Source organism: Rutidosis leptorrhynchoides, chromosome 1 (genome assembly GCF_046630445.1).
Source record: "Rutidosis leptorrhynchoides isolate AG116_Rl617_1_P2 chromosome 1, CSIRO_AGI_Rlap_v1, whole genome shotgun sequence".
NCBI lineage: Eukaryota > Viridiplantae > Streptophyta > Magnoliopsida > Asterales > Asteraceae > Rutidosis > Rutidosis leptorrhynchoides.
Genome location: NC_092333.1, coordinates 968,058 through 1,040,146, shown reverse-complemented (window position 1 = coordinate 1,040,146; position 72,089 = coordinate 968,058). Strand labels below are relative to the sequence as shown.

The following is a 72,089-nucleotide window of genomic DNA, read 5'->3' as shown; positions in this document are numbered from 1 at the left end:
GATTATTCAAAATACCAAAGGGGTTTGCATACTCTTCATTCTAAAGTTGTTGAGGTACCTAGGGTCATAGAATGGGGACCATTAGAAGCTGTAGAATTGACCGGGCCAATTAGGGAATTACTTGCACAGAGGTATGGTAATTCTACTTTTAACGACTGGGTACGTTTATTCACCATGCGTAGACCTGTATATAAAGTATGGTGTGAAGAATTGTTTTTTAGTATAGAATTAAATGATCGGGTAGCTAGTTTAACCGATCGATCTTTTATTAGATTTTTGTTAGGAGGTTCGATGCGCCACATGTCTTTACTAGACATGGCTCAGGCTTTACGTATATATATGCCTGAGGAGTTAGCATCTGCTGATTGTAGAGGGTTGATACTAAATGGTAGAAAGATAGATGAAAATTTTGATACACATGGTGTATGGAGTCAAATTACAAGCCATCACCGATTCAAAGGGGGAAATTACTCTTATTTGGATATAGATAGAGCTGAATTAAGAGTGATTCATAGGTTTTTAGCTAATTCGATTACACAAAGAGGTAAGAACAAGGAAAAGGTAAATGAACAGGATTTGTTTTACCATATGTGTATTCGAGACTCACAAAGCGCTGTAAGTATACCTTATTGTGTGGGTTATTATTTATCAGCTATGGTTAGGGGGATGAGACCGCATAGCATAATAGGAGGTGTTATTTTTATTACTTTGATTGCTGAATATCTCGGTGTGGATATAAGTCGGGGGGGATTATTAGTCGAAGAACCAGAACCCCGCGATACTATAGATTTAAATGTATACCATGGTGCGAAAGTTTTGAAGAGGCGAAATAACGCCGCAGTACAATACCATGGTAGACATCCACAGGTTGAGAGAAACCAACAGCAAGGTAATGTAGGAGGGGGAAATGAAATGCAAGAAATGCAAAGGTTTATAGCTTCACAGGAGTACGAAAATGCTAGACAGAGAGCATTTGAAGATTGGCAAGTTCATCAAAACCAAATCATAGCTCATTGCCAACATATAGGTAGAAACTATATTCCTACTCCAAAACCCATATTCCCTCCCTGGTCTATAGAGATGCAACCACCGTATCCTACGTATAACCCTGCCGAAGCATTCTATAGCACCTATGGTTATGCATGGAACCCCTATTGGTATCAGTATCATCCCTAGTCTACTTAGTTTTATTTATTTTGTAATTTGTAATGTTGATACGTTTAATACTTATGTTAATATTGTAATAGTTTTTATAATTTTCTAACTTTTATTCTTAGATTTTAATAATTTTTGAATGTGGGGTAATATACCAAACTTCAAAAATATGTATATATGTTTGCAGTTTATCTTATGTACACAACAGGGTAAAACAACGCATTTTCAAAGACTGGCATTAAGTTCAGCAAAAGCAACTAATTTTGACGACAAGATGCAAAATATATGTGAAATAACAACAAGACGGAAAGAACAAATGATGTGCACCATTTATCATTCAGCAAACAAACGCCAATATATTTGGAAACTTTGGTAAAAATTTAATCATTTTCACACAAATCACCCTCAATAATTTAAATTGTTACTGATTTCTTGCAAATGAGGGCATTGCAAGATCTTAAGTGTGGGAAGGGGTTAAATTCTTCCGGATTTTAAAATTTTTATCTTAAACACTGGGTTACCATTAAAAATACTAGTAAAGCAGTAGTTGTATTAGAATCTAGTGCTCTCTGATAATAAAGAACAGCCCTAGTCTTATATACTGACTACCCAATTCTAGTAAAAATTTTCAAAATTTTCAACTAAATGAACTCAAAATCATGTTTATACATATTTATGAACGATAAAACTAGGTTTAACACCGAAATTATTGTTACCTCGGAAAGGACATAAATTGAGAAGCAAACCAAAATGTTAAAATTCATTTAAAATGGAATAGAGGACAATAAAAAGGAAAATAAAAGCCAAGTGTGAGAAAATTTACCAAGTTATCTTAAACATATGTCACATATATCTGTAACAAATAACTGAAAATACTTTTGCTTTGGACTAAACTAAACTGTTTTACCCGATGAAAGAAAAGAAGAGATGGATCTACACGATGAATCAATTCCATCATTAAAAGTAAGTAAAGTCTTCTGAAAAAGACACGCGCTTCTTGATTTAGGTCAAGAAGTTGTCGTCCAGACCAGCTGTAGGTTGACGAAAAATCTAGAAAAGTCATCACTAAAATCAGCAGGAAATCCACGGACCTCAGCATTAAACAGGGTCGCCAAGTGGTCAGATTTATCCTAACCATGAGAAGGATTTATCTCGTACAATGGGGGGCACCATGCGAATTAGCTTGATAAGACTAATGAATCAGATCCCCAGAAAGGATAATCTCCTTAAAGATTAAAAATCAGCTTTTAAAGCCTGATATTACTCAATCCTAGAGATTGACCTTAAAGATTGAGAATTCAAACTCATGGAATTCAATGATATCTAAACTCGAGCTTGAACGAGAAAATATTTTGATCAAAAATAAAACCGATTTTTTTTCTGAAAACCCTATTTTCAATGCGTTCATTACCATTGAACGTAAAATCCTAGGAATTCACCTGGAATTCATTAGGTCACCTGAACCAAATCGGGTGTCAACCGTAAGAACGGTGGTTGCATAGCATGGTCAAAGACAGGACCTTGTGCCAGACCGAAAAATTATAAGGATGAGCTTTACTATTGCTCCTACCAAGGATAGTAATTGCGTCCGACACGTTATAGACCATAATTAAAAGCATGTCAGGGGACATTGCCTTAACAGTTGCTTGTTCAACGCTTTCCTTTACAACCGGACGGTAGTTTACCGAAAGGTAATATACGGGACAAGTAAACTGGACGTGTTGCTTTCCAAATACAAGGTTAGCAAGTGGGTGACACAAAACCGCAAGTTTTGAGCTAAAATTTTCAAATCTGAAACCCACCAAACCCACATAAATATTTTGCAAACACCGGTAAAGGGTTATTCCGGAAAACTTATCTAGAGTAAAAACTAGATTTAATTTTCAAAAGATCAAATGTTTTCATAAAGATCCAATTTCCTTAATGGATCTAAATTTTGATAGTCATGTGAGACTGTAAACCATATCGTTACTACCATTGTTTATACCGCCGTATAGAAATCACTGATGTACAAAGTGTGAAGAATAAAGAAGTGATTCTAGTATTTCAAGACGATATTGCTTGAGGACAAGCAACGCTTAAGTGTGGGAATATTTGATAATGCTAAAAACGAACATATATTTCATAGCATTATTCCTCAAGAAAGACAAGCTTTTAGTTACAATTGTTCTATTTACAAGTGATATTCGTTTAAATAATAAAAGGTGAAGACAAAAGACAGATTCGACGAATTGAAGACGCAAACGACCAAAAAGCTCAAAAGTACAAAAGACAATCAAAGAGGTTCCAATTATTGATAAGAAACGTCTCGAAATTACAAGAGTACAAGATTCAAAACGCAAAGTACAAAATATAAAATTGTACGCAAAGACGTTCGAAAATCCGGAACCGGGACATGAGTCAAATCTCAACGCTCGACGCAACGGACTAAAAATTACAAGTCAACTATGCACATAAATATAATATAATATTTAAATAATTCTTATAATTATTTATATATTATATAATATATTATAAACCGTCGGCAAGAAAGGCTCCAAACTTGTGTGAGCTGTAAAAGCAAACTCCGCGAGTTGCGGAGTTTGAAGTGCAAAAACTACGCGAGTCGCGGAGCCCCTAATTTTGAAACTGCCTATAAAGCTTGCGCATTCTGATCGTAAAAATCATCCAATATATCCATCCATCTATCTAAACGTATATATTTATATTTATATTTTAATTTTAATTTTAATTTTAATTCTAATAATAAGGGTATGTTAGCGAATGTTGTAAGGGTGTAAGTCGAAATTCTGTCCGTGTAACGCTACGCTATTTTTAATCATTGTAAGTTATGTTCAACCTTTTTAATTTAATGTCTCGTAGCTAAGTTATTATTATGCTTATTTAATCCGAAGTAATCATGATGTTGGGCTAATTACTAAAATTGGGTAATTGGGCTTTGTACCATAATTGGGGTTTGGACAAAAGAACGACACTTGTGGAAATTAGACTATGGGCTATTAATGGGCTTTATATTTGTTTAACTAAATGATAGTTTGTTAATGTTAATATAAAGATTTACAATTGGGCGTCCCTATAAATTACCATATACACTCGATCGGACACGATGGGCTGGGTATTTATATGTACGAATAATCGTTCATTTAACCGGACACGGGAATGGATTAATAGCCACTAGAATAATTAAAACAGGGGTGAAATTATGTACAAGGACACTTGGTATAATTGATAACAAAATATTAAAACCTTGGGTTACACTCAGTCGACATCCTGGTGTAATTATTAAACAAAGTATTAAAATCTTGTTACAGTTTAAGTCCCCAATTAGTTGGAATATTTAACTTCGGGTATAAGGATAATTTGACTAGGATACTCGCACTTTATATTTATGACTGATGAACTGTTATGGACAAAAACCAGACGGACATATTAAATAATCCAGGACAAAGGACAATTAACCCATGGGCATAAAACTAAAATCAACACGTCAAACATCATGGTTACGGAAGTTTAAATAAGCATAATTCTTTTATTTCATATTTAATTTCCTTTATTTTATATTTAATTGCACTTCTAATTATCGCATTTTTATTGTTATTGTATTTAATTGCACTTTTAATTATCGTACTTTTTAATTATCGCAAGTTTATTTTATCGCACTTTTATTATTCGCAATTTCATTATCGTTATTTACTTTACGCTTTAATTTAAGTCTTGTATTTATTTTTAATATTTTACATTTGGTTTTAACTGCGACTAAAGTTTTAAAATCGACAAACCGGTCATTAAACGGTAAAAAACCCCCTTTATAATAATAATATTACTTATATATATATTTGTATTTTTATAAAAGTAAACTAATATAGCGTTAAGCTTTGTTTAAAGATTTTCCCTGTGGAACGAACCGGACTTACTAAAAACTACACTACTGTACGATTAGGTACACTGCCTATAAGTGTTGTAGCAAGGTTTAAGTATATCCATTCTCTAAATAAATAAATATCTTGTGTAAAATTGTATCGTATTTAATAGTATTTTCTTGTAAAATTTAATAATATTTCGTACACCCCGCTGCAAACATCAAACATACTTTGATATATATATGTACATATTTGTTATAGGTTCGTGAATCGATCAGTGGCCAAGTCTTACTTCCCGACGAAGTAAAAATCTGTGAAAGTGAGTTATAGTCCCACTTTTAAAATCTAATATTTTGGGATGAGAATACATGCAATTTTATAAATGTTTTACGAAATAGATACAAGTAAATGAAACTACATTATATGGGTGAATGATCTAAGCCGAATATGCCCCTTTTTAGCTTGGTAGCCTAAGAATTTGGGAACAGACCCTCAAATTGACGCGAATCCTAAAGATAGATCTATCGGGCCCAACAAGCCCCATTCTGGAATTTGGAATGCTTTAGTACTTCGAAATTATCATGTCCGATGGGTGTCCCGGAAGGATGGGGATATTCTATATGCATCTTGTTAATGTCGGTTACCAGGTGTTCACCATATGAATGAATTTTATCTCTATTTATGGGATGTATATTGAAATATGAAATCTTGTGGTCTATTATAACGATTTGATAAATATATAGGTTAAACCTATAACTAACCAACATTTTTGTTGACGTTTTAAGCATGTTTATTCTCAGGTGATTATTAAGAGCTTCCGCCGTTGCATACTAAAATAAGGACAAGATTTGGAGTCTATGCTTGTATGATATTTTGTAAAAACTGCATTCAAGAAACTTATTTTTGATGTAATATATTCTTATTGTAAACCTTTATGTAATGGTCGTGTGTAAACGGTATATTTTAGATTATCATTATTTGATAATCTACGTAATGTTTTTTTTAAACCTTTATCGATAAAATAAAGGTTATGGTTGTTTTAAAAATGAATGCAGTCTTTGAAAAACGTCTCATATAGAGGTCAAAACCTCGCGACGAAATCAATTAATATGGAACATTTATAATCAATATGAACGGGACATTTCAAAATTCGATTCAAAGGGAGCAGTAACTCAACAGAACCAGCAGACAACTCTCTAAATTAGTATATAGAGACACTTTAACACAATCTTACTGTGGGATATGAAAGGATTAGGGCTCATGCATGTATATGAATTAAGCAACATATGATGAGTCGCCATGGCTGCAACTTATGTTACCCGCCAAGTTATGAACTCATTTATTATGATTGCATCGTTTAGCTCCTACACGTTCATCATCATAGTCCATTTAGGTAATACAATTAATATTTCCAATCTTTAGAAAATGGATCATCATGGCTATAACTTATGTTACCCCGCCAAGTTATGAACTCATTTATTATGATTGCATCGTTTAGCTCCTACACGTTCATCATCATAGTCCATTTAGGTAATACAATTAATATTTCCAATCTTTAGAAAATGGATCATCATGGCTGCAACTATTATGTTGCCACGCCAAGTTATGACCAAACCCTATTCTATTGTGAGGTTAAAGTAATAAGCGTTTGTTATCATAATCTCACATTCAGAATGCTTCCTAACATATCATTGTACCAAACACATGTTTGTAATCTAAATGAAGGCCAATCCGTATCAATAACTATAGTTACAGCAAATACATTGTGTAACACCCTGATTTTTTTTTTTTTTTTTAAAACACAGCGGACAAGACGTTTTTTTTTAGAAAATCGGGCATGACCCGTTCGTAAGTCGGACAACCGGATAAACACATTACCTGTTTAATATTACAATTACAGCTTATTAAATATAAATATTCCATATATATACAAAACAGGTTTTTAACCCGACTCGACTGATGTAATAAAAAGACACGACATCAGAGGCCCGACTCGTCAAACATATCTTCCGACATCCCATCTTCACCCTGGTATCTAACATGCAATCATACTGAACCTGCAAGAGTGGAAATGAGGGGGAATTAGCATAACTGCTAAGTGAATGGAATCTATCTAACGGATCAAGTATAAGCATCAATCCAGCAACCACATAAAAGTATGCTAACGTCCTAACAGCATACAAACAAAGACAATGACAATATGAGGATCGGCGGCTTGTACGAGCACACGACTCCTAGTTGATCGGGCTAGAGTCTACCGATAGTCCTCGCTACTCGATTCACAGTATAGTCATTCGGACGCAGGAGATGCGTCATTCAAACTATACTCCACAATCAGTAGCCTTTGGACCCAACCTCCCCAGGCACGGTTGACCTCATACGGACTCTAACCTCCCTAGGCTCGGTTATGAGTCCCCAGCCTCCCCAGGCCCGGCTGGCGTCAAACACGGTGCACATAATATCACACAATATCATCAACATGTAATAATTCACTAACATGTTAACCATTATCTAAACATGGCAATCAAATATCTAATCATGGCAATCGGATATAACCACAGTCTAATAAAATAGAGTAAACGACAGTAGCGCGGCTTGCTACTCAAACTCTATCCTTTGATAGACCCACTCACCGATAGCCAGCTGAACTCGGTAGTCTAATATCACCGAGTCTTCTCCTCGTCCGTATCACCTGAGGATAACACTGAACAAGTTAGTAATCTATACCACAATACTAACTATACTATACGTATATATAAATCATATATAAGATAAACACCATACATCAACCATGTTAACGGACAGTTACTCTAACGGTCAGTCCGATGTTCTCAGTTAACGCCCACTTTCATGCAATCTAACTAAGTGGAAGTCATAACAAGTCAAACTAAAACCAATCTAGTCAACCGAGTCATACTACACCCAAATTAAGTCCACTTAGGTCGACTAAGTCCACATAAGTCAAACCAAGTCCAATTGGGTCAAATTAACACCAATTAGGTCAAACTAGGTCAAAACGGGTCAATCTAACCCATTTGAGTCAAACTAGGTCAATTATGACCAAAATAAGTCACATTAGGTCAAACTAACCTAATTGAGTCAAACTAGGTCAATTATGACCAAACTAAGTCACATTAGGTCAAACTAACCTAATTGAGTCAAACTAGGTCAATTATGACCAAACTAAGTCACATTAGGTCAAACTAACCTAATTGAGTCAAACTAGGTCAATTATGACCAATTAAGTCATACTAGGTCCAATTAGGTCAAATTAATCACCAATTAACCTAAACCGACCCAACATTCACTTTTCTACATATATACATGCATATACACTTAAATCGACATCGTGGACGTATCAAAACCAACAAATACCCATTTTGACACAATATAGTCCAAGCGGGTCAAACGGGGTCAAACGGGCGAATAAATCAACACATAAACCATAGAACATGTGTACGGGTCATCGGGGTGCAACCACGCCAAACCGATGCGCGCTACGGTGGGCGAAGCGCAGCAGAGCAGCAGTATAAAGGCTGCAATCAGCAGCTAACAGCAGCTCCAGCTGCAAAAATGCTGCAGAAACAGCCCGCGCGCAGCAGGAAAAACAGTAGCAGCAACTACGCTGCTGTCCCTACCGGATTCACCCACAAAAATCGAGTTTCGAGCAGTTTTTATGGTCAAGAAACAAGTCCACGATCATACACACATATATATACAAGAATATATATACACACACTTATATATGCACTTATATATACATATATATACACACTTATATATATACATATATATACACACTTATATATACATATATATATATATATACACGCACACTTATATACATATATATATACACTTATACATACATATATATATACACACTTAAATATAAATATATAATACATACACTAAACATGTCCAAAAAAATGGGTTATGAGCCACACAGGCGACCAAACAACGCACATGAACCACAAAACAAAGGTACGGGCAAACGGGTGCACACCACGTGGGCGAATATCATCATGACAGGGCTGCTACAGCAGCAATCAGCTGCTATAACAGCAGAAAACAGCAGCAGCAAGGCTGCACAGCAGCAAAAAATAACGCAGCAGCAGCTACGCTGCTGAACCCTTCGATTTCACCCACTATTTTCATGTTTCGAGCAGTATTTTGACCAAGTTAAGGGTTCTCAAAGATGAACAAACATACAACAACAATAATCTAGCATTCCACAAGCAAAAGAACACATCAATTCAAGATTTAAGCACAAAATACAATATTTATCATTTTTGTCAAGAACACCAAATCATCAAGAACAAAACAAGAAATCAGAGATACAAACATGTAATTATTATTAATCTAACATTTATCTAACAAATAACAATACAAGAATGAAGATTCAAGCATCAATTGCATTTTCTAACTTTTTATCAAAAACCCTAAATTAACAAGAATCAAATACAAGATTAGTAGAAGACAAACCTGTTATGGATGTTAAAGAAGCAAGAAATCCGAATATGAGCTTGCAATTAATCATCATCTTCAACAAAAATCAAAGAACTAGGGTTTATGGTGTTGGGGTTCGATGGGAACGAAGAGAGAGAAGAGGAAGACCAAGTTCTGGAACTAAAATAAAAACAAGGGGCGGTTTTAGTCTTTAAATGGGTATTAAATCCCATTCCTTATAAAACACGGGTATTTACCTGATTACTGAAACGCAACACACTTCGTTCGGTAGCCCAAACGAAGTTCAAAATTGATAAATAAAATATTTATGTGACCCTTGTCACAAAACGCACCCACTAGACTAATAATTAATTAAAAACACTTATTAATTAATTATTTCACTAAAACACACTTTTAAAATACTAAACGGACAAAAAGGGCAAAATAGGTAATTTCACCTAGGCCCGACATCAGGATGTTACAAATCTACCCCCCTTAAAGAGATTCCGTCCTCGGAATCTGGTCAATCAAAGTCAACAGAGGTCATGGGTACAACAATCCACCTCAACGGGTCACAACTAGACCTAAATCAAAACCGGTCTTACGGTCATATACCTACAAAGCTCTGTCCATTTCTCGTGGATTAAGAGTTAACTAACCCAAGTCTAGGTTCTACATACAAACCTCTCGAGTTACTACTAACGCACCCACTACATAGTACATATCACTCATGATTTGAGGTTATCCCCGAGTCACGTTCATCGAATTTTCCCGAATCAACTCAGTCTGAAACACGAACAATATGCCATTGATCACTTTGAAACACTCAAACTTAGCTAATCCGACGCTAAAATCCTGCTAAGTCAAACCAGGTTACTCTAAATTACCCAAGTTTCGTAACCTAATACCTGTATCCAACCGCGAAATTTGAGAATTTCGTCAAAATTCACTCATCTCAGTCCAACTCACTTCTCGAAGGACCACTAAACCACACGGTTCTGAGTCAAATCTAACCACTAAATCATAGTTTCCAAGTATAGAATTACCGTCATCCTATACCAGAAGTGATTATCTGCGGGTTGAGTCTGCTAGTTAACCTTAATTTACCTGTCTGGTATCATTAAAGTTACATCTCAGAGGCTATCACTAGGTTAAGATCCCGTCAGAATCCTCAATCCAAACCTATCTAATCAACAACTATACCAAGTCTAGGTACATTACCTCCGTCAGTACCAATTCACCATAGTCAAATTTCGGTCTAAACCTTCCGAAATCCCAAACAGACTACCAATCACTATGTCTTCTCCGACTCCCGAAACTACTGTATGATTCGCCATGATGTATTCCGTTGGCCAGGCGCAATACATTATCCCAAATCATACCTTCATTTCGGGTATTTCGGAGCAAGACCCTAAGTGAATCCACTAATCCATCACGAAGTATAGCTATTAATCCCTTACAAAATACCAGGCTCGGTCAACCCTCTTGAAGACCTTATCATGACTTCTCTGCTCGCTATCGAATGGACCATCTCTTGGTCACATACGTTCCGTACAGTCCCATCATAACAAGTCATGATACCTTCTAAACATGGTACTACTTACTATCACCGTTTCGTCCCTAGGTGACACTACCAGTAACTTAGGTTATAGCCGAACACAATCTCAACCTTAGGGTCAACTTACTCTCAACCCTCGGTCCGGTCAACGTACGTCTCTACCTACTCTAGAGACTCAAGTCACGAGAACTACCTGTACTTACTTTCTAAGCGTCACACAAAGTCAAGTCAGGTCAAAGAAGGAAGACAACCCCTTAGGACAACCCTACTGGTCCTACTCGACAAATCCACTCATACTAGGCCACTGTCGGGTCCAATTACATCTACCGGGTCTGTCACTGTCTATCAAGCATACAATCTACGCGTCACTCGACCATGAACTATGGTTCAAGTCTCTGATCGCGTCATAAAGGAATTACAGCCCTAGAACAGTCTCTATGGGTCACTACGTGTGTCCCAACGGTCAACAGTCAACAGTAAGAACGTAGACCATCCTTAGGTCTTGATTCCTACCAAACTCTCTAGCATAGCAGCATAACTAGGTCTGAGCTAACAAGCCAATGGGTTGCATGCACTACAAATACGGTCTCATCTAGCATGACAACTTATTCCACTATCTAAGCTACTATGCGCTACAAGCAGGAAACTAGTCTAAGGCCAACTACACAGTTTCCACTATAATACACAACAGATATTTAGCATACAGATCCACATTGACGACACATACAAAGCAACTACAAACTACCAACGGTAATAATAGAAATACTGAATGTAGCACACGTACCGTTAGTCGAGCCGTTAATGCATTACCAATCTCTGACAACCTCTGGTATGCTCCACTGTATTCACTATAGGGTTCCTTCTCTCATGTCCGATCACAAGAGCAGAAGATCACCCGACTGATGAAATCTGTGCCCCTGACCCCGCCCCAGACTCCACCTCTGAACTGTCAATCGCTGCAATGCTCTGTGTCCCGAGCACTGTCTGATCCAACTGAAGTTGTCCCTGCAGGGTAACTACAGAACTCCTAGTCTATCTTACCCTAACCCACTTACATGGCCGCCAAAGGTCTGTATCTCAAAGTGAGACGACCCGTACCTTGTCACATCATAAACTTTACCCAGCCCGTATCACTCCGTCTTAGTCCTTTTTACTGAGTTAAGTTTACTAACCTCTCTTTTTTTTTTTTTATAAAATAATTTTATTCCGTGATACCAAAGGGTCAACTATCCACCGACCGTCCAACTGAACCCTTATTCAGTATCATTATTAATATTTTATTATTTTCTTTATTGTTTATTTTACCCAACACTGTTTCACCTAAGTGAAACCGAACACCCGTCTGACACTGGCTAACCGTTTAGTTCCAGGGTAATACATGTGTCAACCGATACTAACGATTCTTACTCAGGGTACCCGACCAGAATCCCTCGGTAACAGCCCTTACCACCCGGTCATCGGTCCGTATGACCCTGACATCTGACTCTTGTCTTCCTTACCTGGGACGCATCTGTAATCTGAAGCTTATCTGAAGCGCTGCCTGTTTTCGGGGCGTGGGGTCACAGTGTCACCGTCACTATCAGCCGTACCTGTACTGCACAACATCTCACACCAAAGCTTAGTATAACACTGGTTAGCTTCCTACAACTAACACCGATATACCTATCACATTCACTTGAACCGTCCCCCAAGATATGTTTGACTAAACTCACGGTTCGGGAACGTGTCACTTCCGCGAACACGCTGCCGAACCTATGCTCTGATACCAAGTTGTAACACCCTGATTTTTTTTTTTTTTTTTTAAAACACAGCGGACAAGACGTTTTTTTTTAGAAAATCGGGCATGACCCGTTCGTAAGTCGGACAACCGGATAAACACATTACCTGTTTAATATTACAATTACAGCTTATTAAATATAAATATTCCATATATATACAAAACAGGTTTTTAACCCGACTCGACTGATGTAATAAAAAGACACGACATCAGAGGCCCGACTCGTCAAACATATCTTCCGACATCCCATCTTCACCCTGGTATCTAACATGCAATCATACTGAACCTGCAAGGGTGGAAATGAGGGGGAATTAGCATAACTGCTAAGTGAATGGAATCTATCTAACGGATCAAGTATAAGCATCAATCCAGCAACCACATAAAAGTATGCTAACGTCCTAACAGCATACAAACAAAGACAATGACAATATGAGGATCGGCGGCTTGTACGAGCACACGACTCCTAGTTGATCGGGCTAGAGTCTACCGATAGTCCTCGCTACTCGATTCACAGTATAGTCATTCGGACGCAGGAGATGCGTCATTCAAACTATACTCCACAATCAGTAGCCTTTGGACCCAACCTCCCCAGGCACGGTTGACCTCATACGGACTCTAACCTCCCTAGGCTCGGTTATGAGTCCCCAGCCTCCCCAGGCCCGGCTGGCGTCAAACACGGTGCACATAATATCACACAATATCATCAACATGTAATAATTCACTAACATGTTAACCATTATCTAAACATGGCAATCAAATATCTAATCATGGCAATCGGATATAACCACAGTCTAATAAAATAGAGTAAACGACAGTAGCGCGGCTTGCTACTCAAACTCTATCCTTTGATAGACCCACTCACCGATAGCCAGCTGAACTCGGTAGTCTAATATCACCGAGTCTTCTCCTCGTCCGTATCACCTGAGGATAACACTGAACAAGTTAGTAATCTATACCACAATACTAACTATACTATACGTATATATAAATCATATATAAGATAAACACCATACATCAACCATGTTAACGGACAGTTACTCTAACGGTCAGTCCGATGTTCTCAGTTAACGCCCACTTTCATGCAATCTAACTAAGTGGAAGTCATAACAAGTCAAACTAAAACCAATCTAGTCAACCGAGTCATACTACACCCAAATTAAGTCCACTTAGGTCGACTAAGTCCACATAAGTCAAACCAAGTCCAATTGGGTCAAATTAACACCAATTAGGTCAAACTAGGTCAAAACGGGTCAATCTAACCCATTTGAGTCAAACTAGGTCAATTATGACCAAAATAAGTCACATTAGGTCAAACTAACCTAATTGAGTCAAACTAGGTCAATTATGACCAAACTAAGTCACATTAGGTCAAACTAACCTAATTGAGTCAAACTAGGTCAATTATGACCAAACTAAGTCACATTAGGTCAAACTAACCTAATTGAGTCAAACTAGGTCAATTATGACCAATTAAGTCATACTAGGTCCAATTAGGTCAAATTAATCACCAATTAACCTAAACCGACCCAACATTCACTTTTCTACATATATACATGCATATACACTTAAATCGACATCGTGGACGTATCAAAACCAACAAATACCCATTTTGACACAATATAGTCCAAGCGGGTCAAACGGGGTCAAACGGGCGAATAAATCAACACATAAACCATAGAACATGTGTACGGGTCATCGGGGTGCAACCACGCCAAACCGATGCGCGCTACGGTGGGCGAAGCGCAGCAGAGCAGCAGTATAAAGGCTGCAATCAGCAGCTAACAGCAGCTCCAGCTGCAAAAATGCTGCAGAAACAGCCCGCGCGCAGCAGGAAAAACAGTAGCAGCAACTACGCTGCTGTCCCTACCGGATTCACCCACAAAAATCGAGTTTCGAGCAGTTTTTATGGTCAAGAAACAAGTCCACGATCATACACACATATATATACAAGAATATATATACACACACACTTATATATGCACTTATATATACATATATATACACACTTATATATATACATATATATACACACTTATATATACATATATATATATATACACGCACACTTATATACATATATATACACACTTATACATACATATATATATACACACTTAAATATAAATATATAATACATACACTAAACATGTCCAAAAAAATGGGTTATGAGCCACACAGGCGACCAAACAACGCACATGAACCACAAAACAAAGGTACGGGCAAACGGGTGCACACCACGTGGGCGAATATCATCATGACAGGGCTGCTACAGCAGCAATCAGCTGCTATAACAGCAGAAAACAGCAGCAGCAAGGCTGCACAGCAGCAAAAAATAACGCAGCAGCAGCTACGCTGCTGAACCCTTCGATTTCACCCACTATTTTCATGTTTCGAGCAGTATTTTGACCAAGTTAAGGGTTCTCAAAGATGAACAAACATACAACAACAATAATCTAGCATTCCACAAGCAAAAGAACACATCAATTCAAGATTTAAGCACAAAATACAATATTTATCATTTTTGTCAAGAACACCAAATCATCAAGAACAAAACAAGAAATCAGAGATACAAACATGTAATTATTATTAATCTAACATTTATCTAACAAATAACAATACAAGAATGAAGATTCAAGCATCAATTGCATTTTCTAACTTTTTATCAAAAACCCTAAATTAACAAGAATCAAATACAAGATTAGTAGAAGACAAACCTGTTATGGATGTTAAAGAAGCAAGAAATCCGAATATGAGCTTGCAATTAATCATCATCTTCAACAAAAATCAAAGAACTAGGGTTTATGGTGTTGGGGTTCGATGGGAACGAAGAGAGAGAAGAGGAAGACCAAGTTCTGGAACTAAAATAAAAACAAGGGGCGGTTTTAGTCTTTAAATGGGTATTAAATCCCATTCCTTATAAAACACGAGTATTTACCTGATTACTGAAACGCAACACACTTCGTTCGGTAGCCCAAACGAAGTTCAAAATTGATAAATAAAATATTTATGTGACCCTTGTCACAAAACGCACCCACTAGACTAATAATTAATTAAAAACACTTATTAATTAATTATTTCACTAAAACACACTTTTAAAATACTAAACGGACAAAAAGGGCAAAATAGGTAATTTCACCTAGGCCCGACATCAGGATGTTACACACTGGATCACCATGACTGCAACTCGTGTGGTGCCATGCCAAGATGTAACCCAGTTATATCCAGTTTAGATAAATTCTGGAAGGTTGCACCACAAACATGGTCCAGCTAGCAAACAATATACATATACATCATTTTAATAAGATACATATAACAGACAATTACTAAAACAACTTTGAAAACACCCATCATAAGAAATGAAGGAACATATGCTAACACCTTACAATTTCAGTATACTTACAACAACAAAGGCATATACAATTCTCAGTCGATGGACTATGACAGCATAGCAACAATAGCACATATGAAAACTGAAAGGCGTTAACCAATGACAGACAAAGAGAGGAAACAATAGTAGCACTAAATGGTTCTTTTAATCCTTATACCATACCAAATAGGCAACAAAGAAATCTTTGAAATTCTTTGCAGTATAATCCAAATCTGCAATTTAATCTGGCAACAGTATCGTGCAAGTTCGCACTTTTAACCAACAATTCGAATCAAATATAACAAATAAGATTACAACACTAAATTATGTTTTAGATATGTTTAAGGCAGATAATTATGGAAATGAAACCGTAAAAACTATCAAACATCAAACACAAACTTACCGTCGTCAATAACGATGAAGGGAATAAACCCTAAAGAAATCTGACGACATAAACCCAATGCAACAACCATTAGTTAAAACGAACAAACCCTCAATAAATGGCCATCGAAGGTAATAAACCATCAGAGAAGCAAACACAAATGACCATATTCAACTACAACTACAACCATCGATGAACATGAAATGTAACAGCCCTATTTCAGCATAAGTGCGCGCTGTGAAGATATTAGCTCGCCGTGCAGACCTTCTGGAAACTCTAGGGATTGTTTTTGTTAAAAGTTCAAAGTTTGGGGATCAATTTGAAAATTCGTGGTTTAAGTGGGAGTTCAGATCTGGTGGAACCATTTCAGACTCACCACATTTTGAGAGAAAATAAGAAGAAGAAGTTAGAGAAAAGAGTTGTTAAATCTTAGTTTAAGAATTACTTTGCTTTCAATCAAAGATGATACACTAGAAGAAGGCTTAATCTCTGCTAGCTTTTCCATCATGTCATCCTCATTAATTTTGGTAAGAAACCCTAACTTGGAGTGTTCATAAATTTTAGGGATTCTGTAAGATTTCTTTTATTGTCGATGGGTTATGGCTAGTATTGGGTGTTTTAAAGCTATTCATGAAGATTTAATCATATCTAGGGTTTTGCGCTTAATTTAAATTATATTCTTTTTGTAGTGTCAAAAGATCTCATGTTAATGAGTGGTTTTATGAAATGAATAGTTACTTATGTATATACATTATTAATAAAGTTCTAATTAATTTAAAGGTGTCAAATTGGGTAAGAGATGAAAGTGTTATGATAGCTCACCAATTATTGTGAATATGTCTAGTAGGTGAAGTTTAGGTTGTAATGGGTATGTGCATGTTTTATATGTAATAGGTTGCTAAGGAGCTTGTCTTGTTTTGCACTCATTGTGGAAGCCTATTTGTCAAGGTGAGTATATAAATGGTAAATGAGTAATGTGTTATATATTTGCAAATTTGCAAGCGATAACATATGATTTTGGATGGGGATTAAATCTCAATGTATGTTTAGTTAACTATCTAAAGCTAGCATGATTAGGTGGCAATAAGCTTTGAGTGGTTGTCACAAATTATTTTAGACTTTGGATCCGATGACCTACTTTGTAGTAAGTGTTACTACTTGACCAAGTATGTATGTATGTAAGTATGATTAGTGTTATAACTATTTACACATTTGTATATCTCACTAAGCTTTATGCTTACTATGTTTAGTTGTATAGGTTTTTAGGGGAAATTGGAGCTAGTAATAAAGGAAAGGAAAAGAATTGAAGTATTGACTAGAAGATTCGTCTTTTGGTAAGTGGTAGCTCTAAGCCCCGTCCCTGCAATGAACGATCCTCTTGATGTTTAAACGCTCCTCGAAAGTTAAATGACTTTCTTTTGTATACATGAAAGTGTTGTTTAACTCATGTTGTCACTTTGTTAAAATTTTCTAGTGTTTCGTGGTACTATGTTAAATTATGATTCACAAATCTCAAAATCTTGTATGCTGGTCATATTTGAAGTAAATGGTGGGTTTAGGACAGTTTTAAGTTGGTTTTGTAATGAAAACACCTTAGAAATAGTGCAGGTGGATTTCCAGGGGAAACGCGCGTCGCGCGGTATAATGTAAAACAAGGTCAGAAGTTGTATAACGATTTGGAAGTCTGGATCCTGTGGTAGCGCGTGCCTCTGGTATATCTGCGCGCCGCGTGGTATAGTGTGGATCTGGTTTAGCTAAAAAAATAAAATAAAAAAATTTATCGAGTCAAGGGCGTTTCATGGAATCGTTTATTAACCATGGGATGGAAGCAATCTCTCTATCCGTCGAACATAGAGAGGGAAGACTTTCTCTAGCCTTGGAGTGTTTCACTCGGGAGGAGAAATGACTTCTCTTTATTCTAGGGTAGAGGAAGGATTGCATACGTCTCACCTCCCCCATACCCTACACATGTGGGATTGGGTTTTGTTGTTGCTGTTGTTTATTAACCATGGGAGATGTTAGGCAATTGGGATGAAAAACCATCGCCAATAACATCTGGTGGCAATCGAGATGAAAATCATCGTCAAATCACACAGAACGCCAAAATAGGGTAAAAATTGCTAGCACGTTTAAGTATGAGGTTGAGAAAGGGTATAAAAAGACCAAAATGTCCTTGAAAATTATGTGAAAGGTCAACTCAATCCAAAAGGAACAGTAAATCCAAAAACATCAGTAGGCAACTTTATAAAATACTAATAGGGAAAATTATTTGGAGTTCGAGAATATAAACTTAAATTATTTCATTAACTGATTAAATTTTATTAAATTTAAAAGTGATCATGTCTTACGAATATTCGTAGGTTGCATATATGAGTTTTTTAATAAAGGAGATGAGCTCTTAGAGTAAGAGTTACGTTTAAGCATACCATATCTAAATTTACAAACTTAGTCTGATATTATATAGCATAGATAGTCCTTTTCTAATATCGACCTTCATTGTATAATTTTGATATTAAATTATTTATGCCCGATTTAAATACTAAAATATGAATTAAATAATTTTTGTTATGTTTAAATGTAATCCTCATATTTCATAAGTAAATTGTCAATTAAGATTGTGAGTTTGCTTTTAAAAATAGAACAAAATACATGAGATGTCCCCGTTTTTACCTCACATTTCATTTGGGATCCCTAAATCTTTTGTTTTTTTGGAAGCGGCGTCCACATACATTATACTCATTTCACAAGAGGTCCATGTAACTAACAACCATCACTTTTGCCCGTTGACCCATGTCATGTGCCTAGCATGTGAGGGGTATCCTAGGTTTTTTTTACCAATTTTTTATTCATTTAACTTAGCTAATTTCTCCATCTATATCTTCTCTACCGAATCTTTCTTAATGAAGAAAAGAGATTGTAATCTTGGGGTTTCATGATCTGATATGGGTTTGTTTGATTTTTTCAAATTGTGGTGAATTTGATTGGGTTTTATGGGTTTTAAATACGGATATGTTCAAGACCGATATGTTTGAGAGCTTATAGAGTTATATGGGTTTTAATATTGTCTACAAATCTAACAGTTAGGATAGTAACATTTTGAGATACGAGTATTGTAGTTCAATTTAATTGTATATTGCATATGATTACGGTCTTGAGAATGTCAAAGATGCACATATTTTTTTATCTACCCAACCGCTTCAAAAGATCAAACAATAAGATGTGTAGGATAATGACATAGTGTCTTGCAGTTCAGTGCTGAATACTGAATCATTAAGCATTCAGTTTGTTTGTTTTGCAATATAAATCACCTCTGAATGGAACCAAGTCCTCTGAATCAGTCAGCACTCAGCATCTCTACCCTCTCTGAATGATGCACCCTTTCGTTCATCGTGAGATTTCCAAAGCTGCCATCCCACTTTTTATCCCTTTTATTTATTCTCTCACTTCTCTATCTTATTTCTAAACCTTTTAACCACAACCCCAACGACACAATAATCTTCATCCCCTTGAATAAGGGTTTCTTCTTCTTCCTTTTGAACTTCTAGTTGATAAAATTGATTTCGTAATTACCAGACACAACCAACGCCAAACACAATTCAAGCTTACCGGACTTTTGGAGCTCAACTTGGATAACACTATTTCAATTTAATTTGTGATAACACTATTTCAATTTAATTTGTGTAAACTACTGTAATTGTTTGTGTTTTTATTGGGATAGTAAAAGTAAACTGTAAAAGCAAGTAAAGAAGATAACCATTTTTTGTTGTGATGGAAGTCAAGGGTGGGTCAGATAACGTGAGTTTTTTGTTGCGATGGAAGTCAAGTGTGGGTCAAATAACGTGAGTCTTTATGATTTTATATTAAATATATTATTACGTAGTACTAGTAACATTGTTAAAGTTTGTTTTTTTTATTTTTTTTATTAAAGTATTGTTGTACTTGATTCACTATTAAATAAATGATTCGTTTATATATAGGTACATATATTATTTTTCATGTTAACACGTAAATTATAATTAAATTATAATTACAAAAAAGTTGATATAATTAATTTGAATGTATTCTTTCATATACTACCTCCGTCTCATTCCAATAGGGCAGTATTCCATTTTGGGCTGTCCCATTCTGATAGTCCACTTCCATAAATAGAAAGGAAAGAAGATATTTCATTGGTGGATATGGAGAGAGAAGCTATTTCATTGGTGGAGAAATGAAGTTAGTGGGATTTCCTAAAACTGCGTGTTTTTTGTCTGTGGACTATTGGAATGAGACGGAGGGAGTAATATTATAACTAGCTTAGTGCCCGCGAATTCGCGGGGCTACTTTAGTGGATTAAACAGGTATTAGTTTTACGTGAATAAATGTAAATAATTTTTTTATTTTGCATGTGTTGTAGTAACCTCGACATTCAGATAACATTTCTATATAGTTATTGAGCAAAGTCGAACTAAAAAACGCATATCTACAGGTACAAAAGATTCGTGGGGTTTAATTGTAACACCGGCCATTTTTTTTTTTTTTTTAAATACACAGCGGAAGACTTTATTAACAAACACAATATAAGTCACGTCATTACGTTTAAGTTTACACAACGGTGTTACGTTATCACAAAACATTATTTATACAAAAGTCCACATCAGAGTTGGGTTGTCAAGCATGTCTTCTGCAATAGCACCCTTCCCGACTAGCAGTACCTAAACCTGCAAGGGGAGAATATGTGGGGGATTAGCGCACCGCTAAGTGAATGGAATCTATCTAACAGATATAGCTTAAGTCACACACAAGCTATATACTAACAACAACACATGCTAACTATCAACTAGCATACAATAAGACAATACGAGGATCGGCGGCTTGTACGAGCACACGACTCCCAGCTGATCGGGCCTGAGTCTACCGATAGTCCCTGCTACTCAATTAACAGTATAGTTATCCAGATGCAGGGGATGCATCATTCACACTATACTCCACAATTAGTAGCCTATGGACCCAACCTCCCCTAGGCACGGTTGACCTCATACGGACTCTAACCTCTCCCAGGCACGGTCTCGAGTCCCCAGTCTCCCTAGGCCCGACTGGTGCCATTCACACAGTGTACACATAATTCACATACAACATCAGGCAAACGGTATTATTCTATCATGGCAATTCCTACACTATGCATGGTAAAAGAGTCAACCACAGTAGCATGATATGCTACTTAAACTCTATCCGTAGATAGACCCACTCACCAATTACCAGCAACTGCTCAGTTATTATTTCTGAGCTTCCTCCTTGTCCTTTTCTCCTGAGAACAGTAAAAACCAAGTTAGAATAGTGTTCCCATCAAGATTAGACACACTGACAGCGAATTATAGCAAATTTGTAAAAAAATGCGTCCGCTAAAATTTTCATGCTTAACACTTGTGCACTTTCAAAATTTACATCCTGAAAATCTTAAAAATACACGGACAGCATAACGGCTATAAATCAACACTTAGTAAAATTTTCACTGTCTAAGACCATCGGTCGATGGTCCCATCCATCGGCCGATCGTCAACACACCATCGGTCGATGGTCTCCCCCAATCGGTCGATCGTCAAAATTACATCCGCTGGTCAGAAATCATACACCATCGGTCGATGGTCTCGTCCATCGGCCGATCGTCCTCACCATCGGTCGATGGTCAACGACCATCGGCCGAAGGTAGTTCATCAGCTGCAACAGCAGCAAAGTAACGGGTTTCAACCCAAAATCACCAAATCTCAACTTTGGACACGTTTTTGACCTCAAAACTGGTTACATCTTTTACACTAAATATTTAGAAACATAAACCCACAACTTTTATGAACAAACAACAACAAATTGAACCAATTTGGACATCAAAACCCACTTTCATAAAACTTGACTAAAACACCCACTTTGACACTGATTTGATCACGAAATCAGATAAACTTTACCTTGTTAGAATCACAACAACATAAGGAACGATTTGACACCAAAATCAAGCTTTAATTCGAGATCAAATGATTTAGGGTTGTTTGAAGGAGGTGAAGTTAGGTGAGAGTGAGTGAGAGGAAGGTTCAGGAGCAATTGAGAGGAAATTAGCTGGTCTCACACTTAATTTGGGGTTAAAACCTCATACCCCACAACACACGGGTATTTACCAGTTATCTGATATCTTTCGCACAAGATTAGGTAACCCAAACGAGGTCCAAATAAAATAAACAAACCTGTTCTGGGACCCTTGTCACAAACTGGTCACAACACAATTATATTAAAATACTAATAAAATAATTAAAATAAAAAGCACTTAAGACTAAGCACAAACCCTAAAGGCAAAAATAGACAACTTACAACTAGCCCGGGTTTCAGTCTGTTACAAATCCACCCCCCTTAAGGAGATTCCGTCCTCGGAATCTGGTCTTGGTCAAACAAATAAGGATAGCGGTTTCTCATCAACTCTTCCGTTTCCCACGTAAGATTAGAACCCAAACTGTGTTTCCACTCGATCAATACCATCGGTATCTCTTTATTTCTCAACTTAGTCACCTTTCGGTCAACTACACGGACCGGCTCTTCCACCAATTTCTTATTCAAATCGACCCTTAAATCTTCTAAAGGAAGAAGTTGTGTTTCATCATCGACTTTACACTTTCGAAGATAACACACGTTAAATGTATTATGAATACCGGCTAACTCTGGCGGAAGATCTAGCACCACAGTCTGATCATTCAACACTTCACTGATCAGAAATGGACCAATAAATCTCGGTGCTAACTTACCACGTTTACCGAATCTGATAACCCCTTTCCACGGCGAAACTTTCAGATACACTCGTTCACCCACACTAAAAGTTACCGGACGTCTACGCGGATCAGCATACATTTTCTGCCTATCTCTAGCGGCTTTCAACTTTTCTCTCGCAATTGCAACTTTTTCAGCTGTCATTTGAACAATTTCGGGACCTGCAAACTGCTTCTCCCCGGCTTCTAACCAACAAGTCGGAGTTCTGCAACAACGACCGTACAACATTTCATAGGGCGGCATTCCTATACTCGAATGATATGAATTGTTATACGCGAATTCGACCAACGGTAAATGTGTATCCCACGAACCACCGTATTCTAACACACAAGCCCTTAACATATCCTCCAAAGTCTGTATCGTTCTTTCACTCTGACCATCTGTCTGAGGATGATAAGCTGTACTTAAATTCACACGTGTACCCAAATTTTGTTGAAGACTGTTCCAAAAATTCGACACAAATCTGGAATCTCTGTCTGAAACGATCGATAACGGCACACCATGTCGACTAACTATTTCTTTCACATACAAATCGGCTAACTCACTTAACGAAGCTGTCTCACGAGTAGCAAGAAAATGAGCACTTTTAGTTAGACGATCCACTATTACCCAAATCATATCATGTCGTTTCTGAGTTCGAGGTAATTTGGTCACAAAATCCATCGTTATATGTTCCCATTTCCACTCTGGAATCTGTAACTGACGTAGCGAACCATAAGGTTTCTGATGTTCTGCCTTCACTTGAGCACAAATATGACACTTTTCGACATATCGAGCGATATCTGTTTTCATTGTCGGCCACCAATACACTGTTTTCAAATCATGATACATCTTATTACTACCCGGATGTACTGTCAGTCTGGATTTGTGAGCTTCCGTCATGATTAAATCCCTCAAATCTCCAAGCTTAGGCACCCAAACACGATTGTTTAAGGTCTTTAGTCCACGTGAGTCATCAATTAAGTCCACTTTTCGTTTGGTCATTTGTTCAGATTTAATATGTTCGTCCTCTAAAGCACAGGCCTGAACGGTTCTTAAACTGTTAATCAAATCTGAAGTTATATTCAAACGAAGGAATTTCACATTTTCACTTGACTTTTTACGACTTAGCGCATCTGCAACCACATTTGCCTTACCCGGATGATATTTAATTTCACAATCATAATCTTTGATCAACTCTTGCCACCGTCTCTGACGCATATTCAATTCTTTCTGTGAGAAGATATATTGCAAACTCTTATGATCTGTACAAATAACACAATGAGTTCCATACAAATAATGTCTCCACAGTTTCAAAGCAAACACTACTGCAGCCATTTCAAGATCATGCACTGGATAATTCTTCTCATGAACTTTCAACTGTCGCGAGGCGTATGCGATTACTTTATCTCTTTGCATTAATACACAACCCAACCCAGCATATGATGCATCACAGTATACCACGAAGTTGTCTGAACCTTCTGGTAAAGCTAACACTGGTGCCTGACACAGTAGCTGTTTCAAAATCTGAAAAGCCTTTTCCTGTTCATCAGTCCATCGAAAGGCTATATCTTTACGAGTCAACTTAGTCAATGGACCCTCTATTTTAGAGAAATCTTTGATAAACCTGCGATAATAACCAGCCAATCCCAGAAAACTCTTAATCTCAGTCGGAGTCCTCGGAGAATTCCAATTCATTACCGCTTCTATCTTTGTCGGATCAACTTTTATACCCTCGGTACAAATCACATGACCCAAAAACTGCACTTCACGTAACCAAAATTCACACTTTGAAAATTTTGCAAATAGTTGTTCACGTTTTAACAAGTTCAAAACCAATCTCAGATGTTCAGCATGTTCACTCTCTGTTTTCGAATACACCAATATATCATCAATAAACACAATCACAAACTTATCTAAGAATGGACGACACACTCTATTCATTAGATCCATGAAGACTGCTGGCGCATTCGTCAACCCAAACGGCATGACAAGAAATTCATAATGACCATACCTTGTTCTGAACGCTGTTTTCGATATATCTGATTCAGCAACACGAACCTGATGATATCCGGATCGTAAGTCTATCTTAGAAAAGAATGAAGCACCCTGTAACTGGTCGAACAAATCATCTATTCGAGGTAACGGATACTTATTCTTCACTGTTCTTTTGTTCAGTTCACGATAATCAATACACATACGCATTGACCCATCTTTCTTTTTAATAAACAATACCGGAGCACCCCACGGTGAAAAACTCGGTCGGATAAACCCACGATCTAATAACTCTTGAATCTGTGACATCATTTCACGGATTTCAGAAGGCGCTAATCGGTATGGAGCTTTTGCAACTGGAGTTGTTCCAGGAACCAACTCAATCTTATATTCGACTTCCCTTGCCGGCGGCAGACCTGGTAACTCATCTGGGAACACTTCGGGAAATTCTGATATTACTGGAATATCGGCCACTGTTCTCTTTTCTTTCTTCGCATCAATCACATACGCAAGAAACGAATCACAACCCTTTTCCATCGACTTTTTCGCTTTCATCATGGTTATCAACGGAAAATTATACCCGCCCCGCTCCCCTCGGGCCACAACACGGGTTCCATCGGTCAAACGAAAGGTAATCATTTTCCTATCACACTTAATATTAGCCCTAAGCGAGCTCAACCAATCCATTCCTAATACTACATCAAAGCTAGGAATAGGTAACACTAAACAAGTCACCGGGAAAGACTTCCCTTCAATCTCTATACAAACCCCAGACACATATGTTGTGACTGGTGTGATCTTACCATCGGCTACTTCTACACTAACCGGCTTGGGTAACACCTTAGCTGGTAAATTCAACTTAGCATAGAAATCTAGGGACATAAAACACCTATTGGCACCACAATCAAACAATACACGAGCAGGTATTGAGTTGATTAGAAACATACCGGTGATCACTTCGTCGGTTGCCACAGCATTCTCAACTGACATCTGAAAAGCTCTAGCCTCTGCTGTTGGAGGGTTCTTCCTCTTCTGCCCACTCGAGGCAGTTGACCCTACGGCTGATGCTGAACGCGCCCCTGACCCTGCCCCGGAACTACCACTCTTCGATGGACAACTAACTGCACGATGCCCTGGTTTATGACAACTCCAACACACACTATTCGGATACGGACATGCTGAAGACTCATGCCCAACCACACCACACTTTAAGCACCTTCTTGTAGCCTCAGAACACTGACCACTGTGAGAAGATCGGCACGTGTGACACCAATTCCCTTTACCTGATCCAGATCCAGTACTACTCTGACCACTTTTACCCTTCGATTTAAACCCACTAGACTTCTTAAATTTAGATCCTGATTGACCAGATACTTGTCCACCTTGTTGTAGCACATTACCAAACATTCTGTTTCTGGCAGCCTGAACATCACTTTCTACCATCTTAGCCATCACAACAGCTTGAGACAATGATGTAGCTGTTCTAACAAAAGTTCTGTACTCAGGCAGAATGATATTAACAAAATGCTGGATACGAGACGCTTCGTCTGGCACCCATTGTTGTATAAACCTCAGTTTATCCATAAACTTCTCTACTACCTCATCGATCGTCATTTGAGGTGTCATCTTCATTTCAAGAAACTCAGTCTTGATTCGGTTCATATCAAATGGATTACAATATTGTTCACACACCTTCCCATGAAACTTCTCCCATGTGATCATACTCACTTGCTCTTTTGGTATACTAGAAATCAAAGAATCCCACCAAATCATAGCCCTACCTTTCAACAGTCTACTAGCATATGTTACCTTCAGCTCGGGTTCACACTGACACGCTTCAAATACCCTTTCAACTTCTCGCAACCAATTGAGAGTTACAGTCGGATCAGTACTTCCAGAGAACTCAGAGGGTTTGCAATCACGGAAGTTCTTATAAGTACACTTTTTGGGTGGTTGCATGTAAGGTTGTTGAAACATTTGCATTTGGTACGGGTTCATCATCATGGGATTTTGGTAAGTAAAAGTGTTTTGCGGTGGCATATAATATTGGTTAGGTATTTGATTCTGAAACTGGTTCTGGTGCACATTAGGTATCGTTTGGGATTGCGCGGTTGGGAATCCAGGTGGTGTATCTTCATTTCCAGAATGCCTTGCCAATTCAAGCTCATTAATTTTGTCCTCAGCCTCTTTTAGCTTACTTTCTAATTGAAGGATGTAACTACTCTGATCATCATCAGACTCAACACCCTCTTCTGGTGCTCTGAATGTTCCGGGGTTAGATGGGCCAGTTGCGTTTCTATCAGCCATACCTGTGCTACAAAACAGCTTACACAAAAGCTTAGTGGATAACAGTTAGTTCAATCACAACTAACACACGTATATCCTATTTTCACTTAGCCCCCACTCCCACAGACATGTTTGACTTGCCTCAGGGTTTGGGAACAAAATACGCGCACGTATTTGCCGCCAAACCATGCTCTGATACCAACTTGTAACACCGGCCATTTTTTTTTTTTAAATACACAGCGGAAGACTTTATTAACAAACACAATATAAGTCACGTCATTTGAAAGGACCCGTTCATAGACATTATAAACGATTCACAATAATTGATTACATTGCGAGGTATTTGACCTCTATATTATACATTTTACAAACATTGCATTCGTTTTTAAAAGACAATCTTTATTTACATCGAAAATTGACAGGCATGCATACCATTTCATAATATCCACTATCCAACTATAAATTGATTTAATAATAATCTTTGATGAACTCAATGACTCGAATGCAACGTTCTTCAAAATATGCTATGAAAGACTCCAAGTAATATCTTTAAAATGAGCAAATGCACAGCGGAAGATTTCTTTAACACCTGAGAATAAACATGCTTTAAAGTGTTAACCAAAAGGTTGGTGAGTTCATTAGTTTATCATAATCATTTATTTCCATCATTTTAATAGACCACAAGAATTTCATTTCCAGTTCTCATAAATATACGTCCCATGCATAGAGACAAAAATAATCATTCATATGGTGAACACCTGGTAACCGACATTAACAATATGCATATAAGAATATCCCCTATCATTCCGGGATCCTCCTTCGGACATGATATAAATTTCGAAGTACTAAAGCATCCGGTACTTTGGATGGGGTTTGTTAGGCCCAATAGATCTATCTTTAGGATTCGCGTCAATTAGGGTGTCTGTTCCCTAATTCTTAGATTACCAGACTTTAATAAAAAGGGACATATTCGATTTCGATAATTCAACCATAGAATGTAGTTTCAATTACTTGTGTCTATTTCGTCAAACATTTATAAAAGCGCATGTATTCTCAGTCCCAAAAATATAAAGGGTAAAAAGGCAAATGAAACTCACCATACTGTATTTCGTAGTAAAAATACATATAACGTCATTGAACAAGTGCAAGGTTGGCCTCGGATTCACGAACCTAAATTAATTATATATATTTATGTGTTGGTCAATATTTGTCTAACAAATTAGGTCAAGTCATAGTGTACCACAATCCTAATGCTCGAGACTAATATGCAAAAGTCAACAAAAGTAAATTTGACTCAAAATAATTTCCAAAAATCTATACATGATTAATATATAGTTTAAATATCGTCGTTTTATATTTTTAAATATTTTTAAAAGATTTATTAGAGTAAATAATATAATTTATTTATTAATAAATAAAATTTTATATTAAATTTATATAATAAAATATACTTTTATATATATTTAAGTAATAAAATTTATAGGGTTCATTTAATATCATAAAGATAATATGATAGGTATTATTAAAGTAAGTTATTACACGTAGTAAAATATGTTTGTATCACATATTTATTTGATAAAATAATATCTATAATGATAGTAAGTAAAAGTTGTATTATTTTGTAATAATAATTATTATTATAAAAATATCAATATTTATAATTACTAAGATGATATTATTTTAAAACGATAATTCTAATTATGATAACTTTAATATTTACGATAATTTTTAATATTATCTTTAAAATAATAATTCTATTTAAAATAATAATAATAATAATGATATTTTATAGTAACAATGACATTTCTATTAAAATGATAATTTTTGTTAAAATGATAGTTTTAATACTAACGATACTTTTAATAATAATAGTAATGATAAAAATAATAAGAACGATAATTTTATCTAAATCAATATCTTATAATATTTTAATTTCATCATGAAACTCTTACCCATTATTTCCTAATCGTTTCGTTTAATAGCTTTTAATCGTCTTTTATATCGTGTTCATAATAATGATAATAATAGTAATCAAAATAATTAGGTGTTACAAATATTTGTTTTAATTACACTAATATTAATAATGATAGTTACTATAACATTATTAACGATAATACTAATAATTATCTTAATGATAATATAGTAATAGTAATAATAATAATAACAATAACAATAACTATTTTTAAATAATGATATATATATTAATAATGATAATGATAATAATAATAATAATAATACCAATAATAATAATAATAATTGGATAATAATAATAATACTAATTATAACTTTAACGATAATAACGATAGTAATAAAAAAAATAACAATTTTTAATGATAAATCCCTTTTATTGATAAAGATAATAATAATGATAATAATAAGATAAAACTAGAATGACGATAAAAACGACGATAATAATAATCACTTTTAATAAATATATCGAAAATTCAATTGATTATAACTTCTAATCCGTTCATCGAAACCATTCGATATCTAAAGGAAAAGTTCTTAATTTTTCGCTAGCTTTCTAAGGACATGCATATCTTATACCTTATCTCAACCGCAAGTGTAACTAATTCAAGATTCAACCTAACCTATCTAAGGGCAATATCAAAAGTACAAGTATGCATAATCCTAAATACTCGAGCACTAGTCAGGGATACACTATTAGTATGTAAAAGTTAAATTATGAGTACTCACATATCAATATTGAGATTCAATATTGCAGGAAAGGTACGTAGACGCAACGGAAATGATAAACACTATATTGACCTCACGAGCATACCCATGAACCATACTCAATCACCTCAATAGCTATAACTCATAATTTTCTTAATCCTATCCCACTCGAAAAACAATTTCGAAATCACTCGGACAGCACTCCGTCGTAATATTTTATGTATACTAATAATATCTTGAAATAATACGGAGTAAATATATATATGTAAATCGATTGAGAGTGTTTAGAGAAAAATATTTTAAAGTTTCTATGAAATAATAAAACCTATTGAATTCTATTTATAATAGATTTTTGAATTATTAAAGTGAATTATTAAAGTATGAATTATTAAAGTGAATTATTAAAGTATGAATTATTAAAGTGAATTATTAAAGTATGAATTATTAAAGTGAATTATTAAAGTATGAATTATTAAAGTAAATTATTAAAGTATGAATTATTAAAGTGAATTATTAAAGTTAAAGTAAAGTAAAAATAAAGTAAAGGTAAAGTTTAAGTATAGTAAAAGTATAAAACTACATAATACGTATAATACGCGTATAAATATATATAATATTAATTTAAATCATTATATATATTTAATAAAATAAAATATAAATATCGTTATCTTTATCATACTATTTAAGTAATGAGTTGTCAAAAGTGGTTCTAGATATTTATAAAAGTTATATACGTTTTAATAATAAAGTTCTTTTTAAACTGAAAACGTTTTTGTACGTTTGAAACTAAATAGATCAATCGAGTCTTTATGAGATTCAATCTTCAACTATCCTTTGTCTAGTTCTCAATGATTAACAATTTGTTCTTATTTATAAATCACTTTACCATTTTCCGAATATTGTTAAAATAGAAAGATTTCTCAAATCAACGTGGGCCTTTCAACAGAGACTTGTAATCATAATTCAATATATCTGATAATTCAATCATTTGATCTTATCTTCTAATTCCATTGATAAACATTTTGAAACAGATACAATCATATAAAGTATTTAATCTAATATTTTGTTTACGTTTCAAGTTATAATATATATACACATATACATATATAATCATATTCGTTTAATGGTTCGTGAATCGTTGGAACTTGGTCGAGGTTGAATGAATGTATGAACATAGTTTAAAATTCTTGAAATTTAACTTAACAAATATTGCTTATCGTGTCGGAAACATATAAAGATTAAAGTTTAAATTTGGTTGGAAATTTCTGGGTTGTCACAGTACCTACCCGTTAAAGAAATTTCGTCCCGAAATTTGAGTGGAAAGGTCGTGAATGATAATAAGTATGTTTTCATGATGCATACGGGCTGAAAATTAGAGTTTTATTATCAGCAAATAATTTGGATAAACAATCCATTTATATGAAGAGTACGAATGAAGCTAACATAGAAGAGTGAAATGAGTAAGTGTAGATTCATCTTATCATTTGACGTAGATATGATTGATTCCCAGATTTCAAGGGATTTGAAGAAAATCTTCTTAATAAGATTTGACTCTCCGGTAATCAAGGGAATTAGGATCCGCTTTAAATGCGATCGTCTATTTTAATTGTTCTGTCGGAGATTTTCTTATAAATTCACCTCATTCATTTCCTTACAACTCACACCTTCTGTTGATGCATTTTATGCAAGTCCCTAGACATCTACCCACGTCCATTGCAGGTACAACAGTTTACAGGCCACCATGATTGTTCGTTATTATACTATCCGTGTTTGTATGTGGTTACAGGAACTGCAGGAACGAGATTTAGATGTTTGACTATGTTAGACTTAGTCAGACATACGAGTGAAGCCTCACAAGTACAGCTGACAGGCTCATACGCATGGTTGATGCTGAGCTAAGTCACAATTACGACCTAAATAAGAAGACACGAGTGAGTGATCACCCGTATGGCTGATGAAGCCAACTCGTACGTGTGATGAATGAATCGTATGGGTGAGTCAGCAGCAGGGGTATATAAAGTCTTATGTTCTTCATTTTAGGTTAAGCCTCTCATTTGTTACACACACTTAGATCTAGTGAGCTCCTCTGATTCTCTCTCAATCCAAATCACCCAGGTGGTGAATAATAGCTCTAGGTGTTGATCTAATCACACTTGATTTAGCTGTTATTTGACTAAATTAATCAAAAAAAAACTTAACCTATTCACTAGAGGATTTGATTCACTTATTCCGCCATTGTGTGAGTTAAATATGTTGATTTCTAAGTTCCTAGTCATGTTTCATCACCTTCTATTCTTTCCCCCTCAACTCATATTTTAAAGTATTCATCAATATGCTCCATCCAGTTCTGATTCTCGATATACTTCTAACTTTCATATCGGTCATTCTTCTTTTTCATCTACCGCCAGAAGAATCTATTTACTTCTACTATACTCTTGGGTTTATAGTGTTTCTAGTTCTCCCGTGTCTTTATATTGCTATATGCATCGATATATATGGTTTATAATTTATGGTTTATCGTTGGGCTTTATATGTTCCCTTATATTTCAAAGTCTCTGCTTCTGTCTTCTATAATCATTATCATTCACAATTAATGCTCTCTTTTATTTGCTGCAATTTATACCCCAATTTCTATTTCGGAGTTTTGTCCTTTCGTTTCTTCTTCTTGCGATTAAGCACCGCTTGTAATGGTCCAGAATTCACAGATATGAATTTCGAAATGAACATTGTTAATGTTCTAGGAAGGAAATTGTGATGGCACGATCTTGACTTGTCAAATTACTAGAATACCTTGGAAAAGGCCGAATCATCAAGAAATATTTTCTTGATATTTTAGAGGTTAAATAGAATACAAGAGTCATATAACATGGCACATGATGATGTTATGATCTGTGAATCATCACGTTCCATTTAGAAACTCAGCATGACTTACTGTAATATAATCACGTTGATCAAGTGTCATTATATTATACTAATTCATGCTTCAGTTCCCAACACTACTTCAAAATATTTCTATTTTAAACTTGAATGTTTCAGAATTTAGAAACTAAAATAGTTTCTTTTATGATGTAATACAGATAGCGCGAAGAGGTAAATGATTTCAAATAAGAAAAATTAAGAAAATATCTTCAGAAATATGGAGGATATTTATAATGAAAGATATGATGATATTTTAGAATATCTAAGATCAAAGGATGATGAAGAATATTATTCACAAGGGTTTAGAGTCAGGAGTAAGGTACTCGTTAATGACTTCAGCAGATACTGAATTATTTGGATCCTTTGAAGTCAGGTTCAGTCTTTGTAATTTGTCCACAGCCTCCTTCCTACTTTGCTCAATCCGTTTTCCAGTTCCAAGACTTCTCTTTTTCTGCGCTTTGCCAGCACACCTATTCATTATGATCAAACTTTTACTGTTAAGGTCGTTTATAGTTTTTTTACTGCTTCATCAGTATTTTTCCATTTTCGGAGAACCAATTCGTAGTTCAAAGTGTTTTTCAGAATCTTCACATTCAAATTAAGTCCAGAAGATAGACGTTATATATACACATATAACTGTTGGCGTAGACATGCTGCGAGATTTCAAAATACTGATTGCTAATTCCCAATGATTCGTATGGAAATTCTCATTACAAGATGCGAATGAGTAAATGATGGGGTTTCAATGAATAATTATAATAACTTTTTGGAGAGGCTAAAGTCAAAGGGTAATGAAGTTGTTGATACATCTGTTAATAATGTGGTGGAATGTAAAAGGTTCCCTGGTAACGATGGTGTATATCTCAAGGTTATAATAAGGTTAGTCTGACTAAAAAGTCGAAGTTGACTTGCTGGAGCTGTGACAAAACTGGCTACTTTGAATAGGAGTCGCAAAGTTATTTTTGCTAATAAATACTAAAGAATCTGACGCGGATACGTTGTTTAAACTTTTACTTTGGTTTCAAAAGTTTTTCGGGTACATAACTGTGGGCAACATGTGGTTGGATCATCATCTCGATTGCTCATCATTCGAAGTGTCTTTAGAAATTTTCGAAGGGTTTGAACACAGATTGTAATCGTTAACATATATTTGATGTTCTAACACAGTTTTGAAGTCAAAATATAGCTTGTGAAAGATGTAAGGATCTAAGAGTGATGATTTTGGTCATATCTCAAGTTGAATTTTGAGATTTCAAAATCAGAATATGTAATTAAATTTTGAATGAGTATGGTTGTTTTGATTTCTATAAAAGAATGTATATTGTTGTGAAAGTAGGGAGTATAATGGATGATTTGCTGAATCAGATTCGAAGAATGTAATATATTAATTGTGAATTTATATATCTCTCGGGTATTACCTACCCGTTAAAAAAAATTTCACAATTAATATTTTGTACAAAAGAATTTTATTACAGTCTTTATGAAAATATATATATGTATATTTTCTTCAGATGTAACATAGATTTAATGAGTTAATGTTAAATTAAACTCATTTGATTTACGGTTGAAACTAGAATTGAGTAATCCCTAAAGGCTTTAAAAAGTACATAATTTTTACGCAGTATTTCTTTAATGACATTGAAATTATGAATCAATACTTCGTTATTTGTTGATGTATGATGTTCGGTTCGTGGATTTCTTGTGAATTTTGTAAAGTACGAATGATGTTATCTGAAAAGTTTCGGGTACATCGATGATGAAAATGTAAAATCAAATATATACTTGATTTATTATGAATTGGAATTTGTTGAATTGTGACAGAGATTGTAGTTAACGCTGGTTAAGTTGCGGCCGAAGGACGTACATTATTGCATATTTGTAATATGAATTAACCGAGTAGTTAAGATTCACACACAATAGCTTAGCACGGAAAGATTTATTTTTATTTCAAAATATATAAAATATACATATAATTTCTTCAAAGGGAATGAGTTAATTCTTCATAACTCGTTGATACAATATACGGGTTACTGATTCGTAATGATGTCCATAGTGATTCTTGAGCTGACGGAGTTTGTGATGTTATAGGTGTTGTTGATTCTGATATTGACTGTACTGATGATGCTGGTGACGCTGACGGTACTGTTGATGCTGTTGGTAAAACAAGTTTAGCTTGTTAATCACACCCCATTTTTGTTAGGGTTTCTACTCTTCCTTCTATCATTTTGGTTCGCTTAACTGATTTATGGTTAGGGCTAGATTAGATAATCTCTAAGACTTTAGAGATTACATAATCTGCGCGGAATGTTTCTCCAATGAAGTTATGAATTAATACTTCGTCGGTTATTGTTGTTGGTATTCCTTGGTATCTACAGGGCGTATGAAATTGGTGCTCGTGGGACAGAGTGTAAAGTTGAGGTTTACGATGTGGTTGTGGTTGGGGTGGTAATGGTACTATTGGCGTTGATGATGGTATTACTGGTTATGCTGCTGATGCTGCTGCTGGTGTTTGTAATCTCTGCACCATATTCTCCAAAGTCACTACCCGAGCGCGAAGCTCGTTGAATTCTTCTATTACACCGGGGTGATTGTCGGTTCGGACGAGCGGATAAATAAAATCTAAAATTTGATGTAATATATAATCGTGACGAGATACTCTGGAAATGAGCGAGAAAATGGTGTTTCGGACAGGTTCGCCGGTAAGTGCTTCAGGTTCTTCGTCAAGAGGGTAATGTGGTGGATGGAAGGGATCACCTTCTTCTTGTCTCCAATGATTGAGGAGGCTACGTGAAAGGACCCGTTCATATACATTATAAACGATTCACAATAGTTGATTACATCGCGAGGTATTTGACCTCTATATGATACATTTTACAAACATTGCATTCATTTTTAAAAGACAAACTTTTTTTACAACGAAAGTTGACGGCATGCACACCATTTCATAATACATCCAACTATAATTGACATAATAATAATCTTGATGAACTCAATGACTCGAATGCAACGTCTTTCAAAATATGCCATGAATGACTCCAAGTAATATCCTTAAAATGAGCTAATGCACAGCGGAAGATTTCTTTAATACCTGAGAATAAACATGCTTTAAAGTGTCAACCAAAAGGTTGGTGAGTTCATAGGTTTATCATAACAATCATTTCAATATATTAATAGACCACAAGATTTCTGTTTATAAATATATGTACACTCGCAAGTGTATAAAAGTATTCTATAAGTTGTAGGCACCCGGTAACAAGCCTTAACGTTCATGTTTTACCCTCTGAAGTACACCAGATCAGGTGTGTTTAAAATAACCTCGAAGTACTAAAGCATCCCATAGTCAGGATGGGGTTTGTCAGGCCCAATAGATCTATCTTTAGGATTCGCGCCTACCGTACATAGACAAGTAGTTTAATGTTACCAAGCTAAGGGTATATTTCTGGTTTAAACCCACGTAGAATTAGTTTTAGTACTTGTGCCTATTTCGTAAAACATTTATAAAAACAGCGCATGTATTCTCAGTCCCAAAAATATATATAAAAGGGAGTAATGAAACTCACCATACTGTATTTCGTAGTAAAAATACATATAACGTCATTTAACAAGTGCAAGGTTGGCCTCGGATTCACGAACCTATATTAATTATATATATTTATATGTTGGTCAATATTTGTCTAACAATTTTTGGTCAAGTCATAGTGTACCACAATCCTAATGCTCGAGACTAATATGCAAAAGTCAACAAAAGTCAACTTGACCCAAAATGACTTCTAAAATTTATACGTGTTTATTATATAACTTAACTATAGTCGTTTTATATATTTAAATATATTTATTAGATTTTATAATAATAAAATCATTTATTAACAAAAATTTATATTAACGTTTATATATGATAAAATATACTTTTATATATCTTAAGTAGTAAAATTTATAAAGTTCACTTAATATCGTAAAACTATAGTGGTAAGTATTATTAATGTAATTATATTACGCGTGGTGAAAAATATCTTTGTATCCCCTATTTATTTGATAAAATAATATTGATCATAATAATAATAAGTAAAAGTTGTATTATTTTGTAATAATAATTATTATTATTCTTATAAAAAAAATAACAATATTTATATTTACTAAAAATGTTATTATGATAAAATGATAATACTAACATAATAGTAATAATGATATTTTATAATAACAATGATATTTCTATTAAAATAATAACGACGATAGTAATAATAATCATTTTAACAATAAAACTAAAATTCAGTTGACTATAACTTCTAATCCGTTCATCGAAACCATTCGATATCTAAATGAAAAGTTCTTAATTTTTCGCTAGCCTTCCAACGACATGCATATCATATACCCTATCTCAGTAGCATATGTATCTAATTCAGGATTCAACAAACCTATCTAAGGACAATATCGAATGTACAAGCATGCATAATCCTATATACTCGAGCACTAGTCAGGGATACACTATTGATATATAAAAGTTAAGTTATGAGTGCTCACGTATCAATATTGAGATTCAATATTGCAGGAAAGTACGTAGACGCAACGGAGATGATAAACACTAGATTGACCTCACGAGCATACCCATGAACCATATCCATCACCTCCAAAGCTATAACCCATAATTTTCTTAGCTTCGACTCATTCAAAAAAAACTATTTTGAAATCACTCGGACATCACTCCGTCGTAATATTTTATGTATACTAATAATATCTTGAAATAATACAGAGCAAATATATATATATAAATCGATTGAGAGAGTTTAGAGAAATATATTTTCAAGTTTCTATGAAATAATGAAATCTATTGAATTCTATTTATAATAGATTTTTGAATTATTAAAGTATGAATTATTAAAGTGAATTATTAAAGTATGAATTATTAAAGTGAATTATTAAAGTATGAATTATTAAAGTGAATTATTAAAGTATGAATTATTAAAGTGAATTATTAAAGTATGAATTATTAAAGTGAATTATTAAAGTATGAATTATTAAAGTGAATTATTAAAGTTAAAGTAAAGTAAAAGTAAAGTAAAGGTAAAGTTAAAGTATAGTAAAAGTATAAAAACTATGTATGTATAATACGCGTATAAATATATATATATATAATATTAATTTAAATCGTTATATATATTTAATGAAATAAAATATAAATATCGTTATATTTATTATACTGGTTAAGTAATGAGTTGTCAAAAGTGATTCTAGATATTTATAAAAGTTATATACGTTTTAATAATAAAGTTCTTTTTAAACTGAAAACGTTTTTGTACGTTTGAAAATAGATTAATAGAATATTATGAAAACCAATTCTCCACTAACTTTTGTCTAACTTTCGTAAATGACACTTTTTTATTTTTATTTATAAATAGGTTTACAAATTATTCCGAATATCGTTAAGAGGAATAGATTTTCTCAAATCATAGTGGACCTCTCAGCAGAGACTTGTAATCATAATTCAATGTTTCTGATAATTCAATCTTTTAATATTATTTTATTATTTCGTCGATAATCATATTGAAACAAATACGTTCATATAAAGCATTATACGTTTAAATACTTTGTTGACATTTTCAATTTATAACATATACATACATATTCATATATGTTCATTTAATGGTTCGTGAATCATTGAAATTTGGTCGAGGTTTAAATGAATGTATGAACATAGTTTAAAATCCTTGAGATTTAACTTAACAAACATTGCTTATCGTGTCAGAATAATATAAAGATAAAGTTTAAATTTAGTCGGAAATTTCCGGGTCGTCACAGTACCTACCCGTTAAAGAAATTTCGTCCCCGAAATTTGATAGAGGTCGTTATGGCTAACAATGAGAATGTTATTACGACCATTATGAAGTTTTATCATGTCTAAGAAGTATGGATAAAATAATTCGATTACTCGAAGCGTATGAGGGAAGTTATCGTAAATGAAGAAAATAAGATTATAGTGATTTGTCATATCTTTTGACGTCATCACAATTGATCTCTGAATTTAAAGAAAATCTTTGTAATCTATGTTGGATTTGATGCTTCGGTGATTAAGGAGATTATGATTCTCTTCGAATTAATACGATAATCCATCTTGATTTCTCTGTCGGGTATTTCATTATAAATCCACCTCCTTCGTTTCCTTACAACTCACACCTTCTATTCTTTCTCCCTCAACTCATATTTTAAAGTATTTGTCAATATGCTTCATCAAGTACTGATTCTCGATATACTCCTCACTTTCATATCTGTCGTTCTTCTTTTTCATCTGCCTCTGGAAGAATCTATTTACTTCTACTATACTCTCGGTTTTATATTGTTTTTAGTTCTTTCGTGTCTTTATATTGCTATATGCATCGATATATACGATTTATAATTTTTGGGTGGTTGTTGGGTTTTATATCTTCCCTTATATTTCAAAGTCCCTGCTTTTGTCTTCTATAATCATTGACATCCACAGTTAATGCTCCCTTCTATTTGCTGCGATTTATACTCCAATTTTTATTTTGGAGTTTTGTCCTTTCGTTTCTTCTTCTTGCGATTAAGCAACGTTTGTAATGGTCCAGTATTCGCAGATATGAATTTCAGAATGAACATAGTTAATGTTCTAAGAAGGAAATGGTAATAGCACGATCTTGATTTGTTAATTTACCAGAATACCCTGAAAAGACCGAATCATCAAGAAAATATATTCTTGATATTTTTAGAGATTAAATAGAATACAAGAGTCGTGTAACATGGAACATGATGACGGCATGGTCTGTGAATCTTCATGTCCCATTAGAAACTCAGCATGACTTACTGTAATATAATCACGTTGATCAAGTGTCATTATATTATACTAACTCATGCTTCAGTTCCCAACACTACTTCAAAACATTCATAATTTAAACTCGAAAGTTTATAGAATATAAAAACTAATAGTTTCTTATATGATGTAACACTGATAGCGCAAAAATATAAATGACTTTAGATAAGATTAGTTGTGAAAATATCTTCAGAAATATCGCGGATATTTATAATGAAAGATATGATAATATCTTAGAATTTCTAATATTGATGGATGATGATGAAGATTTGTCTGTGAAGGTTTAGAATAAAGAGTAAGGTATTCGTTAATGACTTTAGCAGGCACTGAATCATTTGGATTCTTTGAAGGCAGATTTAGTCTTTGTGATTTGTCCACAGCCTCCTTCATAGTCTGTTCAATTCGTTTTCCAGTTCCAAACCTTCTCTTTTTCTTAGCTTTACCACCTTACTATTCTTTGTCATCAAACTTTTTACTGTTAAGATCGTTTACAGTTTTTTTATGCTTCGTCAGCATTTCAAGAACTAGTTTGCAGTTCAAAATATTTTTCATAACTTCACATTCAAAGTATGTAAGTCCAGGAGATAGACGTTTTACGTACACATATAACTGTTGGCGTAGACATGCTGCGAGATTTCAAAATACTGGCTACTGTTTTTCGATGATTCGTATGACAATTCTCGTTACAAGATGCGAATGAGTAAATGATGTGATTTCAATAAATATAATGATTTTTTGAAAAGTCAAAGATAATTGAAGTTGTTGGTAAGTTATTGCTAAGGTGGCGAGATATGAAAGGTCCCCAGTAATGATGACGAAAGGGCAACGTATCTATCGAGGTTATAATAATACTAGTCCGACTGAAAAGTCGAAGTTGACTTGCTGGAGCTGTGACAAAACTGTCTACTTTGAAAAGGAATTGAAAAGTCATTTTAACTAATAAATGCCAAAGGGTCTGACACGGATACGCGTCGAACTATGACTTTGGCTTCGAGAGCTTTTTAGGTACATAAATGTGGGTAATATGTGGTTGGATCATCATCTCGATTGTTCATTGTTTGAAGTGTCTTCGAAAACTTCGAAGAGTTTGAACACAGTTTGTAATCGTTGATATACATATGATGTTCTAACACAGTTTTGAAGTCAAAGTATAGCTTTGAAAGATGTAGGAATCTAAGAGTGATGTCTTCTGTTAAATCATGACTTGGATTTTAATTTATCAAAATCAGAATGCGTAATCAAATTTGGGTGAGAATGGTTGTTTTGATTTCTATACAAGAATGTATATTGTTGTGAGATTTTGGGAGTATAGTTGATGATTTGCTTAATCAGATTCGAAAAATGTAACATATTAATTGTGAATTTATATATCTCTCGGGTATTACCTACCCGTTAAAAAAAATTCACAATTAATATTTTGTACAACAGAATTTTATTACAGTCTTTATGAAAATATATATGTGCATATTTTCTTCAGATGTAACATAGATTTAATGAGTTAATATTAAATTAAACTCATTTGATTTACGGTTGAAACTAGAACTGAATAATCTCTAAAGACTTTAGAAATTACATAACTTTTACGGAGTATTTATTCAATAAAATTGAAATTATGAATTAATACTTCGTTATTTGTTGGTGTTTATGGAATTCTTGTGAATTTCGCAAGGTACGAATAATGTTATTTGAAAAGTTTCGAGTACATCGACGATGAAAGTGAAAAATCAAACTTATATTTGAATAATTCATTTGATTTATTATGAATTGGGATTTATTGAATTGAGGCAGAGATTGTAGTTAATGATGGTTAAGTTGTGGACGAAGGACGTACATTATTGCATATTAGTAATATGAATTAACCGAGTAGTTAAGATTCACACATAATAGCTTAGTACGGAAATATTTATTATGGTCTAAAAATTTATATATATAAGATATACATATAAATCCTTCCGTGGAAATGAGTTAATACTTCATAACTCATTGATATGACATACTTGTTGTTGATTTATAATGATGTCCACGGTGATTCTTGAACTAACAGAGTTTGTGATGTTATAGGTGCTGCTGATTCTGACAACGCTGATGGCAGTGACTGTACTGGTGATGTTCATGGTACTGTTGATGCTGTTGGTAAATCAAGTCTAGCTTGTAAACCACACATCATTCTTGTCAGGGTTTCTACTCTTCCTTCTATCATTTGGGTTTACTCATCTAATTTATGGTTAGGGCTAGAATAGATAATTTCTAAGACTTTAAAGACTACATAATGGTCGCAAAATGTTTCTCCAATGAAGTTATGAATCAATACTTCATCGTTTGTTGTTGTTGGTATTCCTTGGTATCTATAGAGTGTATGTCATTGGTACTCGTAGGATATAGGTTGTGAGGTTGAAGTGTGGGATGCGGATGTTACTGTTGGTGGTGGTGATGGTACTGTTGGTGTTGCTGATGGTGGTACTGGTTATGCTGCTAGTGCTGCTGTTGGTGTTTGTAACCCTTGCACCATATTCTCCAAAGCCACTACTCGAGCGCGAAGCTCGTTGACTTCTTCTATTACACCGGGGTGATTGTCGGTTCGGACGAGCGGATAAATAAAATCTAGAATTTGATGTAGTATATAATCGTGACGAGATACTCTGGAAATGAGAGAGAAAATGGTGTTTCGGACCGGTTCGCCGGTAAGTGCTTCAGGTTCATCACCAAGAGGGTAATGTGGTGGATGGAAGGGATCACCTTCTTCTTGTCTCCAATTATTGAGGAGGCTACGAACCTATCCCCAATTCATCCAGAATAGATGATGGCTAATTAGTTGATCCATTTCAGTCACACTGCTTTCGGAGCTTGAGTGGGATTCCATATCGGAATTCGAGGGACTTGAACTAATGATGAATTCCATTTCATTCGATTGAATAAAGGATTTTTCGATATGAAATGATTTTTCGGCTATCGGGTGGTATTCTAATTACATAGAATATCTATATATATAGCGCAAAAGATTTCGTAGATTACGGAGGAATTTACGGGATATGTCAGGCAAAGTTTACAGTAACAGATACGCTAAGATATGGATTAGCAGATACGCTAAGATATGAATTTTGTCTATACACTATTCATGCAATCAATGCAGTAAGACGTGTCTAGACTAAGAATGATAAGCAGGCAATTTTCGACAAAAATGATAAGCAAAACTTTTGACATGCAGACACGGTCAAAGTCCAGGCTCACTAATGAATCCTAACGACTATCAGTTAGACACACTAATGCAGACCTGGTTCGCTAAGACCACCGCTCTGATACCAACTGAAAGGACCCGTTCATATACATTATAAACGATTCACAATAGTTGATTACATCGCGAGGTATTTGACCTCTATATGATACATTTTACAAACATTGCATTCATTTTTAAAAGACAAACTTTTTTTACAACGAAAGTTGACGGCATGCACACCATTTCATAATACATCCAACTATAATTGACATAATAATAATCTTGATGAACTCAATGACTCGAATGCAACGTCTTTCAAAATATGCCATGAATGACTCCAAGTAATATCCTTAAAATGAGCTAATGCACAGCGGAAGATTTCTTTAATACCTGAGAATAAACATGCTTTAAAGTGTCAACCAAAAGGTTGGTGAGTTCATAGGTTTATCATAACAATCATTTCAATATATTAATAGACCACAAGATTTCTGTTTATAAATATATGTACACTCGCAAGTGTATAAAAGTATTCTATAAGTTGTAAGCACCCGGTAACAAGCCTTAACGTTCATGTTTTACCCTCTGAAGTACACCAGATCAGGTGTGTTTAAAATAACCTCGAAGTACTAAAGCATCCCATAGTCAGGATGGGGTTTGTCAGGCCCAATAGATCTATCTTTAGGATTCGCGCCTACCGTACATAGACAAGTAGTTTAATGTTACCAAGCTAAGGGTATATTTCTGGTTTAAACCCACGTAGAATTAGTTTTAGTACTTGTGCCTATTTCGTAAAACATTTATAAAAACAGCGCATGTATTCTCAGTCCCAAAAATATATATAAAAGGGAGTAATGAAACTCACCATACTGTATTTCGTAGTAAAAATACATATAACGTCATTTAACAAGTGCAAGGTTGGCCTCGGATTCACGAACCTATATTAATTATATATATTTATATGTTGGTCAATATTTGTCTAACAATTTTTGGTCAAGTCATAGTGTACCACAATCCTAATGCTCGAGACTAATATGCAAAAGTCAACAAAAGTCAACTTAACCCAAAATGACTTCTAAAATTTATACGTGTTTATTATATAACTTAACTATAGTCGTTTTATATATTTAAATATATTTATTAGATTTTATAATAATAAAATCATTTATTAACAAAAATTTATATTAACGTTTATATATGATAAAATATACTTTTATATATCTTAAGTAGTAAAATTTATAAAGTTCACTTAATATCGTAAAACTATAGTGGTAAGTATTATTAATGTAATTATATTACGCGTGGTGAAAAATATCTTTGTATCCCCTATTTATTTGATAAAATAATATTGATCATAATAATAATAAGTAAAAGTTGTATTATTTTGTAATAATAATTATTATTATTCTTATAAAAAAAATAACAATATTTATATTTACTAAAAATGTTATTATGATAAAATGATAATACTAACATAATAGTAATAATGATATTTTATAATAACAATGATATTTCTATTAAAATAATAACGACGATAGTAATAATAATCATTTTAACAATAAAACTAAAATTCAGTTGACTATAACTTCTAATCCGTTCATCGAAACCATTCGATATCTAAATGAAAAGTTCTTAATTTTTCGCTAGCCTTCCAACGACATGCATATCATATACCCTATCTCAGTAGCATATGTATCTAATTCAGGATTCAACAAACCTATCTAAGGACAATATCGAATGTACAAGCATGCATAATCCTATATACTCGAGCACTAGTCAGGGATACACTATTGATATATAAAAGTTAAGTTATGAGTGCTCACGTATCAATATTGAGATTCAATATTGCAGGAAAGTACGTAGACGCAACGGAGATGATAAACACTAGATTGACCTCACGAGCATACCCATGAACCATATCCATCACCTCCATAGCTATAACCCATAATTTTCTTAGCTTCGACTCATTCAAAAAAAACTATTTTGAAATCACTCGGACATCACTCCGTCGTAATATTTTATGTATACTAATAATATCTTGAAATAATACAGAGCAAATATATATATATAAATCGATTGAGAGAGTTTAGAGAAATATATTTTCAAGTTTCTATGAAATAATGAAATCTATTGAATTCTATTTATAATAGATTTTTGAATTATTAAAGTATGAATTATTAAAGTGAATTATTAAAGTATGAATTATTAAAGTGAATTATTAAAGTATGAATTATTAAAGTGAATTATTAAAGTATGAATTATTAAAGTGAATTATTAAAGTATGAATTATTAAAGTGAATTATTAAAGTATGAATTATTAAAGTGAATTATTAAAGTTAAAGTAAAGTAAAAGTAAAGTAAAGGTAAAGTTAAAGTATAGTAAAAGTATAAAAACTATGTATGTATAATACGCGTATAAATATATATATATATAATATTAATTTAAATCGTTATATATATTTAATGAAATAAAATATAAATATCGTTATATTTATTATACTGGTTAAGTAATGAGTTGTCAAAAGTGATTCTAGATATTTATAAAAGTTATATACGTTTTAATAATAAAGTTCTTTTTAAACTGAAAACGTTTTTGTACGTTTGAAAATAGATTAATAGAATATTATGAAAACCAATTCTCCACTAACTTTTGTCTAACTTTCGTAAATGACACTTTTTTATTTTTATTTATAAATAGGTTTACAAATTATTCCGAATATCGTTAAGAGGAATAGATTTTCTCAAATCATAGTGGACCTCTCAGCAGAGACTTGTAATCATAATTCAATGTTTCTGATAATTCAATCTTTTAATATTATTTTATTATTTCGTAGATAATCATATTGAAACAAATACGTTCATATAAAGCATTATACGTTTAAATACTTTGTTGACATTTTCAATTTATAACATATACATACATATTCATATATGTTCATTTAATGGTTCGTGAATCATTGAAATTTGGTCGAGGTTTAAATGAATGTATGAACATAGTTTAAAATCCTTGAGATTTAACTTAACAAACATTGCTTATCGTGTCAGAATAATATAAAGATAAAGTTTAAATTTAGTCGGAAATTTCCGGATCGTCACACTACGAACCCATCCCCAATTCATCCAGAATAGGTGATGACTTATTGGTTGATCTATTCCGGTCACACTACTTTCGGAGCTGGAGTGGGATTCCATTTCGAAATCCGAGGAACTTGAATTAATGATGAATTCCATTTCGTACGATTGAATAAGGATTTTTTTTTTTCGAAATGAAATGATTTTCGGTTATCGGATGGTATTCTAATTACATAGAATATCCATATATATAGAACAAAAGATTTCGTAAATTACGGAGGAATTTACGGGATATATCAGGCAACGTTTACAATAATAGATACGATAAGATATGATTTAGCAGATACGCTAAGATATGAATTTTTGTCTATACACTATTCATGCAATCAATGCAGCAAGACGTGTCTTAGACTAAAAATGATAAGCAGGTAATTTCCTGAGGATGATAAGTAGTTAATTTTTGACACAAAATGATAAGCAAAACTATTGACATGCAGACACGGTCGAAGTCCAGACTCACTAATGCATCCTATCGACTTATCTGTTAGACACACTAATGCAGACCTGGTTCGCTAAGACCACCGCTCTGATACCAACTAAAAGGACCCGTTCATAGACATTATAAACGATTCACAATAGTTGATTACATTGCGAGGTATTTGACCTCTATATTATACATTTTACAAACATTGCATTCGTTTTTAAAAGACAATCTTTATTTACATCGAAAATTGACAGGCATGCATACCATTTCATAATATCCACTATCCAACTATAAATTGATTTAATAATAATCTTTGATGAACTCAATGACTCGAATGCAACGTTCTTCAAAATATGCTATGAAAGACTCCAAGTAATATCTTTAAAATGAGCAAATGCACAGCGGAAGATTTCTTTAACACCTGAGAATAAACATGCTTTAAAGTGTTAACCAAAAGGTTGGTGAGTTCATTAGTTTATCATAATCATTTATTTCCATCATTTTAATAGACCACAAGAATTTCATTTCCAGTTCTCATAAATATACGTCCCATGCATAGAGACAAAAATAATCATTCATATGGTGAACACCTGGTAACCGACATTAACAATATGCATATAAGAATATCCCCTATCATTCCGGGATCCTCCTTCGGACATGATATAAATTTCGAAGTACTAAAGCATCCGGTACTTTGGATGGGGTTTGTTAGGCCCAATAGATCTATCTTTAGGATTCGCGTCAATTAGGGTGTCTGTTCCCTAATTCTTAGATTACCAGACTTTAATAAAAAGGGACATATTCGATTTCGATAATTCAACCATAGAATGTAGTTTCAATTACTTGTGTCTATTTCGTCAAACATTTATAAAAGCGCATGTATTCTCAGTCCCAAAAATATAAAGGGTAAAAAGGCAAATGAAACTCACCATACTGTATTTCGTAGTAAAAATACATATAACGTCATTGAACAAGTGCAAGGCTGGCCTCGGATTCACGAACCTAAATTAATTATATATATTTATGTGTTGGTCAATATTTGTCTAACAAATTAGGTCAAGTCATAGTGTACCACAATCCTAATGCTCGAGACTAATATGCAAAAGTCAACAAAAGTAAATTTGACTCAAAATAATTTCCAAAAATCTATACATGATTAATATATAGTTTAAATATCGTCGTTTTATATTTTTAAATATTTTTAAAAGATTTATTAGAGTAAATAATATAATTTATTTATTAATAAATAAAATTTTATATTAAATTTATATAATAAAATATACTTTTATATATATTTAAGTAATAAAATTTATAGGGTTCATTTAATATCATAAAGATAATATGATAGGTATTATTAAAGTAAGTTATTACACGTAGTAAAATATGTTTGTATCACATATTTATTTGATAAAATAATATCTATAATGATAGTAAGTAAAAGTTGTATTATTTTGTAATAATTATTATTATTATAAAAATATCAATATTTATAATTACTAAGATGATATTATTTTAAAACGATAATTCTAATTATGATAACTTTAATATTTACGATAATTTTTAATATTATCTTTAAAATAATAATTCTATTTAAAATAATAATAATAATAATGATATTTTATAGTAACAATGACATTTCTATTAAAATGATAAATTTTGTTAAAATGATAGTTTTAATACTAACGATACTTTTAATAATAATAGTAATGATAAAAATAATAAGAACGATAATTTTATCTAAATCAATATCTTATAATATTTTAACTTCATCATGAAACTCTTACCCATTATTTCCTAATCGTTTCGTTTAATAGCTTTTAATCGTCTTTTATATCGTGTTCATAATAATGATAATAATAGTAATCAAAATAATTAGGTGTTACAAATATTTGTTTTAATTACACTAATATTAATAATGATAGTTACTATAACATTATTAACGATAATACTAATAATTATCTTAATGATAATATAGTAATAGTAATAATAATAATAACAATAACAATAACTATTTTTAAATAATGATATATATATTAATAATGATAATGATAATAATAATAATAATACCAATAATAATAATAATAATTGGATAATAATAATAATACTAATTATAACTTTAACGATAATAACGATAGTAATAAAAAAAATAACAATTTTTAATGATAAATCCCTTTTATTGATAAAGATAATAATAATGATAATAATAAGATAAAACTAGAATGACGATAAAAACGACGATAATAATAATCACTTTTAATAAAAATATCGAAAATTCAATTGATTATAACTTCTAATCCGTTCATCGAAACCATTCGATATCTAAAGGAAAAATTCTTAATTTTTCGCTAGCTTTCTAAGGACATGCATATCTTATACCTTATCTCAACCGCAAGTGTAACTAATTCAAGATTCAACCTAACCTATCTAAGGGCAATATCAAAAGTACAAGTATGCATAATCCTAAATACTCGAGCACTAGTCAGGGATACACTATTAGTATGTAAAAGTTAAATTATGAGTACTCACATATCAATATTGAGATTCAATATTGCAGGAAAGGTACGTAGACGCAACGGAAATGATAAACACTATATTGACCTCACGAGCATACCCATGAACCATACTCAATCACCTCAATAGCTATAACTCATAATTTCCTTAATCCTATCCCACTCGAAAAACAATTTCGAAATCACTCGGACAGCACTCCGTCGTAATATTTTATGTATACTAATAATATCTTGAAATAATACGGAGTAAATATATATATGTAAATCGATTGAGAGTGTTTAGAGAAAAATATTTTCAAGTTTTTATGAAATAATGAAACCTATTGAATTCTATTTATAATATATTTTTGAATTAATAAAGTGAATTATTAAAGTGAATTATTAAAGTATGAATTATTAAAGTGAATTATTAAAGTATGAATTATTAAAGTGAATTATTAAAGTTAAAGTAAAGTAAAAATAAAGTAAAGGTAAAGTTTAAGTATAGTAAAAGTATAAAACTACATAATACGTATAATACGCGTATAAATATATATAATATTAATTTAAATCATTATATATATTTAATAAAATAAAATATAAATATCGTTATCTTTATCATACTATTTAAGTAATGAGTTGTCAAAAGTGGTTCTAGATATTTATAAAAGTTATATACGTTTTAATAATAAAGTTCTTTTTAAACTGAAAACGTTTTTGTACGTTTGAAACTAAATAGATCAATCGAGTCTTTATGAGATTCAATCTTCAACTATCCTTTGTCTAGTTCTCAATGATTAACAATTTGTTCTTATTTATAAATCACTTTACCATTTTCCGAATATTGTTAAAATAGAAAGATTTCTCAAATCAACGTGGGCCTTTCAACAGAGACTTGTAATCATAATTCAATATATCTGATAATTCAATCATTTGATCTTATCTTCTAATTCCATTGATAAACATTTTGAAACAGATACAATCATATAAAGTATTTAATCTAATATTTTGTTTACGTTTCAAGTTATAATATATATACACATATACATATATAATCATATTCGTTTAATGGTTCGTGAATCGTTGGAACTTGGTCGAGGTTGAATGAATGTATGAACATAGTTTAAAATTCTTGAAATTTAACTTAACAAATATTGCTTATCGTGTCGGAAACATATAAAGATTAAAGTTTAAATTTGGTTGGAAATTTCCGGGTTGTCACATCATTACGTTTAAGTTTACACAACGGTGTTACGTTATCACAAAACATTATTTATACAAAAGTCCACATCAGAGTTGGGTTGTCAAACATGTCTTCTGCAATAGCACCCTTCCCGACTAGCAGTACCTAAACCTGCAAGGGGAGAATATGTGGGGGATTAGCGCACCGCTAAGTGAATGGAATCTATCTAACAGATATAGCTTAAGTCGCACACAAGCTATATACTAACAACAACACATGCTAACTATCAACTAGCATACAATAAGACAATACGAGGATCGGCGGCTTGTACGAGCACACGACTCCCAGCTGATCGGGCCTGAGTCTACCGATAGTCCCTGCTACTCAATTAACAGTATAGTTATCCAGATGCAGGGGATGCATCATTCACACTATACTCCACAATTAGTAGCCTATGGACCCAACCTCCCCTAGGCACGGTTGACCTCATACGGACTCTAACCTCTCCCAGGCACGGTCTCGAGTCCCCAGTCTCCCTAGGCCCGACTGGTGCCATTCACACAGTGTACACATAATTCACATACAACATCAGGCAAACGGTATTATTCTATCATGGCAATTCCTACACTATGCATGGTAAAAGAGTCAACCACAGTAGCATGATATGCTACTTAAACTCTATCCGTAGATAGACCCACTCACCAATTACCAGCAACTGCTCAGTTATTATTTCTGAGCTTCCTCCTTGTCCTTTTCTCCTGAGAACAGCAAAAACCAAGTTAGAATAGTGTTCCCATCAAGATTAGACACACTGACAGCGAATTATAGCAAATTTGTAAAAAAATGCGTCCGCTAAAATTTTCATGCTTAACACTTGTGCACTTTCAAAATTTACATCCTGAAAATCTTAAAAATACACGGACAGCATAACGGCTATAAATCAACACTTAGTAAAATTTTCACTGTCTAAGACCATCGGTCGATGGTCTCATCCATCGGCCGATCGTCAACACACCATCGGTCGATGGTCTCCCCCAATCGGTCGATCGTCAAAATTACATTCGCTGGTCAGAAATCATACACCATCGGTCGATGGTCTCGTCCATCGGCCGATCGTCCTCACCATCGGTCGATGGTCAACGACCATCGGCCGAAGGTAGTTCATCAGCTGCAACAGCAGCAAAGTAACGGGTTTCAACCCAAAATCACCAAATCTAAACTTTGGACACGTTTTTGACCTCAAAACTGGTTACATCTTTTACACTAAACATTTAGAAACATAAACCCACAACTTTTATGAACAAACAACAACAAATTGAACCAATTTGGACATCAAAACCCACTTTCATAAAACTTGACTAAAACACCCATTTTGACACTGATTTGATCACGAAATCAGATAAACTTTACCTTGTTAGAATCACAACAACATAAGGAACGATTTGACACCAAAATCAAGCTTTAATTCGAGATCAAATGATTTAGGGTTGTTTGAAGGAGGTGAAGTTAGGTGAGAGTGAGTGAGAGGAAGGTTCAGGAGCAATTGAGAGGAAATTAGCTGGTCTCACACTTAATTTGGGGTTAAAACCTCATACCCCACAACACACGGGTATTTACCAGTTATCTGATATCTTTCGCACAAGATTAGGTAACCCAAACGAGGTCCAAATAAAATAAACAAACCTGTTCTGGGACCCTTGTCACAAACTGGTCACAACACAATTATATTAAAATACTAATAAAATAATTAAAATAAAAAGCACTTAAGACTAAGCACAAACCCTAAAGGCAAAAATAGACAACTTACAACTAGCCCGGGTTTCAGTCTGTTACATTAATGAGGGATGAATCACCATTGACTTGTATGAATCATTATATTCTACATAGTGTTCGATTCAATTAGAGTAGTAGTGTTACATGACTTACAATAAATGCATGTTTAGCATAATCGAAAGGTTGTTGCTCCTTAGTAATAGATCAAGAATGTTTAGCAAATTTCTACAATAACAATGAACTACCACAACAACCAAAAAACTTAGTAAATGCTGACCTCCTTTAACATAACTAAAAGGATGTTGCTCAAAGTTAACAAACTTTTTGACCTTCATGTGAAAAACCAGAGAGCCACAAAAACACCAATGAACCTTCGCAATTTCGGCCACTTAACATTACATGTAAAGTTTATGAAAAAAATGTGGTTTTTCATGAACTCTGAATATCGCTAGAGCATCGAGATAGTGACTATACATGTAGCGGGGACCACCAGTGAATGAAGCATGTAAAATAACCCAACTCCCAACTTCAGAACCAACATGGTCACCTCTTTGGACAACGTCATACAGTCCCGACAGGTACTGTTACCGAATATCCTGCTGTTAATTACATATATAATCCATCTGGTCCATCTCTATACTTCAATTCACCAAAACATGGCATTCAGTGATTACACACATATGTACAGTTGTCAAGGTCAAAATAATTAGCTGTAACACCTTAAAGAACATAAAAGTCACACAATCACAAAAGGCACCCAAAAAGGTACAAAACTAAATATGAAAAAATAAAAAACTTTAAGAAAAAAAAGTCACAAAAACGCATAAAAGTAGTTGAAACAACTACACTTGTTAAAATAACGCAGCTAAATAAAATATAAAATAAACAGTAAAGGATTAATCTTATGTTTAATAAACACTTGTGATATATATGCGTTTAAACATTTTTATAAACTGATTAAATCCATTCAACCCTTCTGATCTATAATGAAATTTAGAATGTCATGAACGTTCCAGATGAAGACAAAACAGAAATTAATCAACACTAATAATTATATGTCATAATCATATCAATTGAGACCTAACAATTTTACGAATAGAGACATATATGAATGGTTTAAACACGTACACATCCGAATAAGAAAAGAAACAGTGACAACTAACCTTCTTTTTAGCTGAGCGTAGCCAGCCGATAAGAAACTATAGTAGAAGACGTAGCATGCCTACCTGAAAAACAACTCATTATATAATAAGTCAACATCACAATTGCAAGACAAATAATGCAAGAAAGCACACAAAAGTATATAACTAAGTAATGTACCTTGATCAGGCTCGTCAACAGCCACAACATGAACATCATGAACGTAATTAACGTCGATATTTGCTACAACATACTAAGCAATAAACTAAGTATCTAACTTTTTAAAAAAAAAAAAAAAATACAGTACGACACTCTTAACAAAACCTTTCAAACGAAAACCAATGACAACTAAGGAATCATAAAAACTCTAAAAAAGATGAGAAAAAGAAAATTTCAACAATAAATGGTTCAAATACCAACAGATAAAACAAAAACCTAAGTCAAACCATGAAATACATACCTGGACTGCAAGAAGTAAAACAGACCCATAAAAGTTACACGGTAATAAAGTTGACCCAAACCTTGAGTTGTAATCGTGAATAAAAATTAGAAAAATAATATATTATATATGAACACATTAATGTAATCGACAAATTAATTGAGTTTATCAAAAAATTATTGTTTGTTAAGTATTTTCAATCACTATTCACTATAATCTAAATGCATGCACATACACATCCGAAAAACACAATTATCTGATCCTTGATCAATTAGATCATCTGTTAAGAAGTCTTCCTAAATGAAAAACATAAATGATGGGTCCTGCAAAAGTTCATACAAATGTATGCTACAAAAGCAATGCTAAGTGATAACCCTTACATAGTCGGTCTATTACATGTCATTCTTCAACAATTGAAGTTATTTACTCTCATGTAATATACCAACTTCCTTAAATAATCATATATTAGAGTCATCAATCCTAACAATGAGGGTGGGAGGGTATGTGTATTTATAACCAAATCCCTCTCCACTTTACAATCAAATCTATACAATTTAAAACGTTTCGTTGTGTCCTAACAAAATTAGAGGTGTAAATGGCTAGTCTTATACTATGAAGAACATTTTAGGTAAAAATGTCATTTATGTAATACATTTATGCTTTACAGGGGTGGAAATATTGACCAACAGTCTTATGAACGTTTTATTTTCGCGGATCAAGTTAGTCAAAAAGTCAACATGATTCCCTTATTTGACTAACTAATTATCAATAACCACTATTGCAAACATGAAGTGTATTAGAGACACCAGCACGACCCAATAGTACTAAAAAATGACATGTTTTGACCCATTACCCACTGAAGCCCAATAAAGAGAGATAAGAGGAAAAAAAACCCTACCTGGTGGAACGTACTAAAAGATGCCAAAATGGATCTTCCGATCTGCACGCTATAATCCAGTGGTCATTTAGACCCAAACATAAAAACGAATGGACTGATATATCTGTTATTAACCAACACTCAAACACATATCAGGTGTTAAATGAAGAACGTATCTTATTATTAGACCTATGTACAAAGTTATACTACAATGGGTCATTTAGACTCAAACACGGAATATAGAAACTGATATCAAAACCCATGTACACATTTATAGTACAATGGGTCATTTAGATCTAAACACGTCAAAGAGGAACTGAAGGAAACTATAGTTATAATAAAGTTGTCATTTAGACCCAAACACAAAAACAAAATGGACTGAAATAGCTGCTATTAACCTAAACCCGTACGAATGTTGCTTGAAAAATCAACAGATGTTGGATTTGAGAACCACTGGCGCCAACTCGATGGAAACTTCTTTGACCTGTTTCCAGCCACTCGAACTTTTTGACTTGGATTAGCTAACATGTACTAAACATAATAAATAAATAATTGCTAAGCTATGGTTAATTCATCTAATTTGAAATAAATTTCTATAAGTTAGCGGACGACTTAAATGAGACATCATTTTCTTATTTCTTCTCAGCGTGTTAAATGATACATTTATATTTATTTTTTTATAATTTTTTGAACTATAAGTACCTTCCAGCTGACAACTATACTTATCTGTCAAAGTATTAAATACAAACATACCTTTTTGTTTGATACTGACTGATAAGATGTGGGTAACTTTTGAAATTGGTAAATCCCTTTTGATAGACGTGAATATTTCCTCCCAAGGTGAAAGCAACAAAATTCCTTGTCATTCCTTTCGTTTATGACAAGTTCTTTTTAGTCCATGAACATATTGCGCTATATCAGCAGTAAGCCTAAACTGCAAATTTGTCTGTTATAAGTGATCATGGTTGTAAATGTATATAGTGAAATAATAATGATTACCTATCAGGACGGCATACCTGGAGCTCATAACCAATGGTTCGTCTAAACTCTAGCTAAGCTGCTATTAGGTCGATTCTGGTACTCAGATTGAAGTATCTTCGAGTTACCCAAATGCACCAACATGTGCAACCATGTTTAAATCAAACACTCTCTGAATCAAACTAAGTTTATGTATAGCCTAATATCAAAATAAACTGAAGGTACAAAACGAAAAAACGCATACTAAATGACACGAACCTAGGTAACTAAAACACAGACATAGAATATACCTCTTATTACCGGCAGATTTTCAAATGGTAAGGATCCGCTAATAGAAGATGATGATGCTCTTTCAACCATAGCAAGAGAAACAGAGCACAAAACACTTTCAGATAAACTGCGAGGCGAGAGCCCACTAAAACGATGACCAAATTGGAGCATACTCTCTCTCAAGAAACACCTCAAGCATATAGTATTGATGTTTTGTAGATGATATTTGGTACCCATTTTGTTGTTATGTTCTATGCAACTAATCTCGTCTCTTGCTGACTTGTTGAACTAAAGTTTCTTGGCAAATGTTTCTCTTTTTTTCTATGAGTGATGGATCTTCGTCTAACATTCTACCAAGTTGTTCTATCTGCATCAAATAGTGTATTAAATATGATAAACATTCGGTTAGGTCTATTTGAGGTGAAGGTGATGTTTTTTTTTTTTTTTATCTTATCTCATTTAGTTCGAAAGGTTCATTGGTTGGATCCTCTTTAATCAGTCACTTACGACATTCAAAAAGTAGGTCAACTTTAATAATTAAGATTTAGATTTAGCTAATCAAAACACTTGGAGTGCATCAAAATAGATAAGGCTAACATGAATAAAACAAACTTTATTTGCGTAAGTGTGAATTTTAACGATTAGTTAAAATAACATCAAAAGGGGGTAATGTTGACCCACTTACTTAGTAAAGAATTTGATTTTTGGCATATGGATCAGCAGGTAAGAAGTTGCACAAGGTCAATGTTTTATGCATACAACATCTCAAGTAAGTCTGTTTCTAACATTTATATTATATCTATTTTATTACCGTTACTTAATAAAACATTACCCCGTTTTGATGTTATTTTAATATGTAGTGCAATAGGATCACAGAACACATACATGGTCTAGTTGAGCAGCTTTATTATTGTGAACTGCACTTCCCAATATTCGAATAACTGCAACACCATCTGAACTGTAGGTTTCATCGGTTAAACCTTGTTCAGCAATGTAGCTTTTATAGTTGGAGGTTATTCCACCCTAATGCCACAAAAATCATATTAGCTATCATCACGTTACTATTAGCTTTAAAAAAGAAACATATAAATGTATACAAGTGCCTTAAAAACAACCATAGGCTGAAATAGAGCAATAAATTGTGGTGGTTCATTGTCTTGGTAGATACGGACCTAAAGAATAATAAACCACACTATAAGAATCGAGTTCTATGTAAAAATATTATAGTATGTACAGTTGACAATTTTTACCTAGTTACTTACAAATGGGTCCATTTAGGGATGTGTTTTGTTTCCAATGGGTCGAAAGTCACCAAAAGTCTATTTGTAAGTTGTAACTCACACCTTCACAACTGTTTTCATTCAAACATTTTTGTTTATTATTGTGATCATACTACCATGTTAATAAATGCACAAAATCGAACCATTAACCATTTCAACCCAAATCATTTTTGACATGTTTTCCAAACCGCCCATCTTGCCACTTCTAATGGGATGGTACCTGACAGGTCTTCCCTTCAGTGAGTTGAACATCGATGTATTTTGATCCTCCTATTGAAAAAAATTGATTTAAATGCAAATCTAAAACCTTTTTATTTGACATAATATTAAAAGTTTTTTCTATTAGTATTTACCTCGGTGTTGTTTTTTCCGATCCAATAACAAAGATAAAATCCTCCCTTTTCTTTCTACAACGTAATCAATAAATGAGTATAGATAGACGTTTGTGATCAAACCTCGAGTTTCCATTATAAGATTCTAAGGAATTTGAAAAGATGCATGCAACTAAAGGTTGCAATATCATTTTATAATTTTATATTATATTTATGCAATAACACTACATAAAAAAAATTTGAGGCATTAAAAATGTTGATTTATTTAAAATTTTGAAATAACAAAGCTTGAGATGGAAGGTAGATAAAATCAGACTCCAACTTTCATTCAGCTCTAGATACAGTTACAACTTAAACATTGTTAAACATGAAGCCCAAAAACATCCCCGTTGTCGAATCGAGCATCGTATAAATCTGAGATCATTTTTAATTTTTATGTAAACAAAGTAGAGATATATTACCTGAATTATGAGATGTGTTTTAACTAAATCAAGAGGGTAGTTGCGTACTTTTTGTCTAATACCAGCAACAGAACCTGCATGTGCGGCTGCTTTGTTGTTGTAAAAAATATTTTTTTCGCAGCTTTTCCACTCACGAATCTGAAGTTAACAAAGATTTAGGCTTTAATATTAATGACACCAACTGTAATTCAAACTTTAATATATACAACATACGTTGTTCAAATTACAATATAAGTGTGCAACTTAATGTGGAATTCTTTTGTCAATTTTTTTTTCATATTGATGCTCAAATTAAACAAAGTGAGCCTGTTCATTGAACAATACTAATACCATTCATATTTCTTATAATTGAACAATACTGTAATTCAAACTTTAATATATACAACATACGTTGTTCAAATTACAATATAAGTATGCAACTTAATGTGAAATTCTTTTGTCAATTTTTTTTTTTCATATTGATGCTCAAATTAAACAAAGTGAGCCTGTTCATTGAACAATACTAATACCATTCATATTTTGTGGATTTCTTATCAGCAAACATAGTGAATCAGTGCAATCTATCACTCTGTCAAATCAAACATATACAGTACCGATCTTGTTTATTTGTAAATCAACAGATCATAGCTTCATCGCATAATCATCAAACAATTTCCATACGAACTCTAATACAGATAAACAAATTTATTAATCGATTATATTTATAGCACAATAAAAAGATACAAATGTGAATGTCTGGTGATTTTGAATTACCTATCAAAAGATGATCAAATGAACTTTGTTAACGATTAAGACTTGAATCGTAATGGTAACATGACTAAACAAAGATAATTAACAACCATTAATCGGTACCGTATTAACGTAATTGTACACAATAAAACATAATTAGACCAAAAATTGTATCCTAATTGGATCTGACCTTGCATAATCGTTTGAAACCGAACCATCTGATACTGACAAAGATAATTAACAACCATTAACCGGTACCGTATTAACGTAATTGTACACAATAAAACATAATTAGACCAAAAATTGTATCTGAATTGGATCTGACCTTGCATAATCGTTTGAAACCGAACCATCTGATACTGACAATAAAACATAATTAGACCAAAAATTAGGGGTTCCTAACTTCTTGATGATGATACGATTGAATCTGCATAGTGGTTGCATATTTGTGGATATGAATCTCGTTAGGGGGTTTTTTTGGAACCCCAAATTTTTTTTAAAAAGGCCGCTAATTTTATGTGTATAGGGGTATAGGGGTATATGTGTAATTAAACAATTGAAGATTGGGATTATTAGCTCATAATCTAGATTAGTAGTTAATCAATGGTTTAGATGTAAGTAGGCTAATGTAATGGGTGGCTAAGATTGGTTGTCTTTTTTAAAAGTGAGTTAATTTACCTTTTGTTATTATATATAAGAGAGATACATAAAAGGTTAAAATAGTAATTTTGATCATTTAGATCTTCTATTCAGAATACGTATCAAACACCATTTTCTCAATCAGATAATAGTTCATTCAGAATCTTTGAACCATTCAGGATATGAATGATGCAACGCTAAATAATTCAGTTTTTATCAAACGCACTCGAAGTTGAAGAAGAAAGGAATAATGAGTGGAAATACCTAAAATACTCCTCACACTGCTGGCACATGACATTATTTAACGGATAAAAGTGATGGTCGTTAGTCACAGGGACTTCTCGTTAAACGAGTGTAAAGTTTAGGAACGTCGCTTGTTTTAAAAAGTTTAGAACCCTGACATAAAATATGAGGTGAAATACAAGGACACCTCATGTAATTTTATTCTTAAAATTATGACACATGCGAACAGAGGCGAAGTCAAGATTTAAAGACGAGGGTGGCTTACTCGATAAACAAATATTATATTTATAATTTTCAATAAATAATAATGTAAAACAAGTTAATTTTTATAGTGATAATAGGTTACTTTTATATTATATGAGTTTTGGACAATTGAGCCATTTAATTTATAATTATTTTGACATAATAATACATTTGAGATTTGCTCATTGAAAGAGACTTAAAATTATTTGAGCATAAAATACAATTGAAATTTTAGCGTTATTTGAACATTGAGAGAGGCTGAACACCACTCACTCCCCCTCGTATACGAATGTGGGTTGAGTCATTAGTAGATATGTCACCCACTACTTGAAGATGCCATTCTTGATAGCTGGGACTCGGAGGCTATTAGAGCACCAGGAGTGGTACCCCGTTTCCCGTTCGTCCCTCCGCCCGTCGCCCCACTCCCCACTTCCATCGCTTTCCTGCGTTCCACCTCGGTCAGTAGCATATGCGACGCAATTCAACGGCTATTGTTTTTTTTTTCTTCTTCTTTTTATTTATACCCACTTTATCTACATATATACATGCAACCCCTTCAATTATATACACATTTCCTTCTCCAATACCGTGAAAGGCTCGATCGGACGAATTAATTTTTAGGAAATTTCGGTTTGTTTTTTTATTTTTAGGACTTCTAATGTTTTTATTTTTAATTTTAGGTTGGTAATGTTTTTCTTTTTTTTAGGAATCGTAATGTTTTTTTTTTAATTTTTAGGAATCGTATGTTTTTTTTTTATTTTCTTAGAAAATTTAATTTCTTTTATTTTTAATGAAAGTTATTTTTATTAATTTATGTTATATTTAAAATCATAAATATAATAATTAAAATATAAACTGACATGTCCGACTGACACAGGTCACCACTCTCCACTTTTTCTGACTCAACAAGTCAGACCTGACATGCCAACTGACATCAGTCACCACTCTCAGTGCTCTTAGTTACACTATTAGGTCACCCCCTATCGTAACTAAACTATTCATCCTCTTAACCTTCCACATCAGCGCCACATCAACACCAATATCCTATAACTAACTCATAACTAAACACTCCCTATCATGGCTAAAACAATACTCATCTTAATATACAACGTACAAGCAATAAAGCATCAAGTTCAACAATAAAAAGCTACTGGGACCCACAATTTCTATAACTAACCAAAACTCTTCCATTAAATCCATGGTGAGTGCGGGTAACTAATGCGGGTAACTAAGCCGTGTCTATGGTTCATTACGGGTAACTACGGGTAATGAACGGGTAATGAACGAGTAACTAACCATAAGGAGTGGTCTTACTAATAAATAATTTAAATTAACTAGTGCAAAGACCCGTGAATTCATGGGTTTTTAAAGAATTTTTTTTGTAATTGTACGTTATATAATCAACATGTAGATGAACTAACATAATTCATCAAGTTATATGAGATAGAAAACAACAATGTTTAAACAAATACTTGAAAGAACAACAATTAAAAACATGAATCCAAAAGCATAATCTTAAAGTTACAAAACGTTAACAAAAAAAAATGAAAACATCTTAACAATTCATTACTTCCAAAAATTATCATATCTTCTTTGTAGTAGCAAGCTCATTACTTGTCAAGTACACCACTTTGAAACTTATACGAAGTTTTCAGAAACATGACAAATGTTTATACATTACAAATTACCACAATCTACAACTCTTCCATTGACATCTAAAATATACATTACTTTTACAAATTATACAAATACATTATTGGATTGTAATGAGATTTTAGATTTAACATTATCATTGGACAGAAATAAAACACCTAAAATAAAAATTAAACCGCGAACTTGCACATCATTATAAAGAGAAGAGTATGTCTCTTGCACAAGGAAACAAATTTAGAGTATCGTTACTGCATAGAAGTTAATATCTCACTGTCATTACTGTATATTTAAAAAATGAGAGTAGTGCTACATCATGTACAAACAGAAAACTGAAGCTATCAGTGGTTACTACCCTCCTTCATATCTACAAAGGATAATCCATTTCCACTCAATTAACAATAGACAGATTCCGTCAAAGATCTCTTCTTTATAAGCAATTGCATTCTTTTAAATGATCTCATGAATCTAATCTGCATCTTTCAACCATCACCTAAACATACATATATACCATATAAACATAGTACTAAACATAAATAATATGGAGTAAGAGATTAACCAAACATAACTACTTGTTTGAATGAGCTTCGATAATAATAACTAGAAAAATTCCACCGCGCGTTGCTGCGGTTATATTTGGATATATGTTGTTTGGTACATGATATATCTAACGGCTCGCACATTGCGATGGAACATTTTAACGTTTTTATGAAACTAATATTGAGCGAAAACGAACAGATGATATTTGGAGAAAATTTGGTACCTAATATATATATATATATATATATATATATATATATATATATATATATATATATATATATATATATATATATATATATATAGTGGTAGGATCAAGAGGGAAGTAACCAATCGGGGGGAAGCAAAAACTTTTTTTTTTCGTTTTTTGAAAAAACTTTGTTCACGAACATTATAGATGGGATAAAAATATGAACATTTAGTAGAGACACTTTGTGATAAATGATTTCATTTTGCCGGGAAAACGCTCGAAGACGTAATATATAACAATTATCGTGTTTTTCGAGCATATGTTAAGGTTTTAGCTATTGGGGTTTAGATATTAGGGTTTATAGGGTTTAGATATTAGGGTTTAGAAATTTAGGGTTTAGGGTTTAGATTTAGGATTTAGATCGAGTTTTTAACACGAACGGTTTAGAGTTTCATACACCCAAAACACCAAACCTTAAACCCTAAACTCTAAATCGGGCTAAATTTTACTTCACAAAACATGAAGAAAAAAAAAAAAAAAAAACGTTCATATTCTCCACGAACAATATTATCTTGAATGTTATTTTTGTCGATCGTTTTCCCGCCTAAATAATAACATTCATCACGAAGTGTCTCTTCTAAATGTTCATATTTTCGTGTGATCTTGATGCCGGAAAAAAAATTTCCAAAAAAACGAGAAAAAAAAAATTGCTTCCCCCCGATTGGTTACTTACCCATTGATCCTACCCCTATATATATATATATATATATATATATATATATATATATATATATATATATATATATATATATATATAATTGATAAAAAATATTTTTCTTAAAGAAGTTCTGTTTTGAATATATAGATATATACTCGTAATTTTATTTTTTTTTTAAAAACGCTCCGTTTTGAATATAGTTAATTGCGTTTTATTCGTAAAATTATTTCGAGTTGAACGGTGACGACGAAAAAATTTAACTCGAGTCGAGAAAAAAGATAAGTTCCGTTAAGAATTTGGGTGGGTTTTTTTTAATGTTTATTATGTTAAATTTTAGCCCCTAAAGTTCGTTGATGTATACGATTTGAACCCTTAAATGTGACAACATTTACCCAAAAGTTTGAGGGGTTTGACACTTCCTTCCCCTAGCAAAAACGACACATGGTATATAGAGGGAGATTGGGGTTACACGACAGAAATTTTTGTGACTATTAGTAGACATGGAAATTACTCATATAATAAATGAACAATAATGATGATGCTTATAAAATCAAGTGAACTATTGGGTTATTCACTGATTCATTCACTGTTGCACAAAAACTTAGCCAATGTGTTACCCATTTTGACACACCTAGTTATACCCCACTACTTGGGTCATTCACTGAGCTGATATATTCCAGCTGAAATACACTTTTTTAAACAACAAAACACCTCTTATTAATGGTTACTCTTTTGCTATAACTATCTTTTTCTACAGCCCATCAAGCTTACGAAAGTCTAGTTTATCTACATTTAACAACCACCTAATAAATGTATGCTTTTCGTCACAGTTTATCTACATTATTTCTCAACCACTAACACATCATCAAATTAATACATATGAAGATATGTCTATGTTCAAATACATAAGTTTCATCGTCTTTAAGTAGATGACAAATACCTAAGAACAAATTAAATGTACAACCATGATTCTCATACAATCTTTCCAATCTCATCACACTTACAATCTTCTTATGACATATACCTAAAAACAAATAGTCTGGGTCTCGTACACTCGACAAATAGTCTAACCATGTGTAAATAAGTGTAAGATGGGTCCGGAATGCATGTATCTTAACCTTCTGTACCATTTTAGAAATTCAAATCAAGCTTATCTAAAATGGGTCTAGTTTGAAATATCTATGTGCAGCCCTAAGAAACTATATCATGGCCTAAAAAATTATATGCAAATCAAATCTATCTTTTTCGAGCCACTTTATCTCACTAAGCAAGTCTAAAATTACATATACAATAAATATTTGTATTCATCATATAGAATAAGAAGACATCAAACTAACTTAAGCATCATAACTATACTAAACCCCTTATATAAAACTTAAGATTCCCAAGATATTTACCTACTTTAACTGAATATATGAATATAAGATTTCCAAGTTGTTTATGTACTCCAACTTATACCTTGTTAAACATATATGAAAGGAAAAAACATTACTTATAACTTGTATAAATCGGCTCATACCTATCCACCAAGTCCAATTCTCTTTGACATCTTCTTTGAATATCTTTCATCTACAACAGCCTTATTGCACCACCAACAAGACCTTTTAAACACATACTACAACATAAAATTTATGAAAATCTAAAATTAGTGAATATTTTACTTAAAGGTCCATAAAAGGCTTTACTTAATTAAGTCCAATAGCACAATTTTATGCCTATATGACAATATTAACATAAATATTTTTATCAATACTGCAAGAGTAATATTAAAAAAAAAATCACAAAACATTAACGTACATATATACATACGGATTGTATACTTCTCTTACATATAATACAAACTGAATATTATATCAAATTTCAAATGAATATATGGTAGAAATTAATTTTAGAGATAAAAAAACAAATTCGAAACAGATAAAACCTCATAAATCCATACATTGATGATATGGTAACAGCTCCTTAATTGTTCATGACATTGGCCGCATTAACAATTTTTAACAGCATACCTTACTATATGCTAATATCAAATCTAGTATTAATCAAATGCAGAATCTAATCTAATACACAAAATATAAAAGATTCAACATCTATATACCACTTGCTATAAACTTAAATATATACGGTAGTAAATATGATGTAGTTAGCATTTTGTTGGAACAAATAATTAACATCTAGATGAAGAAAAAAAAACAGAATCTTGTAACCTTTCAATAGCAACCCAAAGATACCCTAAACCATTCCTAATCCCTTGACCCATTATTTGCAACCAAGAACATCAAATATACCCTAAAAACAACTTAAAACCTAATTTCTCACATTCATCCAAATCTTGATAGCACATACACAAGTTCTTTAAATTTAACTCCAATCTTCATATTTTTACTACTGAAACAACACTAATTTTTAATAAAGAAATCACCTTTATATCAAACACAACACAAAAAGAAATTCTAAAACAAAAAATCATAAAACATAAAATAAATAGATAATCATTAAAGAAATAGATAATCATTAAAGTTCAAGAAAAAGATTATAACCTGCTCATTAAGCAAGAAGATGACGAAAAGATGCATAATTTCACTTATTATCTAATATCTTTCATCGAACACCTGGTGTACATCCAAGAAATGCATATCTTTAAATTTTAAATAAAAATACCATAACCTTTTGAATGGATTGAACTGCAACAAAAGCAACAAACACCAAGTAAATAATCTACAATAAACACCGACTAAATATACCAAATAACTATCTAAACCTACCAAATAAAAATATAAAAGTACCAAATACTTCCATCATCGGAAATTTTGCAGCTTTCAAGAGCTTCCATCCACTTGTGGTATAAAATGACCAGTGTTGGGTATTTGATTTTTGAAAGAATTGTTAAAACCCTGATAATCCTGAAAGTTTTAGGGGTCGTAATTGGTTGAATAATAAAAGATGCAGAATCTATAAAGGGTAAAGGGTGAAAATCAGATTACCTTGTGATTGCTTTATGAATTAACTTGATTCGGTACCTTTTTTGTATTGTTTCTGCCTGTTATAGCAAACAACAACAGCACAAACACAAAATTAGTAGAGATCAGAGATGAAGAAGAAGATGATTCATATTTTATAACTATTTTCAAAATTTTGAGAAAGAATTGAAGTGAAGGAAATAAAAAATACGTAGTATGTATGAAGAAGAAGAGGCGTGCTAGGTAATCAATGAATCTTCTATCGATATGTCAGGCACGCGTGCTAGGTAGTCAATGGATTTTCAGTTGCTTTTAAAAAGAAGAAGATGAAAAGGGGTTAAACACAATGTTATTATACTCCGTATTTAGAATACTCCGTATTATTATTATTTAATTAAAATAATCTTCTTCTTCTCTATATTAAAACATAGTGCATATTATATTATATAAGATTGAAAAAAAGACTCCTTACCAAATCTAATCCTAGCCATACAATAATAATATATCCAAGAAATCTGATGATTCACATTTATTCAGGTTAAGAATTGTCTCTTTCTTAATAAGATTAAAATGAAAAAAGACTCCTTACCAAATCTAATCCTAGCCATACAATAATAATATATTCAGATTAAGAATTGTCTCTTTCTTAATAAGATTAAAATGAATTTACCAATATGTCCCTAAAAATGTATACGGTTACATCTCTTGTCTCACACTACTTAATATCAAAGTTCCCAAATTTATCACTTGCCGGTTACTCCGTACGCATTCAAAATCATAAAAACCGTCGTATCCATTTAACCGATCTCATATCAAATTCTTTGCTTCTAATCTTGAATTCTTATAAAATCTACTTGGATTTCAACGACATTTGAATGAAAAATTTTCAAACCATGGTCTATGGGTAAAAATCTCACAACCGAAACCATTAGATATATTCTTTGATTAGGGTTTCAGATCGCATTCCAGGTAAGAATTTTGATTATTTTTTGGTTTGGTTTAACTGACTGAACACACATCAAGGTTTAGCCTTTGATTTTTCTATTTAATTTTTCTAATCTGCCTTTATTTGATTCTAAATCGATGATTGTTTGTAAATTTGTTGTCCGGTTATGTTGAATCCCTGTTATGTTGCTCTTGCTATGAACTTTTTGTTTGATTTAAAGGTGTAAGTGTACACATGTATATACTTATATGATATGTTCTAGACTTTTTTTTATTAGTACAAATTTTTCTTCAAACTACTAATTATAGAACTTTTTAGAATGTTTATAAATTGGAAGTTAAGGTTATGGAGAAATTTATAAATGAAGCATACACGCCTATTGTTACTTACACATGAGATTATTCTCTCTCTTTTTTTGTGGTACAGGCATCCTTACTGTCATTTTCGCTTAAAAATTTGGTGAAGTTTTTATCAATCCCAAATCTTACAGTAAATGTTTTCACTCCTTTACTTCAATGGGTACACTTGTTTTATTATCACCTTTCTTCCTTGACACCTTTATAATTAGTAACCGTTATATCTTTTTCTGATGGCTTTTTAATCGTCACTTCTGCATTAAAAGTTCCATGACCAAAAGATTGTTTTGTTTAGCATTAGCAACGGCTTTTGAATTTCATGAGGGGACTCCAGATGAGGTAAGTTTGGAGATGTTTACATGTATTTAGGTTCTTAGTAGAGAAAATATGTTGATTTTGTCTCTAAATATCGTCATGTATGAACTGCTGATTAAATTTTAGTCAGGTTGTTGCTTTATGATTAAAATATGAAATGTAAGTTTCATAAAGTTGATACGTGTTTATAATTAATTACTGATTTTTTTTAAACCAGTATAACCTTAATTTGATGTTGAAATGTGACTATAAGAATGAAGTTGTTTTGAGATCCTTTAAACAAAATAAACACATAATCTGTAGTTAATTCTTTAAAAATAAATTTCTGTAGGTTAGTAAAAACCATTTCATTTGACGAACTTGTCAAACTTGTAGAGCAAAACAAGGAAAATATGGAGTAAGTTGAATTTCACACTTGCGAGCTTCCTGCATGTCTTATGACTAAGAGTTGATATATGTGACTCACTTCCTGTGAAGGGCTTCGAGACGAATGTGAAAAAAGTCTCTCAATTAAGAGATCTAATGTAACGACCCGGATTTTGCCGCTAATATATAGAAGATTAATATTTACATAATTAAGATTTCCAACATGTTAAGCAATCAAACTCATTAAGAATTGGTTATTTGAAATGAATTTTATACAAACGTTTGGCCACCCAGTCTGTCTGACGATTCACGAACGTCATAATTTGAAATAATTATATAATGATGTATATATGGATATATATATATATATACTTATGATTTGTTAAAATGATATTTAAGTATCTCATTATATATAATAACAATTGGTTATATACATAAAATGAGATTGCTAACTTAAAGACTTCAAGACTATATACATATATGTAACGATTAACGTTGTAATAACTTCTAAATTAAAATGTATATATATGTATTGTATTAATATGTATTAATACACTTTTGAAAGACTTAATAACATATATCAATATACTTATAATCAATAAAGATAGCTATACTCATTTTCTCATTCAATTTTATCAAGAATTCTATTCGTATTCATTCGGTATGTATACCCGTATCATACACAACTCTTAGATGTATATCCTATTAGTATATACACATCAAAATACCATCACAATCAGATCATAATCAGCTCATTTGTTCTCTTGTGTGCATGATTAACCAACTTGGGGCCTAGCTTGACTTGTTACATAAAATTACAAACTAGGAACCCTTATTTCTACCCCATAATTCACGTATCATAATGCACACACACATACTCATTCCATTTCCATTTTTATTCTAAGTCTTTGCTCTCTAAAACCAACACTCTTAAACCTTAAAACTCTCTAATCATCTCAGCAAAAATCCATGGAGAACTAGCTTCAAAAACCAACACATAATCATCATAAGAAAACCATTTCAAGAACACTTCAAGAACACCATCAAAATCAAGAAGATTACTTTCAATCTTTTTAAACCAAGCCAACAACTCTTCCAAGATCAAGAATATCACTTCTATCTCAGCAACTTTATTCATTTGATTTGAGGTAGTAACCTTATTCATAATCTTATTCGATTCGTATTCATATAGCTATCTTATTTTGAGTTTATAACTAATAATAACAAGAACATAATTTAGATTATTTCTAAACTTGTTTGCGAACAAACTTAATCCTTCTAACTTGACTTTTAAAATACCTCAACACATGTATTATGACAGTATGTCAAGCTAACATAAGGATATAAAACTTGTAAACACGAAGAACACCTTAAAATCGAATATACGCCGTCTTAGTCGAACGGGGGCTATTTTGGGTTTAATTTTAAAAACATATCTTAAACTTTGAATTAAAAGATTTTCTTTGGTGAAAAATCTTATTTTATATGGATATGAAATATATCCAAAATCCATGGTTAAACTCTAAGTGGAAGTCTGTTTTTCAAAAGAGTCATCAAGATGTCATTCTTACGACGGATATGACTATCTTCTCTTATTTGACACCTAAGCTTTATTTTTGACTATAAACCTATACTTTTTCTGTTAAGATTAATAATGTTGAGTTCGATACGAAACCATGGCAACTCGAATCACTCAAAACGGATTTGTAACGAAGAAATTATGGGTAAAACAAAATTGGATATTTTTCTTAATTTTTAGCTACGGACATGATTTATAAAAATGGATGCTAACCTTATCCTAGCTAACTTACCTTGTATCCTACATGTATTTATACATGTCTTGTTCCCGAACTTATGAAAATACAATTTATAATAGTCTTGATTAAGTTCTATGACAATATATTATAGTCTTAATAAAGATCGTAAGACACCATATATATATATATGACTTGATCACCGTGGATTCGTATACATAGTTTTGACATATCATTTTGACTTCTTCTATATATATTATTGGAATGAACTATTAGACACCATTGGCAGTAATCTCGAGTTAGCTGTGGGTCAAAGTGGATTCCAAAATATTATATACTTTGAGTTGTGATCGAGCCTGAGACATGTATACAATGGGTCGCGGATTGCTTCAGACAATATACATATTATGTATCTTATTATATTAAGACAATATATTATAGTGTTAGTGAATTCTAACACAATATACGCATTTATATTTATATATATATTTATACTGTTGGACTATTGGACTACGAACGTTGGACTACTAACAATGGACAATTAAAATTATCACAAGTATCATAAGTATGGAATATTAATTATATATATATATATATATATATATATATATATATATATATATATATATATATATATATCTTGACAAAAGAATATTATTAATAGGTTCGTGAATTTGTCAAAAGGCCAAGTCTTATCACCATCTATTCGGAAATCATCACAAGTGAGTTATAGTCCCATTTTTACTATCTAAATTATTTTGGAATGAGAATACATGCAAAATTTATAAATGTTTTACAAAATAAGCACAAGTTCATGGAACTACATTCTACGATTGTTTTGTTATACCAGATATCTGTACTTATTATTATTTTGCTTGGTAACCTAAGAATTAGTGAAAAACACTAATTGACGCGAATCCTAAAGGTAGATCTACGGGCACCAACCACCCCCATTTTCGAATAGTGGAAATGCTTTAGTACTTCGAAGGGTTCTTGTCATACATTTGAATAGTGGAATGTATGATGCCAGATATCTTAAGCACTCTATGTTAAGGTCGGTTACCAGGCGACTCATCGTATGAATGATTTTTGCAGTTGTAATGATCCTGCGCATTTAATTAAATGAAATCTTGTGGCTTATTAAATGTTATGATTATTATATAGAAATTAAACCTATGACTCACCAACATTTTTGTTGACGTTTTAAGCATGTTTATTCTCAGGTGAATATTAAAAACACTTCCGCTGTCGTATGCCAACCCAAGGTCAAGATTTGGAGTCGGCATAATTATTTATATTGTTTAAACTTGCATTCGGAGTATTTGTTGTAATATATTTGATCATATTGTAATGGGTTGTGTAAAAACTTATTTATTTGAGGAGATTGTCTTTGATAGACAATCTAAATTATGTCATTAAGACCTTTATTCAATAATAAAGGTTATGGTTGTTTTTAAAAACGAATGCAAGATTTGAAAAACGTCTCATATAGAGGTCAAAACCTCGCAAAGAAACCAATTAATATGAAACGTTTATAATTAATATGAACGGGGCATTTCAGTTGGTATCCGAGCGTTGGTCTTAGAGAATCAGAAAATTTTTCATTAATGTGTCTAACTGATTTTTGATACATTAGTGAGTCTGGACTTCGACCGTAATTATTTTAAAAATGATTGCTTAATATAATTGTTGGAAATATAAGATTATTAGCATATAAATATTATAAGATATATCATTCTCTTAACGTGCCTGCTATTATGTGATAGATGACTTCATCCGATCATATAAGCATCTCTAGTGATTCAGATTTCATTTACTTACTAAGTGATTCGGAGGCTGAATCAAAGTATACGACTTATGAACCAACAGAAAAGTTAACTTTTGGTGCTACCATTAAGGTGGAAAATTGTTGGAAAAATTGGGAAGATTCACAATTGCCAGTAGACGTTCCAGAAGAGGATCCTAAAGAGGATCCAGAAGAAGATCCCGAAGAGGAACCCGAAGAAGAGGATCCTGAAGAAATTGTGGAAATTACCGAACCACAACGTGATTTGGGAAAATCTTTGGCTGTTATACCCGATCCCAAACCCGATGAACCTATTATGACCCAAAATGTTTGTGATCATCCACCTGAACCACCTAAGAGACCAGTTTATAAAATGACCGCTCGTATAACGACTGTTGGTTTTGCTCCCAAACAATTAGTCGAAAGAACCAATTGGGAGGAATTGGAAAAAGGACTATCCAAACGAAAATCCAAACGTTTGGCCGAGAAAGAAACAACGTCAACATCTAAGAAATCTCGACGTTCTTGAACCATCGGCAGCTATCCTGTATTCCATGCATTGTATAATATGTATTATATTGTGTGTTTAAGTTTGTAAGAAAATCCGCAATGTAATTTTCCTTATGATTGTATAATAATAAGAATAAGCATGGAAG

General features: G+C 32.9%; 1 protein-coding gene and 1 long non-coding RNA gene across 21 annotated transcripts; both read right to left on the bottom strand.

The window, feature by feature from the left end:
* Positions 1 to 52,844: 52,844 nt before the first annotated feature.
* Positions 52,845 to 59,181, bottom strand: LOC139886383 (villin-2-like). Of its 18 annotated transcripts, XM_071870174.1 has the most exons (10): positions 59,053 to 59,119; positions 58,918 to 58,951; positions 58,752 to 58,815; positions 57,559 to 58,663; positions 57,426 to 57,475; positions 57,041 to 57,097; positions 56,811 to 56,948; positions 55,694 to 56,292; positions 53,385 to 55,611; positions 52,845 to 52,860 (listed from the first exon to the last, which is right to left on the bottom strand). In XM_071870174.1, exons 4-8 carry the CDS (start codon positions 57,671 to 57,673, stop codon positions 56,185 to 56,187), a joined length of 468 nt encoding a protein of 155 aa, XP_071726275.1. In that variant the 5' UTR covers positions 57,674 to 58,663; positions 58,752 to 58,815; positions 58,918 to 58,951; positions 59,053 to 59,119; the 3' UTR covers positions 52,845 to 52,860; positions 53,385 to 55,611; positions 55,694 to 56,184. The 18 variants fall into 18 exon arrangements, 16 of the variants coding, with proteins under 16 accessions (XP_071726275.1, XP_071726274.1, XP_071726281.1 ...); XM_071870173.1 differs by having other exon boundaries at positions 57,559 to 58,136; positions 58,592 to 58,663; positions 58,752 to 59,181; XM_071870180.1 differs by having other exon boundaries at positions 53,385 to 55,208; positions 55,431 to 55,611; positions 57,559 to 59,181.
* Positions 59,182 to 61,624: 2,443 nt separating this feature from the next.
* LOC139855199 (uncharacterized) lies at positions 61,625 to 66,237 on the bottom strand. 3 transcript variants are annotated; one of them, XR_011761386.1, is made up of 6 exons: positions 66,122 to 66,237; positions 65,935 to 65,990; positions 65,716 to 65,853; positions 65,491 to 65,634; positions 64,470 to 64,565; positions 61,625 to 61,995 (listed from the first exon to the last, which is right to left on the bottom strand). It is a non-coding gene; the product is annotated as an uncharacterized lncRNA (long non-coding RNA). The 3 variants fall into 3 exon arrangements; XR_011761388.1 differs by having other exon boundaries at positions 65,491 to 65,562; XR_011761387.1 differs by having other exon boundaries at positions 65,737 to 65,853.
* Positions 66,238 to 72,089: the final 5,852 nt, after the last annotated feature.

What these genes read in the sequence shown, in the direction of transcription:
- LOC139886383 (XM_071870180.1), bottom strand. Translation starts at nt 57,673, where the DNA reads ATGGAAACTCGAGGTTTGATCACAAACGTCTATCTATACTCATTTATT. An exon ending in TTGCTCTATTTCAGCCTATG is followed by an intron (nt 56,949 to 57,040) that starts GTTGTTTTTAAG and finishes TTGTGGCATTAG; the next exon opens with GGTGGAATAACCTCCAACTA. An exon ending in AAGCTGCTCAACTAGACCAT is followed by an intron (nt 56,293 to 56,810) that starts GTATGTGTTCTG and finishes TATTTGATGCAG; the next exon opens with ATAGAACAACTTGGTAGAAT.